The sequence below is a fragment of the Sinocyclocheilus grahami genome, unplaced genomic scaffold (assembly GCF_001515645.1).
Source record: "Sinocyclocheilus grahami isolate Dianchi unplaced genomic scaffold, SAMN03320097.WGS_v1.1 scaffold1037.1, whole genome shotgun sequence".
Taxonomy (NCBI): Eukaryota; Metazoa; Chordata; class Actinopteri; order Cypriniformes; family Cyprinidae; genus Sinocyclocheilus; species Sinocyclocheilus grahami.
Window position 1 is genome coordinate 54,005 of NW_015506216.1, and position 72,089 is coordinate 126,093.

General features: G+C 35.9%; 3 protein-coding genes across 3 annotated transcripts; 2 read left to right on the forward strand and 1 right to left on the reverse strand.

Annotated features, from left to right (window-relative positions):
- The first annotated feature begins 20,589 nt into the window (after positions 1-20,589).
- Positions 20,590-35,535, forward strand: LOC107565970 (Krueppel-like factor 3). Its single transcript, XM_016251313.1, has 7 exons — positions 20,590-20,824; positions 26,930-26,981; positions 28,065-28,472; positions 29,443-29,572; positions 32,225-32,366; positions 33,969-34,117; positions 34,881-35,535. The coding sequence occupies exons 2-7, from the start codon at positions 26,949-26,951 to the stop codon at positions 35,060-35,062; spliced, it is 1,044 nt and encodes a 347-aa protein (XP_016106799.1). The 5' UTR covers positions 20,590-20,824; positions 26,930-26,948; the 3' UTR covers positions 35,063-35,535.
- A 4,709-nt stretch (positions 35,536-40,244) lies between these two features.
- On the forward strand, positions 40,245-44,885 carry LOC107565958 (protein NOXP20). The gene is made up of 11 exons (XM_016251306.1): positions 40,245-40,263; positions 40,812-40,993; positions 41,210-41,344; positions 41,507-41,659; positions 42,282-42,408; positions 42,844-42,929; positions 43,070-43,282; positions 43,565-43,704; positions 43,786-43,858; positions 44,172-44,225; positions 44,371-44,885. The coding sequence occupies exons 1-11, from the start codon at positions 40,245-40,247 to the stop codon at positions 44,494-44,496; spliced, it is 1,308 nt and encodes a 435-aa protein (XP_016106792.1). The 3' UTR covers positions 44,497-44,885.
- A 996-nt stretch (positions 44,886-45,881) lies between these two features.
- Positions 45,882-52,404, reverse strand: LOC107565959 (uncharacterized). The gene is made up of 11 exons (XM_016251307.1): positions 52,213-52,404; positions 51,792-51,849; positions 51,534-51,702; positions 51,296-51,402; positions 48,958-49,062; positions 48,774-48,836; positions 48,630-48,677; positions 48,018-48,065; positions 46,618-46,679; positions 46,053-46,092; positions 45,882-45,943 (listed from the first exon to the last, which is right to left on the reverse strand). Exons 1-11 carry the CDS (start codon positions 52,402-52,404, stop codon positions 45,882-45,884), a joined length of 954 nt encoding a protein of 317 aa, XP_016106793.1.
- Between the last annotated feature and the right edge of the window lie 19,685 nt (positions 52,405-72,089).

A 72,089-nucleotide genomic window follows, 5' to 3' on the forward strand; every position in this document is an offset into this window, starting at 1 on the left:
TAGACATTAGGACCCCCTTCACGGCTGTTACAGGTTCCACTCTTCTGAGGCGGCTTTCTACACGATTTTGGAGTGTTTCTGTGGAAATTTTTGTCCATCCAGTAGATCATTTGTGAGGTCAGGTACTTATGGTGGACAAGAAGTCCTGGCTCCTTGTCTCTTTTCCAGTTCATCCCAAAGGTGTTCACTGGGGTTGAGGTCAGGGCTCTGTGCAGGCCAGTCAAGTTCTTCCACACCAGACTCATCCAACCATGTCTTTATGGATCTTGCTTTATGCGCTTGGACATGGACATGCTGGAAAGTTCCCACAAAGCTGGAAGCATAGCACTTCCAAAATGTCTTGGTATGCTAAAGCATTATGATTTCCCTTCACTGGAAGTAAGGGGCATAGCCCAACCCTTGAAAAACAGCCCCATACCATTATCCCTCCTTAACTAAACTTTACAGCTGGCACAATGTAGTCAGGCAGGTAAACTTCTCCACAGTAACTATGCTCTTCAGAACGCCCCTTTTTTTCAGCCAATTTGTAAAAAAGTAAATATATAGACTGCATTGCAAGGTGCTTGGTAGCCATTTACTTCCATAGTGTTTCTTTTTCCATACTATGGATGTCAGTGGCTACTATCAACTGTTTGATTAGCAACGTTCTTCAAAATAGCATCTTTTTTTGAACAACAAAAGAAAGTCATTCAGATTTGGGAAACCTTGAGTCTTTGCAAACAGTTTGGAATTAATTTAAGGATAAGCAGAAAACAAAGTGAAATAATTTCAGTTCAAATGGGATACCACTGATTGTATTTTTTCCCATGCATAGAATTTCAGAGTGTGTATGTGTGAGTATATGATCACATTTAATTAAAATGTAAAAATAGCATTGAAGAATTTTAATATAAATAACTTAAAATGTATTTTTTTATTTAGTCATTTATTAGACGCTTTTATCCAAAGCGACTTACAAATGAGGACAACAGAAGCAATCAATTGTAGTATTAAAGCAACTAAAAACAGATCCAAAACTAAAAGCTAAAACTTTATAAATACTACCTATACACATTTTTAAAATAAAGAGATTAAATAAAATTGACAAATGCAACAAAATTTCAAAACTTAGCATTTAAATGAAAAACAATTCAAAATATTAAAGAACAAAATGTATAAGAGTATAATAATGATTCTAACATAACACTAAGCCAAACACCAAAAAGCCAACTACATATGTGTATGTACAACCACACACACATACATATATACTGTATATGTACATACACATTTATAAATTCAATATATATATTATTTCATTTCCATTTAGTTTGTTGAAGTATTCAAATAACTCATTAAATAAAACTAAACACTTAATAAAAGACATAATAAATTCAGACATAATGTAACTAAAATTAAAATAAATAACAAATACAAATAATACAAATCAAATGACAGTAGTTTATCAGTAATCCTAAAAAAGAACACTGCCAAAAACACATGCTAAAAAACAACAACTTACTTACACATAGTCAGAAATGGTTATAAAAACTGAAACAGAAGCGAAACAAGTAATAGGAAAGAGGAGAAATAAAAAGCAATACTTATCCTTTGCCGGGGTCCCTGCCCGGTGGAGTCGCACTGTAGAGTCGATGGTCTTTACACTCTTCGGTCTGCACATGAGGAGGCCTTCACGCGAAGGGTAAACTAAGCTTTTTTATACCCGTCTAACAAAATACTAAATTAATTCAACTGGACACACTTTCCTTATTTTCTCCGCAACAAATGGCCAAGCAAGCGCAGACCCTGACAAGATACACGATACAGTACGAGACCAAACGCTATATCAGCACCTCTCCACACAGTAAACAAAACAAGCGTTTCTTAGCAACGACAACTGCACTAAACACTAATGAAACAAGTAAATACACTTACATAGACATAAGATAAATTGGTAGACTTGGAATGGCTTTCATTTGGTTTCTGAACCAAAATGAGTTTTCAAGAATCCTGTAATAGGCTATTAATAACCTAAACCGATTGAAGAAAGTGCTGTCATGATGTGTTTGTGTTGGACGTGAACTGGATGTCGTCATGCGACATATGACATCAACTGTTACATAACATTCATCAGCACTCATCAAACATTTCTTAAGCCATTTGCAAATGCAGTGTGTTTTAACTTCAGCCCTAGAATCTGTGTGATGTGCAATAGCCCACATGATTTTAATCCACCATCTATGATCAAAGCCAAAAGACAGTATATGCACACATTACTTAATAAGAGGTGCATATTTACATACTTCTTCCAAAAGCATAGAAGTGATGGACCATTTTATACAGTAATTTAACAGTAAAATATCTGTGTAGCAATATAATGCCAAAAGACAGTATATGCACACATTACTTAATAAGAGGTGCATATTTACATACTTCTTCCAAAAGCATAGAAGTGATGGACCATTTTATACAGTAATTTAACAGTAAAATATCTGTGTAGCAATATAATGCCAAAAGACAGTATATGCACACATTACTTAATAAGAGGTGCATATTTACATACTTCTTCCAAAAGCATAGAAGTGATGGACCATTTTATACAGTAATTTAACAGTAAAATATCTGTGTAGCAATATAATTTATTTTTTCCTTTGTTTCTCAATCATGTTAACTATGAACAAAGTGCTGTAGAACTTGTTCCTCAGCTGTCATGAACTGTCTTTTGCTTGCCAAGTGCCCAAGCTTTCCAGGTAAATGCCAGTTAAGCTCAGTTTAACCATCTGAAATTAATTCAGAACAAAGTGTGCTAGCACACACACGCACACAGCCTCCCACTTTTGCTTTCTCACCTGTCTTTAATTTCACTTCAGTCTAGCTCCGTTGTTTTGTGTAATGGCTCAAATGCTTTTTTTTTATCTACACATCTTTTCATAAAAGAGGCATCAGAATAGTTGTTGGCAAAGCCATCATTCTGTTGTTCAGCTTCCTTGTCACCTTTCCTTTACTTACCTTTCACACCTATTTTTCCACTTGGCAACATTAGGGATTTCTATTTTACCACGCCTGTTTTTTTTTTGTTTTTTTTAACAAAATGGGTTTGCTTGTGCAAAAGTCACCATCATGTTGTGAGAATGGCTGGTTGGCAGGGCATTGGTGTACAGTTGAGAAGGTAGTCCAGTTTATCATAGACATAATAAACCAGATAAACTTGGACTATTGTCATTTAAATATGGTTTTGTTTAATCCTCTTTGTCCCATGAGAGACATAAGGCAGCATGTTTTTAAGTGCTGTGGTTTAAAAACAAATGATTTTAAACCCTTCAAGTGCAATAAGCACCGAAAATGTTGGTATAGGCTAGGTGCGCACTGTTAGAGAGACGGTTTGAGCACACACACATGAAACGCACACACGTAAAGATGTTTCTCACACAAGAGTGTGAGTGCTGAATGGTCAAATTGGCCATTTTGGGGCATTTTATCCTTGTAAATACAGTCTAGGTGAACGTAATCAGTTGAGAAAGAAAACGTGTATATTAGATCTGTGCATTCAGTCTTAACGTGACAGCAGCCTTATAGCTAAACTTAGTGCTATCCAGGAGTGCCGTAATAGTACTTGCATACCAAGTCCGAAATTTTAGTATGCGTTTTTTAGTTTTTTTCGTATTCGTCTTCCTTTCCTATCGAAATGCTTGCTACGGATGCGAAAACGCAGAAATTCAAACCTGATCCGAATTTTTTTATGACAGACGAAAGTTTCGGATGCAGTGTGTAAACGTGTTTGACACACAGTGAGGTCGTATTTATTTTTTAACGTGCAAAAATTGCAGATGAGAATTTCGGACTCTGTGTGCAAAGACCTTAAGGGGTAAAGGTTCGGATGATTTCAATGAACCAACGAGAGGGAGGGCCCCGAATGCGATATCTACTGAGTGGAATGCGGAATGCGATTTCTAACCTCCATTATTTCAAGTTTTCCACGTAGATCTATTTCATTTGTTTTTGTTCTATTGTTTTTTTTTTTGTCTTATTGTATAGTTTTCCTGTTTTCAGTAAGCTTGACATATTTTGTTTGTTTACTTAACTATAGTTTTTTTATGACACTTTACTGATTTTCTTATTTGCAAGTGCTACCACCCGCCCCAAATCGAAAGCCAGGAGAGTATTAGTTTTTTGTAATATTGAAATTGATGATGAGAATTACGAAATCTCAATGGTATCAAACATTTTGTGTAATCATTTTAGGAAGGGGATCCCTCTTGAAGGGGATCATATTTGGGGTTGATTTGATGTATAATTGATGTTATACAGCAATATTTACTATTTAGGGCTTATTTAATAAGGGAAGTGCAATAGTAATATAAAAACATTCATATTCTTATTCGTTTCCTGCTTAAAATAAATGCATTAAAACAAGTAAAAATGTACTAGACACATTTATTTTAGGAGCACAGAGGGCAGAGAGACATGTACACTCACATGGGATGGTCAGGAAACAATCTGCCCTGCCTAAGCTCTATGTGCACAGAGGAAATGTGGCCCAGTACAGCATCTGAACACACACACACCAGCTTTGCTCTTATAGACACACCCAAACCTCCCTGGTTTTATTTCAGCCTATCAGGACATGGAGGTCACATCCGGAATGTGGCTAGTGACCCATTGGGTGACCCATCCCTCCCTTTTCTTCCAATTTCCTTCTTTTTGTCTAGCTTTCTCTGTTTTTTTAATATTCTCCTGTGTCTGATGCAATTCAAAGTTCATTGGTTGCAACCCCAAATGTTCATGTTCATCTGTTATTTCTACTGCAACAATGACACAAAAGGTTGCTGGCAAAAGACGGATGAAAGACCTAATGTTATACAAATGCAAATATTTCACCACTATGTATATATACATGTTGTTCAAAACGCCTCATAAATCTTTTTTTCCTCATGGTTTGTTTATTCTCAAAAACTTCCGTAAGTCAGCTTTTTGTGTAGAGCTTATGACACAAAAACTGAAAGTGCAAGTAAAAGATGTAAAACGAGCACAGGCAAATGTCTTCTTTTGATAGGAGTTGTATGGAATGCATTAAGAACTAGTTAGTGCACATCCCTTCAGTTTGTTGTCCTAACGAGTTGCTCTGTTTCTTATGATATCAGTCACCACACCTAGTTTATGCAAAAATGGGTGGGGTTTCATAATGTTAGTCTAGTTTCATTTGATTCCTTTCTATTCGAAATAAATTTGTTCTGCATTTTGGTTTTGATCAAGATAAACATTTCAAAATCACGTCTCACAAAAGCAGTTCTAAGTGACCGTTCTCTAAATTAAAATGTTCTAAATGCAGAATTTGGATAAATTATAATAGATATTTTGAATTAAGTTAAACAATTGAATTATAGGATTAATTGGGTGAATGAATGAATATGAACGTAATACATATTTTTTTAAATCATGTATTTATTTATATTTAGATATAATTTCATAGAATTACACTACCAATCAAATGTTTGGTATAATTAAGATTTTGTAATGTTTGTGAAAAGTCTTTTGCATTTATTTGATCAAAAATACAGTAAAACAGTAATAATGTGAAATATATACAGCGCCGTTCAGAAGTTTGGGAACTTATTCTTATTCTCATAAAGGCTGCATTTATTTGATCAAAAATACAGAAAAATGTCATTTTAATTGAAATATTATTGCTTATTATTATTGTTAAGCAAAGCTGAATTTTCAGCATCATTACTCCTGTCTTCAGTGTCACATGATCCTTAAGAAATCATTCTAATATGCTGATTTATAATAAATGTTGGAAACAGTTGTGCTGCTTAATATTTTTTGGGACCTGTGATACTTTTTTCAAGATTCTTTGATAAATAAAAAGTTAAAAAGAACAGTATTTATTCAAAATAGAAATTTTGTGTTACAATATACACTACTATTCAAACGTGTTTTTTTTTTTAAAGAAATTAATACTTTTATTCAGCAAGGATATGTTAAATGGATAAAAAGTGATAGTAAAAACTGATATTGTTAGAAAAGATTTCTATTTTGAAAAAAAGTGGTTCTTTTTACATTTTTATTTATCAAAGAAAAAAGTATCACCGGTTCCAAAAAAATATTAAGCAGCACAACATTTTCAAGACTGATAATAAATCAGCATATGCTAGAATGATATCTGAAAGATCATGTGACACTGAAGACTGGAGTAATGACTAATGAAAATTCAGAGCTGCGTCACAGAAATAAATTATACTTTAAAGTATATTAAAATAGGAAACCAACATTAGAAATTGCAATAATGTTTAACAATATTACAGCTTTTTCTGTATTTTCGATCAAGTAAATACATCCTTGATGAGCATAATAGACTCCACTAAAAAACAAGGTCAATTATTTATTAGGTTTATAATATAGGCCTAACATAATATAATATCAAAACAAACTGAAGCATTTAAACTGATATAATAGAATAGAATAGAAAACAAACAAGCATTTAAACTGAGATCTGTAAGTTAAATATTTTTAAAAAACGGAAACCAACATTAGAAATTGCAATAATATTTCACAGTATTACTGTTTTTTTCTGTATTTTTGGTCAAATGAATACAGCCTTGATGAACATAAGAGACTGCACTAAAAACATTAAAACATTAAACAGCAGTGTATATAATTACAATCTAAAATACTTTAACTGTTTTATATTCAAATAGATTTTCAGTTTATAATGGTTATTATTATTATTTTTTTAATACAGTTACAAACGGACACCTTTAAAAACCAATGTTTTGAGGAAGGCTTTGTTTAATGGATTCTGTTATGTCAGTTTTTATGAGTGTTTTATGATTGTGTCTTTTGTGATTTATGATGTGGTTAACGGAGAACTAATAAATCCCTCAATTAAATTTGGCACATTTGCAGGTTTGTTGCTCTCCCTGTTGGACACCTTAAACATATGAATGACTATGATGTGACTCACAACAATCATACAAACAAAACTGTTTTATATTCAAATAGATTTTCAGATATTTACTCTAGTCTTCAGTGACACATGATCCTTCAGGAATCATTCTAATATGCCGATTTGGTGCTCAATTATTGATAATTGTTATTAATGGTTTATAATGGTTATTATTATTTTTTTTTTAATACAGTTACAAACGGACACCTTTAAAAACCAATGTTTTGAGGAAGGCTTTGTTTAATGGATTCTGTTATGTCAGTTTTTATGAGTGTTTTATGATTGTGTCTTTTGTGATTTATGATGTGGTTAACGGAGAACTAATAAATCCCTCAATTAAATTTGGCACATTTGCAGGTTTGTTGCTCTCCCTGTTGGACACCTTAAACATATGAATGACTATGATGTGACTCACAACAATCATACAAACAATCAATCATAACAAACCATAACCGTCTCTAAGAAAAACTATGGAATTCAATCTGAAAGTAAGATAGTTGGATATTTCTGAAGCTTTTGGAGGAAATGGGAATGTTTTTAGTCTTTGTGTTAGCTGGAATGTAGAATTTCTTGTCACTACAATGAAAAGCCTAAAACTAGAACAGATCATTACCGTGTTTGGCTGTGATTTAGTGTTATATGACTTGTTATAAAAAATGAATAAACATAACCCATACATTTGTTTATTGATGAGACATAATATGAAGCACCTCTAGTAATCGCTAACTAAAGTACTGAGCACATAACACAGATAAGATGAATACACACGGAACAAATAATGAGTTTAGGCAACTGCTATCTTTGAGCTTTCTTAACGCCATGCATTTTTCTTGTAATATGCAAATTAGGCACATGGGTGGGGCTGCTGCTGGAAATGATGCGATCTGTGAAGACTTGACAGGAATGCTCTTCCTCCAAACACCTGACAAAACAACTGCACAATGTAAATGCATGATATATAGAGTGGTGGCCGTTGTTAGAACACTTGGCATATTTAAGAGGTTTCAGTTGTTTTTGTTGAATTGGCCATTACAATACATAAAACAAACTATTGCCAGAACTGCCTGCAATGGAAGGAATCTGCTGGAACATTGCAAATGACGGACTGCCCCCCTCAAAGGCCAGACCTCAAGGCATGGGATAACATTAGTGTTGAAGTTCTCAGGAAATATACCGACACTATGCCAGAGAGATGTGCTGCTGTAATTGCTGCAAAAGGTGGACATACCAAATATTAAAGTTAAAAGTGAATAAAAACAGTACAACCATCTGCATGTTTCATGAACATTATGAAATGAAATCATGTTTTGGTCAATATTTTCAGATCTGTCAGGAGTTCTAACAGTAGCGGCCACCACTGTATTTAAGTGGTTTCTAAATATTTTCAAATGTAATTTATTCTTGCGATACAAAGCTGAATTTTCAGCAGTCATTCGGCGACTCCAGTCTTCAGTGTCACATGATCCTTCAGAAATCATTCTAATATGCTGATTTGGTTCGCAACAAACATTTCTTCTTATTATTAGGACTGTTGAATACTGTTGTGCTGCTTGCGTTTTTGTGGAAACTGTGATGCATTTTTCAGCATTCTTTCATGAGTAGAACATTCAAAAGAGCAGTATTTATTTGAAATAAACCCGAAATCATTTCAAGAGTAGGGTTTTTAGTTATGTTTGATTTTATTTTACAAGAAAATATTTAGAAAACAATGAATTTCATTTCATTTTCTCTCATTGCTGGCCTTTTTAGTTTGTGAAAATAAAAGATCACTTTTTTCATCAATGCCTACCTGATTCAACTGACTCACTGTTTAGTACACATTGAGCCCATAGTAACCTTCATGCCTCCAGTGATATTCACTCAACCAGATATAAGCTGAATAACAGGTGTTACATGACACACAATTCGGATTAATGTAGGCATGTGCTTATAGTAACACTGGCATAATCTGCCTATGAAATCAGTTTCATGCTTGTACATGGTGTATAATAGGAATCTCTAGCTTAATTTACAGGCTCCGTTTAATCCAAAGTGACTTACAGTACTTTACAGTACAGCATTTTTACTACAGGAACCTCTGGCGCAGTGGTGGTCACTTGCGGTTTGAACCTTTGGGATGCAACCTAAACCTTTAACTGCTAAGTCACCTCCCTCACACACTTCTATTCTATTGTTTTTGCTCTGTTATTGGGATTGGCCATGGCAACCAGATGATTAAAGACTCTTTCTTGTTTTTCTTACTGTGTCTATAGCTTCATTAAATGTTTGTGCTAATGCCTGGGGACTGTGATGAGTTCATTTGAATGTATGCAGTGCATACAATGAAGATACAGTTCACAGTGATGTAAATGTAGCTGTTTGTGCAATAACTGTACTGAGACATTTCCAATCACACCTCAGGAATGAGAGATTTCTGCAAGATACTCTGCCCGCCAGGGACTGGAGCGTGTGCAAACATAGAATTTTAAAAGTGCGAATGAACTACTTTTTTGTTGTTGTTGTATTCATTTAGATGATAACGTCTTTTCCCCTATAGTACTCCTCAACTCAAAAGCAATGCATTATTTTATTCTGCCATAGTAATTTGGAAATTCATATACTTACTGCACTACAGAAATTTTTGGTTAAAGATTAATTATATTTCAGTATTGAATGAGTAAATAAAATCAGGGTTCACATTTGTCTTCATGCCTTATAGGCTAACTATTAACTACGGTAAGCCTATAAATTACATTTTGAGCTATCAGGTTGTATTCACAATAAACTGCATTATATATCATTCACTTTTTGTATGGAAGCTTGTTTCCAACATGGATAAAAAAAGGTAATCATGACATCATTTTTAAATCTCAAAATTCTAACTCTTCTCCCGCAATTCTGTTTATATCAATTATTTTTTCTCAGAATTCTAAGAATTCCCAGAACTGTGAGATATAAATGCAGAATTGTGAGATAAAAAGGGTAAATTACCTTTTATTTTTTTAATTTGTGGCAGAAATAACTGAATTATGAGATTTTATATCTTGCTATTCTGCCTATCTTTCTCAGAATTCTAAGTTTATTCATTCTTTTTTAATTCTGAGAATTCTCAGAATTGTGAGATACACATTCAGAATTGCGAGATAGGCCAATTCTGTGAAAAAAACAAAAAAAGTCTTTATTTTGAAAAATTAATTTTTATTTTGTGGTAGAAAAAAAACAACAACTGCAAGATATAAACTCAGAATTCTGTCTTTTTCTTGCAATTGCAAGCTTTTTCTTAGAATTCTTAGTTTATATCTCACAATTCTCTTACTTTTTCACGCATTTGTGAGTTTATATCATGCAATTCTGACTTCTTGTCTCAGAAATGAGAGATATAAATTCAATTCTGACTTCTTTTCTCAGAACTGAGAGATATAAATTCGCAATTGTCAGTTCGAAAGTTAAATTCTGAGGAAAAAAATGTCTTACAATATTACATTTTTTCTTACAAAAATAAATGTTTTTACAATTGCAAGCTTATATTTCATAATTCTAACTTTATAACTCGCAATTGCGTGTTATAAAGACAGTATTGAAAAATAAACTCGCAATTCTAGAAAAAAAGACAGTAAGTACTTTCTTCTTACAGGCCTACTTAATTTTTCTTTTTTGTTTGTCTTTTGACATGTCTCTATATGTCACCAAAGCATTAAAAGTTCTTTGCTAAGATAGGCACTGTAAATATAAAACAGTGCAATTACTGTTAAAGAGTTTTAATATTTTTTTTTTATTAACAGACAAAAACACAATAATACAAAGGGTTAAACCATATTATGGTACAATAATCAAAACAATAATAATTAATCTAAAATAAATAAAAAGCAAGAAAAAAACAAAAACAATAAATAGAAAATAGAAAAATTCAATGAAAATAAATATATAGAAAATTCTCAGCCAGAGTTTAAATAATTTTAAGGCGAGACGCTGCAGGTGAATAGGGTAAAAAAAAAACTAATAGTTATCGCCTTACTTACCCAGCTGATTGATTACATTGCTAATTGATGAAAAAAAAATTGTATTACAAGTTTTCTAAAATGTTAGTTTTAGATATGCAAATGAGTCATTATTTAATGAAATATGCGCTAATTTGCATAAATGTTTTGTACAAAAATCTAAACACTGAATGATGTCAGTTTCAAAATTCTTGTTTAATTTTTTTGCCATAATAGAGTCAATAGGGAATTTTGCGAATCTCATTTTTGTCACTCCATAATTAAGAAAATGCTTAGAATGGACAGAAAACACTATATTTTCACACGTTTTTGGGGATTAAAATGTTGTATATAATCAAGCAAATTATATATGAACAAATCCTTCTGTAAAAACCTTCAGGATATAGACATGAATAAAAATTTAAAGTTTGGTGTGTGTAAGTGCTACTGAAGTGGAGATTTATGGCTCAGTGTAGCAGAAAAATACTCATTTTGAGAAAACGGCCTTTAAAAATATGTATTGTAATTGAAATCTATTGACACAAATAGATAAAGTGCTATAAAAGAAACACTTAACAGTGTCTTTTGGATGTTTTCTCTCCACTAGTCTGAAAAAACACTTTATGAAATACCAAAAAGCCCAAAATCTCAAACTTGACAGGTGCATGAAAAAAAAACAAGTGTTTTTGCCTGCAGTGCCTCCCCTTAAGTTGAAGTCAAATAGTACATTGCTTATACAGATACACGTCTGCCACTGCTGAACATGACATATGAATGACAAGTTAGCTATATTATGAACGGTCTCCAGGCTATCTGTGTGTGTGTGTGTGTGTGTGTGTGCTTGTACGGGTATAGCATAATATGCAAATACATCCCTTACACTTCATACTCCCCTAGTGAAAAATAAATATACTAAAATGTATTTGAAATGCATTTATTTCATGCTAAGTATACTACAAATACATTGGATATTCATGTACTTAATAAAAATATCCATGCAATTGTACTTTTAGTATGCTAAACTGGAACAACTGATTTTGTATTTAATGCCCTTTAATTGTGTGTAAGTAATGCTAAAGATATCCTGAAGCATATTTGATTGTTCTAAAGTGGAACTATTGCGAATATACTTCAGGTACACTTTAAATATCTTGCATTTTAAGACTGATATTATTCAAAGAGCATACAGTCCTCATTAATAGTAACATTAAAACACATTTTAGGCTTATTAACAAGAAATATGCATTGTGCACAAGTAGTACTCCAAATAAAGTTTAATTATTATTTTTTATATCAGTAAGTCTCGAGCGATGTGTCAGTAAATATGTTAATAGATTTGAACAATACTTAGCCTGAAATAAATGTATTTTAAATAAATTCCTTTTTTATGGGCATACCTCTTCATTGTGGTGATTTTAAACTTACCTTCACAAAAAGAATGAAAAGTTCAAACCTGAACAGGGAGGAATGTGACATGAGTGGAACATTCAAAACCAAAATGCCCTCTCATCGTTAGCTTTAAAGTCAACAATATCAAGATTGTTTTATGCGATAATGGTGGATATGTTAAATTTGACAAATCATGTAAAGCATAGAAAAAACTTATTGTGAGTGATAAATACATTTTTTCAGGCTCTTCTGAAGACTGATGCCACTTATTGTTGATCAAATAATTTAAAGTCACAGTTCACTATTATTTTGAGGTGAAAAGTTTTGTAAAAAAGGGGAATCAAAACTTATAGACAGATAAATCATCTTGTTATAATTAAAATGAATTTTTTTATGTAGGTTATGAATATTTTGATATAATTTTTTTTTTTAAATATCAAGAATTTATGGCATTTTTTTTCTAGAGTGGTTGTAGACGCAAATGGTACTTTCAGGTAATGACTCATGCTTTCTCTTCTCTGTATCTGTATCTGTGGTGAGTGACTAATGTATTCCATGTGTTTGTCAGGCAATCTTAAAGTATGTTAACCAGGAGTTCATGTTTACAGAGGTAATATACTGGGGATAGATTGAGACCCCCCCCCCCTCCCTCCCCCTTCACTTCTCTTCCCAGGAGGTTCTTATTCTTCAGGAACGGTTTTGGGTGTGGTCCATGGCTTTATCAAAGGTGTTTTCAATAACCTTTTAAAGGGTAAGCGTTGCTTGAGGGATGGGTTTTAGTCAGGTCTTGGCCACGTGCAGCAATAGCCATGAAATTAGAGCTGTCTTTGTGAAATATTTGAAACTAATAAATATCAGCTGTCATTCCCAGTGCTCTCCATGTCATGACTGCCTGTTTAACCTCATGTGTACATACCTGCATGTGACAGAGAGAACATTTTAACTTGTTTTTTTTACTTGTTTGCCAAGAGCAACCCTCTGAAGTTGTATCTATCTTAAAGGGAACCTGTGAACAGAAAGTTGAGAAGTTCAGCAGAAAATAAATAGAATACTTGTAGAACATGTTAAACCAAGAGGAAAATTTAGCGCCTATAATGTTTGCTTAACCGCTGAAACAGTCAAAAAACATAATAGTAATAATAAAATAAAAACCTTTAATAAATAAATAAAACCCTTAACATATTTACACAAACCTATGGAAGCCAGTTTCAACCACAGGATAAAAAAAACAAAGCTACCACTTTTTTTCCCACAATTTTGACTTTTTTTTTCTCTCAGAACCTACAATCGCAAGATATACACTCAAAATTCTGAGAAAAAAAGTCAGATATAAACTAGAATTCAAATTTTTTTTCTTGTAATTGCAAGTTTAGGGGCCCTATTTTAATGATCTAATGCATGGTCTAAAGCGCGCGGCGCAGGTGCAATCCACTTTTGCTAGTTTAACGACAGGAAAACGGTCGGCGCGCCCGAGCGCATGGGTTGTCCCTATTCTCTTAATGAGTAATGGGTGTTTTTTGGGCGTAACGTGCAATTAACCAATCAGAGTCTCATCTCCCATTCCCTTTAAAAGCCAGTTGCGCTCGCGCTATGGCGGGTTCACTATTTACATGGCGGAATGTAATTTTTCATTTTTAAAAATATTTGTGTGCTGCTGCGTGTCCCTGTATGTGTAATAAGCAAAGTGTATGTGCGTTGTGCACCCGCCTATAGGCGTATATTACTAACGCGCTCTTTAAATAACAAAGAAAAAATATTGGGCCAGACTTTAGACCAGGTTTGAGTTGGTCTATGGCGCAGTCTATTTTCACTTCCTCAAAATAGCAACGCGCCAACAATGCGCCTGAACACACCTCTTTTTTAGACCAGCACGCCCATGGGCGCACAAATGGGCGCAAATGCATTTGCTGTTTAAACAACGCGGCGCAGGACGGGAAAATTAGAACTGCGTTGGGGCTAAAACTAGCAAAAACACTTATGCCGGGTGTATGATAGGGCCCTACATCTCACAAATCTGACTTTTTTTTCTCAAATTTTTTTTTCATCACAAAATTAAAAGTTAAAAATCTAATTGCGACATTTTATCTCACAATTAACAAATGCAAATTTACATCTCTCAATTACGACTTTTTTCCCCTCAGAAAATAACATTTATTTATTCACATTTGTAATTTAAAAACTCAATTTTATATTTTGCAATTCAGATTTTATTCCCTCAGAGTCTCAAGTAAAAAGTATGAATTGAAATGTAGACTCAGAATTGTGAGAAAAGTCATTGTGAAATAAAAAGTCCCAATTAACTGTTGTATCCTGTGGCAGAAACAAGATTCCATACAAAACAGCAATTGTCACACCCAACCAGAGTTAATTTCCCTGTAGCTCTAAATTAAATGATGACAACTGAAAGCATTTTGTATCTAATTCCATTTGTATGACACATATTGTTAATGAGCCCTGGCAAACTAACAGAAGTTTTAAACTGCAGAGATGATATGAAGTTACTTGGCAGGGTTTATAAACAAATTATAAACAGACATGATGTGTCCGGGGGGCTTCATTTTGCCACCCAACCCTCAGGTGACAATGTGAGTGCAATTTATCATTTTAATAAACCATGTGTTGCTGTGAAACAACTAGCTATCAAGTCACTTGAGGGGTGGGTCCCTTATACAAACGACATTCCCTAAAGTAAAAATAAAATCTATCTATCTATCTATCTATCTATCTATCTATCTATCTATCTATCTATCTATCTATCTATCTATCTATCTGTCTATCTGTCTATCTGTCTGTGTCTGTCTGTCTATCTATCTAATCTATTTGTACATGTTCAGGACTTTTCTAAGTTTAGAGTTGGTCACTGTGCTCAGGTATTCTCTTCTTCAATTCTCTCTTAGGGCCAAATACTGTAGCATTCCTGTTTACTTTGTTGGGCTGTTGCATCTGCCCAATATTTTAGGTGTTTTTCTTTTTGTTTTAATTATTTGGTTTGGTCTGTCTAAATTTTTATTGTGCAGTAAGCTCTAAGACCAATTGGCCGAGGGAGTTTCTTTCTGGCGTCAGCTCCTGATTTTTTAGGGCTTTGTGGTGGAGGGTCTGTTTATCACTATTTATTAGATGGGCATGGAATTTAATGGCTGTTTTTTAAGTGTGATTATGAGAGGGTATAATCCTAATCCTGCTTTGCAGGCATAACTTTGGGTTCTGCGCTGTACTCGAAGCAAATTTTTGTTTGGTCTGCAGAGTCTCTATTGAGTGTTTATCCCATTTAGTAAGCTTTTGGTTTGTGAGTGGGCCCCAGACTTCACACCCGTAGAGCGCGATGGGTTCTATTAAGGATTGGATTCTTTTTTTAGCCAGATTTTGATAGGGATGTCAATTTTGATATTTCTCTTAATAGCATAAAAAGCTGTCTGTGTTTTGTCTCTCAGGTCATTACAGCTTTGTTGAAGTTTCCTGTGTTGCTGATAATTACAGTATGTCAGTGTAAGTGAAGTTCTGTGTGTGTTCAAGGAGCATGTTGTCTGGCTTTTCTTCTGAATATCATTATTTTTGTCTTTTTGGGGTCAACTGACAGGGCCCATGTCTGACAGAAGTTGTGCAGGAGGTCTAGATGCTGCTGCAGACCCTCTTTATTAGCACCAGATCATTAGAAGGCATTTGATCTCAGTGTCTAGTAGAGTGAGACCAGGTGCTGCAGACTCATCTAGAGCAGTGTTTCTAAACGTGTGGGTTTGTATATGTTTAAATGACTGTGGTGGTTCATACCAACTTATTTGTATTAACAAAAACTAGTTTGGGGCTGCTATTTAATAGCTTTATAGGCTGTTTATTCAGTATTAGTCATATTCTTAACAGTCTTAACTTAATTTTTGTTAAATAAATTTGTTTTGTTTTTGTTTTTTAACAAATTATATATACATATATATATATATATATATATATATATATATATATGTATATATAATTTGTTAAAAAACAAAAACAAAACAAATTTATTTAACAAAAATTAAGTTAAGACTGTTAAGAATATGACTAATACTGAATAAACAGCCTATAAAGCTATTAAATAGCAGCCCCAAACTAGTTTTTGTTAATACAAATAAGTTGGTATGAACCACCACAGTCATTTAAACATATACAAACCCACACGTTTAGAAACACTGCTCTAGATGAGTCTGTCTATCTGTCTATCTGTCTGTGTCTGTCTGTCTATCTATCTAATCTATTTGTACATGTTCAGGACTTTTCTAAGTTTAGAGTTGGTCACTGTGCTCAGGTATTCTCTTCTTCAATTCTCTCTTAGGGCCAAATACTGTAGCATTCCTGTTTACTTTGTTGGGCTGTTGCATCTGCCCAATATTTTAGGTGTTTTTCTTTTTGTTTTAATTATTTGGTTTGGTCTGTCTAAATTTTTATTGTGCAGTAAGCTCTAAGACCAATTGGCCGAGGGAGTTTCTTTCTGGCGTCAGCTCCTGATTTTTTAGGGCTTTGTGGTGGAGGGTCTGTTTATCACTATTTATTAGATGGGCATGGAATTTAATGGCTGTTTTTTAAGTGTGATTATGAGAGGGTATAATCCTAATCCTGCTTTGCAGGCATAATTTTGGGTTCTGCGCTGTACTCGAAGCAAATTTTTGTTTGGTCTGCAGAGTCTCTATTGAGTGTTTATCCCATTTAGTAAGCTTTTGGTTTGTGAGTGGGCCCCAGACTTCACACCCGTAGAGCGCGATGGGTTCTATTAAGGATTGGATTCTTTTTTTAGCCAGATTTTGATAGGGATGTCAATTTTGATATTTCTCTTAATAGCATAAAAAGCTGTCTGTGTTTTGTCTCTCAGGTCATTACAGCTTTGTTGAAGTTTCCTGTGTTGCTGATAATTACAGTATGTCAGTGTAAGTGAAGTTCTGTGTGTGTTCAAGGAGCATGTTGTCTGGCTTTTCTTCTGAATATCATTATTTTTGTCTTTTTGGGGTCAACTGACAGGGCCCATGTCTGACAGAAGTTGTGCAGGAGGTCTAGATGCTGCTGCAGACCCTCTTTATTAGCACCAGATCATTAGAAGGCATTTGATCTCAGTGTCTAGTAGAGTGAGACCAGGTGCTGCAGACTCATCTAGAGCAGTGTTTCTAAACGTGTGGGTTTGTATATGTTTAAATGACTGTGGTGGTTCATACCAACTTATTTGTATTAACAAAAACTAGTTTGGGGCTGCTATTTAATAGCTTTATAGGCTGTTTATTCAGTATTAGTCATATTCTTAACAGTCTTAACTTAATTTTTGTTAAATAAATTTGTTTTGTTTTTGTTTTTTAACAAATTATATATACATATATATATATATATATATATATATATATATATGTATGCATAAGTGGGTCGCGGCTTGATGATCATGGGAAAACATGGGTCCCAAGGCCAAACCAGTAGAGAACCACTGATCTAGAGCCTTTGCTAACTCATTTATGTATATATTGAACAGCATGGGACTTAAGCTGCAGCCGTGTGTCACTCCACGACCCTGGGGGAGGAACTCTGTGTGTTTGTTTCCAATTTTAACTGCAAATTTGTTGTTTGTGTACGTTGATTTATTTATGTCATATGATTTTCCTCTGATGCGGCACTGAATTAATTGAAGTAAAATAGCTTTGTGCCAAATTGAGTCAAAAGTTCAACAAAGCATGAGAAAATTGTTACTTTGTTTTTGTTTTTTTATCTATCTATCTATCTATCCATCCATCCATCCATCCATCCATCCATCCATCCATCCATCCATCCTCTTTCAACGCTGCTTGCAGCTTTAATTGGTTTTGATTTTAGTGTGTTGCTTGGAATCTGTTAATTGTATTGTAAACAAATCAACAGTCTATTTCATTAAAATAATAATAAAAATGTGTAATGTTTAGTCAAAATGCCATAACTTTCTATACAAGAGTTTCTGTAAAGCTCCCTGAAACAGTGTGTGTAATGTAAATTAAGTAAGTATAAGTAAATATTAAAATATGATGTATATGTACAGTGGGTACGGAAAGTATTCAGACCCCCTTAATTTTTTCACTCTTTGTTATATTGCAGCTAGCTGTTCATTTGCATACGGTCATGTTGACTATCTTTTTTCTGGCCTCCTCATTTCCTTCTTTTCAGCTCTGATTTTTTCCAACCTCATCTCTGCCTTGGGGTTTTTTTGTAAGTTTCAACAGAACATTCCACTGTGTGCAGGTTTAACAGTAAAAATAAAGTGGGTGTTTGGTTTCATATGTGCTACACGTGTATGTACTTGTGTATACGCATGTGTGTGCATTCAGGCCTGCATAGGAATATGTCTAAATTGTACAAATTATTCATAGATTTATAAATGGATTCCAGTTGTAAACATTCTGTAAAACTTATTCAGCTACGTGAATTGACACTACAGATGGTTGAAATATTACTTAAAAAATAGTTATTATTACTGAATATTTTTTACATGTTTCTAAATATGTGTTGAGACAATTCTATTGTATTGTTATTGGTTCTTGACAAACCCAGTTTTATTCTTCACAAAGCCCTGAATGTGAAAAGATATGTGGAAAATGTTCCATCCTCCATGACATCATGAGATAATTCTCATTGGCTGGAAGAGATGAGTCAATGATGACATGACTTTCATGTGATCATGCTTTAAATAACATTCTAAAACATTTTTTAGCATTCTATTTTGGGTTCATAGAAGTTGTAAAGTTTGCTAACTCATTTCAAGAGCGTTTAGTATTTACTTTTATTTATTTGATAGCGTAAACCAAATGAAAGCACGGAGTTTCCGGATTTTTGGCATCTTTTTCATTACTGATTTTTGCCTAACTTGACTTTCCTGAAAATATTTTGCCAAAGGCGTTTTCTTTTGTGCATTTACAAGGGAAATGACACCATCCGCTATTGTTTCGCTAATTAATCACTGAAAAACAGGCTGTCACACATATTGAATATACCTGAAAATACCAGTATATACACCCACATACACCCACACACACAAACAAACAATATTATAGTCATAAAATTATAGATATCACAGTCATAATCATCACACGTGCAAAGTGGGTTTATGCATGCATGCAAACAAACTTGTGTGCGTGGAGTTTCGCTAGTTCCACTTCCACTTCCACACCTCTAACTGCCAAAAAGAAAATAAATTCACAGTTGTGTAGTATTGGTTTTGCAGGTGTATGCGAAATAGAGAGAGAGTGGGAGATGTGGGTGGGTGTAGGCAAGTGTAATTCGGGTAAAGGTCTGGTAAATCTGAATGGTTTGCTTTATTATTCCGGGTAAATAGACACAGGTTGGGTTTATGTTCACTGGCGTCATCAGGTACACGATATGTTATTGTTGCTGATGACTTGGAATAACTCCAGTATACAATAACTTCAGCAGCCACCTTTGCGTGACTGACAGGTTCGGTGTACAATCTTAATGTCTTAATATGCTTTCACTACAGAGCAGTGTAATAATAATAAACCGTAATACACTAATACACAAAAGTTTGAAGTGATTAAGATTAAAAAAAAAAAACTTTTTATTCAGCAAAGATGCATTAAATTCATCAAAAGTATCAGTAAAGATATTTGCAATGTTACAAAAGATTTCTGTTTTAAATAAATGATCTTCTTATCAATTTTATATTCATCAGAGAATCCTGAAAAAAGAAAACATTAAAAATATTTGAAAACATTTTTAGTTATTAATATTTGAGCGTCAATATTAACTGAGTACCAAATCAGCATATCAGAATGATTTCTGAAGGATCATTGTGACACTGAAGACTGTGTCATCACAGGAATAACTTAGCCTAAAATATATTGAAATAGAAAACACTTCTTTAAATTGTAATAATATTTAACAATATTACAGTTTTTACGGTGTTTGATCAAATAAATGCAGCCTTTGTGAGCATTAAAAAAAAAGACTTCTTTCAAAAAAATCCTAGCCATTTCATACTTTGACCATGAAATTATTTGAAAATAATGGGGTATTTACAATTAGCCCTTTTGCCCCAGCATGCTTTATGCACCTTTTATCAACATGATCGAACATTTAACAATAAAAATGTATGATTTGTAAATTATGCAAGTCATTTTTCTTCACCCATTGTTATAGAACCAGTTTGTTAGATCTTTGAAACTCTGTAAGGCGTGTCTTGTCAGGAAGGGAAGGAGGGAGAGATAGAGAGAGACAAACAGAGAAGGAAGGAAAGGGCGGAGAGGGAGAGGCAGGCAGGCACACACACCCAGCCCTTTCTCTCTTCTCTTCTGCCCCCTCCTGCCTCCGCTTGAGCGTATCCCCACCCTCACCTCCCGCGAGCGCCCGGCCCTAATCATGTGATAGACGCTCAATTCACTCAGGACACTTTAAACACTTGGACAAGAAGTTGTTTCGTAACTCTCGGGGAAGTTTTTTCGGCGTCAGCCTAAATGCTAAGTGTGTAATTTGGATGTTTCATGCCATCGTGATCCGGGTTGTTGCTGTCGTCTGCGGTCCTTCATAACGGCGCACTTTTCACTTGAGGAATATTTACTGACAAGTAAGTTACTGTATTCATGAAATACCATAGTCTGAGGTAAAATAAGCTAAATCAAACTGTCCTGTTGTAGTTAGGCTATTTTAGTCGAATAATAACATTTTAGTCAATCTTTTATTCAACTAAATAGGCTAAATAATATTTCATATCTTTAATTTCACAATATATCTACGGCACTTTTCTATAGCTAGGCTGCTTTTGACAGATGTTTATGGGTAAATGTCAAATAAGGATGTCCGAGATTATAACAACAAGAAATCTTTTAAGAATCTAGTTTAACGTCAAGTTTTCAGAAATGTCATCTTTGTATTCGTGTTTATGTCAAAAAAGGGAAACAGATTTTTTTCCATGCAAACATGAATTTAGTGGCAAGTGTTTGTACGTGAAAATACGTGATTGTACAAAGCTTAATCATATATATTCCACAAACGTTTTATAAACATTCACACATTAATTCGGTCTTTAATATTAATACGTTTTCTAGGGGTAGCTTACTTTGAACAACATACCTTTTATACAAAAGGTTATTTTTTATTTTTTTTTACAATCCTCAATCCAAAGTCAAAATTACATAAATTAGGAAGGAGCTCCTTCATAGAAGAGGTGAATTCAATTAATTTACCAGAATGGCATGAATTGCATTTTAATTGTATTTTTGAACAACTTTAATATAATGAGGACTGTCATTGACGTCTGTTTGTTTTGATTATTGTTAGTTTTATTAATATTGCACTTTTGGCACTTTTTTATTGTTGGCATGAAACTGGTACTGGCTCTGCTGTAGTTGTACAGATGGCTTGAATTAAACTTGCATATTGTATCAGCATTGACATGATTTCTAGTCTGTCACTCAGTTTATGATCAGTGCTAGAGCTTATATGCAAATATAATTTTTATGCAAATGAATCACACTGTAGGAACAGGTGTGCCTTTGGCTAAGTTGGATTTTTTAACTAACTCCGAGTTCTGCAACACTTTATAATAAGTTTAAATGTTAACAGTATTGCATTAAAATGCTTGGCAGGTCTTCAGTTAATGTACATTCAGAGAGTTAGAAATGTCATGACACCTTGATTCATATATTATACATAATGTGCACGAACTACTGATCTTATATGGTCACTTGGATTATTCATGAAAATGAATTCAAATCTGGCCAAATGGTGCATGGCATACATAGTTTTTGTTGAACACACGTTCTAACAGGCAAAAATACAACTGTTTTTAAAATAAAAAATATTAAGCCCAATTCTCATATGCTTTTGCAGTAATTGGTTTGGTTTGTGATCAGCTTGGCCTGCATTTAGAATGTGTGTGGATTTTCAGCTTTTGCATTTCGGATTGTATGAAGTTTAGGTTTACTGTAAGTATGTGCATGGTTGACATAGCGTTTTTGGTGTAAAAATCAAATACAGTAAATCTAATAGTCAAAGCCCCAGGGTCAGTAAGGCTGTTGTATTCTGAGCTTTGTTTCAAGGCTGAGGTTTGCATCAGACATTCCATCTGGCACATGGAGCCTCTTTTCCTGTTTTCAGCATTTGAGGGGAGGCTGCCTGGGGGGGAGTACACAAACACACACACACATGCCTAGACCCTCCACCCACTCACACGACTCTTTCCTTGGATCAATACTCTGATCTTATCGCAATACACACACAAACACTCCACTACAAAAGAGGATCATTTTCAGAGCCGGATACCATTGTTAAAATGCTCAGCCTCTCTCTCTCTCTTTCTCCATGTCTCTCTTTCTCTTTTTCTTTAGTTTCAGGAAAGGTCAGAAGGGAAACTATGGCCCCCATGTAGCAGAGCTTCTCTATGTGTTCACTGTGGAAACAATAACAGACACGCTGCGGCCTTCTTGCTAAATTTGGTCTTCGGCCTAAATTTCAGTCTTTGTTCCTACCTTTCAGTCAGATAGAAGCCTATCTGTAAAGTTTTTCACATTGTGATCATCCCGTTCAATCTCAGATCTCATGCATCTCTCAGACACCTGGCACCTGGTTGAAGACCTGTTATCTGAGAGCGGTGGTTGTGTGCATTGAACCAGTGCTGTTCAGTTTGGTTTTTGGTTTTTACATGCATGGGTTTGCTATTAGATTCTGTACTTTGTAATTTTGGTCTTCACATTTTCTCCATGTCAGCAAACCAAACCATTTCTCTCCACTAGGAAACTGCATTAGAGCGTAACACTAGCATTCTGTGGTTTTGAGTGTGTGTATGCCTTAATGGATTTGCCTACTTCACCGGTCTGCAATGTTGAATGAAGAGCTTGTGTAATTTATAAGGTATCCCACAAGTTCTCAAGTTCTTCAAACAGTCTCAACTACTCATTCACACCGCCTGAGGTTAAACACACACCACAGCATTCAAGAAAAATTATAAATAATGACCCTAAAACTTAAAGATACTTGTAAATATTAAACTTGGCCACACTATTTAAGAGCTTTAACCTTGTTAACGTACAGTATAAAGCTGTTAATGTGGGATTCAAAAGATCTTTTTAAACACAAATTCAGAATCTTTGTTTTCAGGTAATTATATATAACAGAGGTAGAAAGACAGAAGATAGAAACAGATTGATTTATTAACTTACAAAGACTATAATTATAGTAAAATTAAGTATTTAAGCACCTTACTTTAATTGCTCGAGAATGATAATTATTGGTATTTGATGTGTTATGAAGTCTTGTGCTAGTTGGCACTCCAGTCTCTCCATACTAAACACATCTAGTGACGCATGTACTAACTTCTCTTTATTTTATGAGAATGTAAAGTTTAATTGATGGAGTTTTTCTGTGTGTGTGTGTGTGTGTGTGTGTGACAGATTTGAACTCTTCTCTCTAGTTCACCTTATCATATTGTCTTATGATAGAGCAGAGAAAAACATGACAAAATCCAAATAGAAAAATTCAAAACAATGTTTACTCTTCCTTACTGAGTCTGTCCGTGTGCAACAACTCTGATGGCGATATATAAAAAATGTCTGTCTCTTATTTGGAAAAGGACTGTTTGTTTGACTAAGATTTCCTAAGAAGGAGCTTAGCAGACTTTGATGCTACTGCAGACAAGTTAAAAAGAAAAGCTGGGCTTTGTAAGTATACAAAACACATTAGTATACACTACTGTTTAAAAGTCAGGGGTCAGTTAATTTTTTTCCAAGAAATTCATACTTTTATTCAGCAAAAATGCATTAAATTGATCAAAAGTGACAGTAAAGACATCAAAGTATCTTGAAATAAATGTACCAGTTTACACAAAAATATTAAGTAATATTAAGCAAACATTTTCTCAACAATAATAATAAGTGTTTCTTGAGCACCAAATGAGCATATTAGAATGATTTCTGATGGATCATGTGACACTGAAGACTGGCGTAATGACTGCTAATAGATTCATCTTTGTCATCACAAGAATAAATGTAATTTTAAAATGTATTAAAATAGAAAACAGTTATTTTAAGTTATAATAATATTTCACAATATTACTGGTTTACTATATAAAATAAATGCAGCTTTGATGAGCATAAGCATTACTGACCCACAACTGTGATGTAGATATAGGGCTTTCTTACAAGAGCCTGACTAACAAATACAACCCTTATTTTCATCATAATATTGTGAGGTTAGTTCAACCAATAATAACAATTCTGTCTTTATTTACTCACCCTCATGCCATTCCACACTTATGCAACTTTCGTTTTTGTTCTCCATAGAACACAAAATATGATCCATCCATCCATTTTTCAAAATGCTTGTCCTATGTGGGGTCCTATATAGAGTTGCAGGTGTGGAATTCCGAATTAAATATGAAAGGACTATGATGCATTTTTGTCCCTTTTGTAGCTCGGTAGCTCACTTTCACTGTATGGAAAAGAACAGCCTGCACATTCTGCTAAACTTCTCATTTTGTGCTTAATGAAAAAGAAAGTAATACAGGCTTAACATGATGGTGAATAAATGATGGTAGAACTTTCATTATTGACTAAACTTTTCATTTTAAACACTACAGACATTAAGTCAGAGTCTAGTTACAAAACCTTGCACTTAGTAAAGCATTCAAACTGAGGTCTTGAATGGTGTTTAACTCATCTGTGACATGTGTTGTGTTTTGGTGTGCCTCTATATCTGTATGGAATTCTATACTGTTGGTTTCAGGTTTGGATGAGTATGTCTGTGTTTGTGTGTACACTTCAATATGTTGTTTTGTTAACCCACACCTGACCCTGGGGCCAATGGGAGTGTTTTTCACAAGCCTGTGTGTGTGATCGCCATTGTCTCTTGCGATAGTCGTCCTGTTTATATAAGTGTGTCTGAGGACTGAGGAGTGTTCAATTTGCTGGGAGTGGACTTGGACTCAGTCGACCTAGTATAGATTGTTCTTTGTGTGTGTGTGTGTGTGTTAACAGCACCACCCTGGGTTAATGATTGTACAAAGAGACTTTACATTCACCCCTCTCTTTCTCTCTTTCTTTCTCTGTCTCTCAGACTTTGGACTGCAAATGCACTCACATATCATTGCGTCTCATGGCTCACTGATGAAGTGTCCCACATCCCATTCCTGCCTTGAGTCCATGCACTCCACTGAATTCTAATGAAAATAAAGTCCTAGGTCATTTTTACTTTAAATTACCTTTTGGAAATAAAAATCGATCAGCACCTATAGCCCCTGTAGTACTGTACCTATAGACTGTAGCACCTGCATCTTTGTGGGCTCAAACAAAACACACAGACAGATCAAACAGCAAAACATATTTGTCTCTTTTGTGTTCGTAAGGCCACATGATCATATCTAAGATATCTGATGAGCTGGTACTGCTGTAGACCTTTCATCTTTGGCTTTAAGCTTCCTTTGTGCATTGTAGACATGTTAGCTGTGTTATTCTTCTACTATTGACACTTTTTGACTTTTACAAAATATACTGTGTTATAATACCTTTTTCACACTCTTGCTAGTTTATTTAATTTGTCCACTCACAGTATCAAACAACACAAGCATCACAGTTTTGACATTTTTCTGATGTAAACATTTCTGTCACATCTAAAATGATGTATTGTGGCTTAATAGCATGCTGTGGCGGATATTTATTTGTTGAATCTTCTTTGTTAATGTCATGCTTTGAATACATTCACTTTGAATTGTGGTTGAAATTTATGATCTGACGGTTATAAGTTGTGCGAAATGATTTATTTTATTTGACTCATTTGTAAAATTGATATATTTTCACAAAATAAAATTGCGTTGAACTCTTTAGTCAGGATATCATAGTTTACAATGCTTTATATTAACTATATAAAATTAAAATAGTATTTATTTATAAACAATACCGTTCAAAATTAAGAAATCAATCATTTTATTCAACGAGGACACATTCAGTTGAGCAAAAGTGACAGTAAAGATATATATTATCTTATAAAAATGTTAAATATATATAAAAAAAATTATTTTTATAGTTTATATTAAATTAATATTAATATTAATTAATTAATATTAATATTAAAATAATAATATTTCAAAATATTATTGTTTTTTGCTGTATTTTGGATCAAATTCAGGCAGCCTTGGTAAGCATAAGAGATTTCTTTCAAAAACCTAACCAACCAACTGAACAAACAAACAAACAAATAAATAAATAAGAAAGAAAGAAGTTTTAATGTAACCATAATTTACCATTTAACACAAAGGAGGACAGTTATCAGTTATGTAATAAAAAAAACAGCTGAGACAAAAAGCCCCTGTTGAAGTAACTCCCTAAGATCAGGGAATGAATCTTTACGATTTAAATAGTAGCATTTAGTTGCAATACTATAATGTGGCTTTTCTGTTTCCCAAGACCACTGGGTAAGTGGATCAGGTGGAAAAAGCTCTCTAATAGTATTGCAATCTTATGTACAGCCACACACAAACAGCGTTCATCGCCCTGGGCATTCTAACTTCCCCTGTACTTTAAGTGATTAGTGTTTCAGCACCTCTGAAGCATCAGCATGCTTCTCTGCTTCTGTGTGCTTGGAATGAAGAATGACTTCCTGATGGCTCACGACATGTCTCTAATGCAGGACTTATATGTTACTAACTGACATACTAATGTTTGTTCTCTGTATTTCCCAGAATTCCAGCGGCGGCAGCCATGATCAGGTGTGACCCAATAAAGCCAGACATGGTGAGTACAGTTTTTAGGGTAAACACTCTCAAATAAATTAGTTGTAAAGAAAAGGTTGGTATGATGGGAGGTTTTGCAGAGATCCCTTCTACACTGTAAAAAAATATTTTTTGAAGTTTCAAAGTTTTATAAGAAAATACTTTTCAATCTTTCTACTACTATCTTTCTATTGTTTTTACATCATATTTTTTCAGTGTACAGACATTAGTCAGGGTAGTGCCATATTTAATTTTTGACAGGAATGAAAACGAGGCTGTGAGGGATAGTACAGTGCTTTCATTGGATTGTACTGTTGTATAACAACATACCAATTGTTCAACTGACGAAATGTCTTTCTGAAAAAAAAAACACTTAGTAGACAAAACTCCATAGAACAATTTTGAAGTGAGTTGACACGATCTAGAACCTTTATAAAGTGCGGGACATTGTATCCCTCACAGCCTTGTTAAATTCAATATGGCGTGTAACCTGATTAAAGCCAAAAGAAGTTGTTTTGGACTAATCTGAAATGTTCTTCCACCTTCCTGATACTTGTCTAGTTCTTTGCATCAGGTTTATGTGATTTTAAAGAAAACAATGCTTCACTTTCCGTTTCCAATAACAAACCTGCCTTACCAACTAACACACAATGGCCATCTGAGCACCCTGGTCTTATTGGGACATCGGTTTGTTTGTTTAAGTGCAGTATCCATGTGCAATCTTTCAATTCTTTATAATAACACAAGACACATTTATAGAGACTAATAAGGATATTTTTGAATCGCACGAGTATATTATTAGGCTCTTACAAAATCTATCTCTAAAACTCATCTCGTACTTGCTCTTTTTCTCTCTTCCTCTAGCTGCAGATGGACATGCATTCCTTTCTTATTAGGTTAGGAGTTTATATGGGGTGGGAAGTCGAATTTGGCTCATACTCAGTCATTCAAAGTTAGTCTTTTTGTCGGTTTATTGTCCCCAGACTCAACTGCTGCTCAGAGCAGCTGCTTTATAAGAGTGCTTGTGTAATTATGTACATGTGAATGTGTAAATATGCTAGCAAGTTCACAGCGTGTTTAACGTCTCTCTCTCTTTCTCTCTCAGTCATTAACTTACCCAGCTTACCTGATTAAATCTGCACCTGAGGCATTTGGAGTCGTATTATCTCCTCCCATGGTCCCTACTTCCACAGCTCACCTATACTCTCCTCACTACTACCAAGAACACTACTCCTACATGAGCCCCCATCACACACACCCTCTGTCCCAGGATGTCCATCACTCCCAGAACGAACCTGTCGATTTATCCGTCAGCAAAAGATCCTCCGTTTCATCGCCTTCATCATCTCTGGCATCCTCATCTCCCAGAGCCACTCCACCATCACCTTATGAGATCTCCAGTCCGGTGTCACGTCCTCGCCCCGGCTCCAGCTCAGGCTCTATAACAGGAAGCACTTTCGGGTCATCTCAGACACGGCAGCTGACCCCACCACTTGGCCTTCCTATTCCTTCGGTAAGAATAGTGGTGATGCCTTACAAAAAAAATGACTGTGGTGATACCATGGTACTGACTGATTACCATTTTCCAATTCAATGGTGTTTACATGGTAATCCAGTGTACACGGGCAGAAAACATGGTGTTTATTTCTAGTCTTATTAGTTAGGTCACATACTGTATGACCCTTTTTATGTACAGTCACTTCAGTACACGTCTTTTATTATAAGCTTATTTTTCATTTCTGATTTAAATAGATTTTATTATTGTTATTATTTTTTATTAAATATTTTAATGACAGTGCTTCACTGCTTATTAAAGCAGCACTATGTAACTTTTGGCGCTCTAGCGGTTAATAAACAGAACTGCACGCATCCCGCGGATAGACAATTCCAACCGGAGCTAGTTCTCTAAGTTTATGTCTATGGCGATTCACGCAGGTATGTGTTACTCTGCAGCGGTGACGACCCGACCAGGCTACAATAGTCCAAATATACGTACTTATTATAAGTGTTCCGTAGTGATTCGGAATAAGACAAAAACGCAGTTTGGAAGATGAATTCATGATGCACTCGCTCATTATATACATTTGGCAAATTTTTTACACAGAAAAAGTTACATAGTGCTGCTTTAATACTTGAAAAGCATTTGTTCATCAAATAAAGTTTTTTTTACTGTATGCTCACCAAGACTGCACATATTTAATCAAAATACAGTAAAACACTGTAATATTATGAAATATTATTACAATTTAATTTCTATGTATTTCAATATATTTTAAGTGTAATTTATTCCTATAATGGCAAAGTAGCTGTCAGTGTCACTTGATCCTTCAGAAATCATTTTAATATGCTGATTTGGCGCTCAAGAAACATTTCTTATTATCATGAATGTTGAAAACTGTTTTGTTGCTTAATATTATTAAAACTTAGAGACCAACTGACATGTCTTGTGTCGTAATCCATCTGTGTTTGTTTTTCTGATGCAGGTTTTGACACCTATTGTTCCAGTGCTTTCTATGCTGCAGACGTTACCTGTGCTCTACCCTCCACTACACCTGTCTCCCTCCATCATGATTTCACCCGTCACACCTGAGGATCCTGCTAACCACAAGCAGTGTAAGCAGAATAACATTCTGTATCACACACAGGGATAACACTTTACAATAAAGGTACTAATACCTGAATTATATGGCGTTATTTTAATGACAAATGTCGGGAGTGCATTATTGTAGCGCGAAAGCACATAAATATAATGTGGATTTCCTTTGCTCTCGCACAAAACCGGACCGCACTCAGATACATGCTGCTCTCGCCTGGAGAGAGTGCGCACACTTAAAACGTGTCTCTCCTCTAGCTCAAAGTGTGCGCGCTCAAACGGTGTCCTGTGCACTCGCAAATCTCTCTATGCTTATGCAGATATTAATTATTTTTGCACCTGAATTAAATGTTGTCAAAAGTTATTATGCACTTTTAAAAAGCAGTCTCAAAACAGATTTGTTCAGGGCCTTTCCTTGATTTTTTTTTATTGTTGTATTAAATCTCTATATAAACTGGTTATTGTACTTTGTTTTACTAGGCCCACTTTATCTCTTTTATGTTTGTATTTTGTTCTTTTCTGTGAATGCACATATGCATCTCTCTGTATAGTACTTTGTAAACACAGTTTTAAAAGGTGCTATATAAATAAAGCTTTAACCAATCAGACCTCCACGACTGACCGATGAAAACGCGTGAAATCTAATTGGCTGGGAGGGAAGTGAACCCGTAATTCTTTTGACAATCAAAGATGGATCTTTAATTTCTTTCCAGTTTAATAATATTTAGCAATGTTAATGAAATGTAGCTTATATTAGAAATTGAATAAGAATTGGGTGCTTGGATGATTTGTACATATAACCTCTGTCCTGGTTGATCTCTGAGCAATTTATCAATAACAACATATAAAAACAACATATTATAGTCTATGGCTCTGAAGACTTCATATAAAAGATCAATGTTATGTCATTATATGTCAGATACCTCAACTGAATTTAAAGTCATTGCAATAAATTCTCAGTTGGTATGACAATAACAAGTAACAATTCCTATCAAATCAACATCAACTGCAAAAATAGATGTAAATGAGGCAAGATATGTTCACAATAAATGTTCTGATAGCATCGCTGTTTGGACATTTATTGGAATTATTATTTTTTTTGTAATCCAGTGTTTGTTTTCAGTTCTGATTTTAGTCAGATTTTTTTTTCATGAAAACCCACTTCATATTAGCTACACATTCAATGGCACTCTCCTCTAAAACAGTGAATATACAGTTATATGACAGTTACATGTAATTACATTGTCTGTAAATGCATTAAACACAGAATATAATGTAGTGGATGACAAATATGAGAAATTCATTATAGTGTTATATTTGGTCTCAAAATCTTAAGTATCGGTTTAGGGAATATATATATATATATACAGTGGGTAAGGGGGTCTGAATACTTTCCGTACCCACTGTATATATATAGATATGATCACAAGAACTTCATATGCTTTTTTGTCTGTGTTTAGATAAATCGTTCAGAGAGGTTTGACCAAACTGTTAAACTAGGTTATTTCCAAATCATCCAAATCACCCGTTTGATTTCTAATGTTTGATTATTATGACTAGTAGTATTAAATTGTAAAGAAATTACAGATCCATCTTTGAAATCTGATTACTTTTAACAACGTTTAATTCAGGTGCGAAAATAATTAATATCTGCATGAGCATAGAGAGATTTGCGAGTGCACAGGACACAGTTTGAGCGCGCACACTTTGAGCTAGAGGAGAGACACGTTTTAAGTGTGCGCACTCTCTCCGGGGCGAGAGCAGCGTGTATCTGAGCGCGCGCGTCCGGTTTTGTGCAAGAGCAAAGGAAATCCACGTGCGTGCGGAGAGATTCGCGCTCGCATATTATATTTATGTGCTTTCGCGCTACAATAATGCACTCTCGACATTTGTCATTAAAATAACGCCATAGAATTAATACTTACTTCAACATGAACTCATGATTAGTGAATCAATCAAGTGTTACCCTTAACTACAGTACAACAACTGGAGTCATATGGATTCATGCATGAATAACGGCAGTAACTACCTGTTAAAATTAAGGTTGAACCACTGATGTCACATGGACTATTTTATGTCCTTGCTACCTTTCTTGGCTTTGAACGTGGTAGTTCCATTGCTGTCTATGAAAAGAGTCAGAAAGCTCTCGGATTTCATAAAAAATTTCTTCATTTTCTGTTCCGAAGATGAACGAAGGTCTTATAGGTTTAGAATGACATGATGGTGAGTAATTGATGACAGAATTTACATTTTTAGGTGAACTATCCCTTTAAGGATGAGTTAGTAATGACGTGCATCTTGAAGTAAAATTATAACAATGATGCACTTGCAAATCATTATCTAAAATATTAATTATCATGCACTGAAAGTGCCATCCTTATGCAGAAATATGCATGAATCCATATTACTCCTGCACTCGATTAGCTAATCCTGAGTTCATGTTGAAGTAAGCATTAAATTAGGTATTAGTACATGATTATTAATGTACCTTAATTGTAACTTATTATCCACACAAGCACATTATTCACATATGCATATTAAGCAAACAACACATTGCCAAACACATGCTCTCACTCTCTACCGATGAGTAGATGGGTGACAGTTGCAATAATATAGCCTTACATATTTTCTTTGCATGGTTGATTGATTTGTCTCCTTTCTCTTGTCTTCAGTCTCTATAATGAAGTCAGAGAATCCCCCAGACAATCATGAGCTCCTCAAGCCAATCAAATCCGAGCCCCACCCTGAACACGCTCAGGATTCCCACAGCCAGGAAATAACCTCACCCGTCATTACTGTCCCACCGAATTATGGGTGAGTACTGAGCCCTTGTGCATGTAAGTTCATAAAAAAATAAGAACAAGTTGGTTAAATGAGATGAGATTGTGTATGTGCATGTGACTGTGTGTTTCTTTGTGAGACAGGTCACAGCTTGTCACTTTAATATGTTGTGTCGCATGTTTTTACATACTTTTTTCTCACTGTACATCTGTTTGTAAAAAAACCTACTGGATTCCATATAGAAACCTGTAATTAGACACAAAAACCAATGCTACTCATACTGTACACATAGTATCTATCTATCTATCTATCTATCTATCTATCTATCTATCTATCTATCTATCTATCTATCTATCTATCTCTCTATCTATCTCTATCTATCTATCTATCTATCTGTCTGTCTGTCTGTCTGTCTGTCTGTCTGTCTGTCTGTCTGTCTGTCTATCTATCTATCTATCTATCTATCTATCTATCTATCTATCTATCTATCTATCTATCTATCATTTAAAGTACATTTGGCCTACAGTTCTCTTTCAGTCAAACAAGTATATGTGTGTGTGTGTGTGTGTGTGTGTGTGTGTATGTATGTGTGGTGTAAAGCATATATTTCTGTATCTGATGTCTGATAAAATCCCCCAGCATGCATTTCAGAGACAGTGTGTCTCCAAGTATTTTCAAACCCTCATGGGGTAGGAACGTATCTGTGCTTGAGCGCATACAAGCGCATGGTTGAGAGTTTGTGTAGACATCTTATTTTGTGTGTGTTTTAGTGCACTTTTACAGTGGATGTGTGTGTGTGATGTATTCCAGTGGATTTGGTGTCATTGGCTATGGACATACTGTGTGACTAAAACAAACAAAGCGGTGAAATACAGAGAAAGGAGCAATGTTTATGAGGAAGGGAGGAGAAAGCGTTTGATGTAGAAAGGAAGGGAGGAGAAATGTAGAATGATCATTTTGTATTGGGTGCGGTGCCAAAAAACAGCTACTTTTAGGCACAAATGGTAGAAAGTGGGAGAATACGTGACATTGTAGACAAAGACTGAAAATATGTAGCTGAAACAGACAGGGAGGGTAAGGTGTATGGAGAGGTTTAATGGCGAGATGAGAGAGAAAGAGAGAGAAGTATTTAATAATAGGGTGTATTTAGGCAGGAACTTACAGTAAAAGGTGTTCCAGTTCAGTAAATGCATGGGAGTTTTTTCAACTGGTTTATTGTCTGCAAGTCGGAAATTGTAAGTCCAGTCACTTAGAAAAGTGCCAGCCTTAACTCAACAAGCTGCACAATTAGATGTATTATTCATGTCCGTAGCACAAACGGTGCAGAACGAGTTGCCCACTTTAGTTCCTTGTGGTTAAGACCTAAGTGTGAGCAGTAATTAGGATTTTTCCTTTAGCAAACAAGCACTGCTAATAAAAATCATAAATGAAGCATGGTACAGCACCAAAAAAGTGTACTGTAATTAAACAAAATCTAATGTGGAGCTAAGGTCATAAATACTTACAATACTCAGATAACTTAAAACAAAACAGTGTCATGCGCTGCTTTGAGGTAGATTGTATGTAATGCTTCTGACCCCTGGTGGTTAAAGCAAGAGGTGCCCCACGAAGACTAATTTTTTTTGTCTTTAACAGGGGAAACACACACTCAGTGATTGTACGTCGAAAGCTAGAGTCTCCAGATCCACTGAAGAAGCGTCGAATTCATCGCTGTGACTTCAATGGCTGCAATAAAGTCTATACCAAAAGCTCCCACCTGAAAGCTCATAGACGCACACATACAGGTGAATAGGCTATATATGCAAAGACATTTGTTAATGCACACAATTACTTATGTGACACTCTTTTTTTTCAATCTTTTTGTTGAGAAAACATTTTGTGTTTTTGAAAAAAAGGGGGGGAAAAAGTATTTTATGCTCACCAAAGCTACATTTATTTAATAAAAAATATTGTTAAACAGATTTTGTATTACTACTTTATTCTTGTGATGCATAGCTGAATTTTCAGCAGCCTTTACTCCAGTCTTCAGTGTCACATACTCCTTCAGAAATCATTCTACTATGCTGATTTGCTGCTCAATAAAGATTTTTTTATTATCAATGATTATATTTTTGTGGAAACCGTAATACACTATCATTTAAAAGTTTGGTGGATTTATTTATTTGTCCTCGTTCAGCAAGGACACATTAAATTGATCAAAAATGACAGTAAAGACATTTATACACTCTAAAAAATGATGGGTTAAAAAGGGACAAACCCAACCGCTGGGTCAAAACAACCCAATAGCTGGGTTAAAAACAACCCAATAGCCCTTTTTAACCCAGCAGTTTTTAGAGTATAATGTTACAAAATATTTCTAAATGCTAAATGATTTCTAACTGTTTCATATGTGTTTATCATCAAATACTTTTTAATCTTCTTATTCTACTTATTATTGACCCATATAAAGATAAAAATGCTCATACTCTTACTCTGATACTGTTCATGCGGATGAATAGGCTAAACACTCTTCTAAATGCTCTTCTTTCTCTTTGTGTGACCATTTAGGAGAAAAGCCTTATAAGTGCATGTGGGAAGGCTGTACGTGGAAGTTTGCCCGCTCCGATGAGCTGACCCGTCACTTTCGGAAGCACACGGGTGTAAAGCCGTTCCAGTGCCCTGACTGTGATCGCACCTTCTCTCGCTCCGATCACCTCTCCCTGCACAAGAAGCGTCACCTGCTGGTGTGAGCTCAATACTGCAACACGTGAATGCAGCAGAAATTGCACCTTCGATTAAGCCGTTGCTCAACGGGAGCTTCATCTTCAGTGACACCAAGTGCCGTTTTGTGTTTCCCGTCCCCTTCCAGTTCAGGAAACGCTGTGTATTAGAAGAAAAGAGTGGAGTTGATGGATCATACGATGGCTAGCTCATACTTCATGAAAAGAATTAGTATCCAAGTGGATTTTGTCACCATTACTATGGATATGGAGTAGTGCTGTGGATATGACCCAAGTCTTTTTCTTGATACCAAGCACTCTCTCTCTCTCCATTATATTTCTATACACGTCTCTCTCGTTATTTTGCCCTCTGCAGGTCAGAGGGCCCATTGTGCCAGTTACAGCACTACACGAACAAGCATAATACATTTACAGTTATGTATCTATATCTATATAGATAGATGGATAGATAGATAGATGATATACTGACAGTCAGTAGCCAGTCACACACACATATACACAGTGTTGGGGGTAACGCATTACAAGTAACGCAAGTTACGTAATCAGATTACTTTTTTCAAGTAACTAGTAAAGTAACGCATTACTTTTTAATTTACAAGAGAATATCTGAGTTACTTTTATCAAATAAGTAACGCAAGTTACTTTTTTTTCAATTTATTGATTGACAACTCTCCTGTCCACATGTTGAGAGAAATCAAAAGATGTTACTGTAGTTCTAAAATAAATAGGAATATGCATTAATTCATTTCACTCAAAACACAGATTCAGTATTCCTCTAAATGAATAAAAATAATGCAACTCAGAATATGACGCAAACCTGCAATAATTAAATGTTAAACAACACAAATATCCTTTATGTATTTAATCCCATTCTATTAACCAATGTCTTTGCTTCTGACCTTCGATGATCCAGTTCAACCGTACTAATAAGCAAAAATTACTCTAGACAAACATTTGTGTCTTTTTTTATTGCTGAAGTGTGTTGAAATTTCTTCTTCTGCATTCTACTGTACGGACGTAAATTTACTTTCCCTTCAGCCTGAGGCTTATTCATTTCACTTTTGCTGTGAAAAGGCTTTTATATTTGCCAAAAATATAACTTTTTTTATTTTAAAATCAAACAAGCAAGCCCTGTCCAGATTAAAAAAGTAACGCAAAAGTAACGTAATGCATTACTTTCCATAAAAAGTAACTAAGTAACGTAATTAGTTACTTTTTTAATGGAGTAACGCAATATTGTAATGCATTACTTTTAAAAGTAACTTTCCCCAACACTGCATATACACAAACACAACTCGGACAGTTTCACACTTTTAATGTTGTTTTAAGATGCAACTCGGGTCAAACCTGCACAATGTGAATTTATTTTTCTCTTTTTGTATGTTATTTGGAAACATGAATGTGTATACGCAGATCCTGTATATGCATTCAGCATGTGTGTTTCATGTTTTAGTGTAAGGACCAAAGCTGATTTAAAGCTCATGTATTTTCTGAGATTGTTTGAATTGGGTCAGTCAGTTCACACCAAGAATGATAACTATAAAGATAACTAGATACCATAACTATAACAGTGCCCACACCAATGCACAATAATGTTCTGTTTATTATAAGCATGCATTGCAGTCATCTGCCACTTTAAATGCTCAAGATCAAGATCTTTAAAGAAGAATGGATTCTGTTTGGCTGTCAGCGATTGTAGAAATCATAAGCTGAAACAAATGTAAACAATATTGTTTCTCTGTAGCGTTATTGTTATATTTGTGGACTCTATTCTTTTACATTTAGAACTATATCTTTATCGTTATAGTTATCGTCCTAGGTGTAAACGGATCTTTATACTTTGACTCTTAAAAGAGTTACATTTTGACAAAAAGTTTTTGGTTCCAAAAGTAGCTTCCGAGCACCTGACCTAGTAAAACATTGGCATGTTTTATTAATTGTAATCATGAATTAATACTGTAGTTTATTACCGTAAGTACTATGTACTGTGTAAGTTCTTGCAACTTTGCACATGCACAATTTACAATTTAGTAATGAAATAATAGTAATGATTTTATCCTACATACATTTTAAAAATAGAGGTAGAAAGTGTGAGAGGTCAAAACGGTGTCTTAAATGTTAATAGGCTGGTCTGAAAATTGAACACTTGATCATCCAGCGCATACATGTTAGTTGCAAGGACTTAAAGAAAGCTTAATTTTGCTTAATCTCACCATTATTCATATTTGAATAATTTCTGTAATCATGAATATTCATATAATCCTATAAATGTTGTTGTGTCGTGTTGTATTTGATCAAATCCAGTGTCCAAGGCTCAAAAGGGTAAAATATTATTTCACTGAGGGGTGTTTAGGTGGAGAAATGTGATAAATGTGAACCATTCAATAAGGGGCATTATTTTATTAGAGTGAGTTCATCTAGGTTATGGGTAACATTGTCTTACTGTTAACACTTTGTTTGTGAAATATTTGTTATATAATTATGGATATATGCAGGGACGAGTGTACTCTTATTTTTCTGTTTGTAGGTTTTGCAGATAATTTTTTCGTGAACAAATGTTTGTAAAGGGCAATGTGTAAATGGAAACAGTGCACTTTAAAATAGATTTGAAATGGCAGATATCTGTAAATGGGAGCCCATGAATAGCTTTAAGCTTTGGGCTTTATCTCCATATTTTTCTCTTTCTTAGCAGTTCAACAGTTTGTAATAAAATGGTTTCTGTTTTTCTCTTCTCAACTGAAGGACAATTTTGAAGAACATTTTGAAGGAGGAAAAGAACAAGGGGGAGCTTACATAAGAAAGGAAAAAGTCCTTAATGAAACAATTGAGATGAGTCAAAGAAAGAGAAAGGATGACGCGTTTGTTTCTTGGTCTGATGTATAAACCACAGCAAAGCTGTACTACACATCACATAAATTAACTAATCATATAGGATAATGGAAATATTCATATATATATATATATATATATATATATATATGTGTGAGCGTTTGTTTCTTGGTCTGATGTAGAAACCACAGCAAAGCTGTACTACACATCACAGAAATTAACTAATCATATAGGATAATGGAAATATTCATATATATATATATATATATATATATATATATGTGTGTGTGTGTGTGTGTGTGTGTGTGTGTGTGTGTGTGTGTGTGTGTGTGTGTTTTTAATGGAATGACTGAACGGGCAATTTATAGAAAGCATGATTATGATATATTTTTAATCCAAAACAAATATTATATGTTTTTATAAAGATGTGAATCTTCTGTCTTTTCTAAATTACTTATATTTTCACAGTTCAAAGGGAATATTATGCTGTGTCATTATATCAGACTGTGAATTTAATACAAATTGTTCAGACACTTTTTGTATTATATAGATTTAAATATGTATCATTCAATAAACTTTTTATGGTGAATATTTTGTATAAATGTGTTGTCATTGTGTTTGGTTTTTAATTTAGCATTACCTAATTCTTTACTTTTTGTATGGAGTAACGCAATATTGTAATGCATTACTTTTAAAAGTAACTTTCCCCAACACTGCTCATAACTGGTCAGATATATAAAAACCTAATATATTAATAATCATAAGCGTTGTGGGTTTCTGTTTATAGCTATAGAGGTGATGAATAGTTGCTAAACCCAAATCTAAAACTAACCATAACACAAAACTTTTGACATGATTAGATTAAAAACATCAAATATGATTTAGGTGAATCATAAGCCTTACTTGCACATGTATGTGTGTATTCACATTATGTCTGAAGCTGTAGTGTATTTGACCAACCTGACTGCAAAGCTTTCTTATTGAAATGCCAGAAATCAAAATCCTAATGAAATTCCTGGTGTAATTTGGAAGCAATGTATTGAAAAATGAATCCACTAAAACGGAAATAAGATCCTGCTAGGTAAAAAACAACAACAACAAAAAAATGTTCTCGATCAAATTGTTCTTGCTCCTTTTAGGATTGATTCCAAATTATTATAGAAATTATATTAGCAACCCATTAGCATTACTCTCCTAAATAATACCCAGTTATTTTGTATGCACTACAACAAGCCAATTTATATCTGCATTTTTGAGAAATGAGTCTGTCTGAGCAACGTATTTTTATAATGTGACTTGATATTTCACAAGAGCAACATCATTTTTTTCTTTTCGCTGTTTTCCTAATCATCTGTGTCACTGCTCGATTTTTGGTTATTTTGCAAACCATACTTCAACATTCTAACAATAAATAAGTTACAATAAAAAAGACAAATATAACGGGAAAACGAATGAACGATTTGTCAGCAAACATGGGCGTTTGAGTTTAGCTAACGTTAATATAAATGCAGTCTTTAAGGCATCATCAAACTGCATACGTTTTATTGTATAGAAACTGTAACGTGTAACCTGAGGTTTATCATCTGCTTTATACCGTCTGTGTGTATTCTGAACGTCTATTTACAAACTAAAGTTTGAATGTGGCTGTGCGTTTCTAAAATAACCGCTAGATGGCGCTGCGATCCGCATTAAACAAAGGCGCTTGACAGCGCGGCACCATTCAGGGACAGCGCTGTGCTCTATAATGTGTCTGAATGCTGTTCTGTCAAAGCTTTTCTGTTCACACACACACGTACAATACGGTTTTACCGAGTTAATTAATGGTATATTCAAGATATGTATTAATAAATATATTAATAATCATAAGCGTTGTGGGTTTCTGTTTATAGCTATAGAGGTGATGAATAGTTGCTAAACCCAAATCTAAAACTAACCATAACACAAAACTTTTGACATTGATTAGATTAAAAACATCAAATATGATTTAGGTGAATCATAAGCCTTACTTGCACATGTATGTGTGTATTCACATTATGTCTGAAGCTGTAGTGTATTTGACCAACCTGACTGCAAATCTTTCTTATTGAAATGCCAGAAATCAAAATCCTAATGAAATTCCTGGTGTAATTTGGAAGCAATGTATTGAAAAATGAATCCACTAAAACGGAAATAAGATCCTGCTAGGTAAAAAAAAACAACAACAAAAAAATGTTCTCGATCAAATTGTTCTTGCTCCTTTTAGGATTGATTCCAAATTATTATAGAAATTATATTAGCAACCCATTAGCATTACTCTCCTAAATAATACCCAGTTATTTTGTATGCACTACAACAAGCCAATTTATATCTGCATTTTTGAGAAATGAGTCTGTCTGAGCAACGTATTTTTATAATGTGACTTGATATTTCACAAGAGCAACATCATTTTTTTCTTTTCGCTGTTTTCCTAATCATCTGTGTCACTGCTCGATTTTTGGTTATTTTGCAAACCTTAATCAGAGCTCAGCTGTCTAATCAGAAGTTAGTTTGTTGTCAATCACAGCCAGTCATGGCCAGCTGTTTCATCCGTTCATGTATTTATTTATTTAATAATTTTTTGGGGTGTGTGAGACACAAAAAAACAAAGAGACTGTGGTGACTTACAGCACATCATAAGTTGCATACAGAACAAGTACTTGCAAAACAATGTTGTATTAGTTGCCATTCATATAAAAACACATGTGAGGCATAATACTAAGACCTAACTTCTAAATGCAGAAATTGCTATTGTCAGCTCATTGTGTCATAGTAGATATTATTGTAAACACAGTTGTGTGAATGTAAACTATCAGAACAATAGATCAGTGTCAATATCTGTTCTATGCATTAGCCCTTGCAGGCAAATGCAGCCCTAAAGTTGAGTGTTTTTCTATCTTTTGATTGTGTCTAGGTCAAGGGTTAAGCTCCGTAAAAGAGAAAGCAGGTGTGGCATTACGAATCCGTCAGAGCTCATCATGTGAGGAGGCAGAAGAGGCTCATGAGCATTCTGGGGCAGAGACGGCAGAACATGTTCATTCAGAGGAGGTGCACAGAGGAGTCCTGTCAACCATCAGCAGCGCGGTTCAAAACACTGTGAGTGTATAACACACATCATTAGCCGTACCGTGATTTACCATGATCACTGACATGTAACAAAATCAGCCGCTACACTTGATGAATCTGGAGAGGCATTTGAGATAGTAATAAGTCTCGGCTGACCGCTTGTGATTGAATCACCTAAGATGAATGAATGTTTCTTGTCCCTTCATCGTAGAAACTAATTAATTTTTCTCCCTCTTGCTTTATCAGGGAAAGTCAGTAATAACAGGAGGCCTTGATGCTTTGGAGTTCATTGGAAAGAAGACCATGAATGTCTTGGCAGAGAGTGACCCAGGTTTTAAAAAGACCAAAATACTGATGCAGAGAACTGTCTCTCTGTCTCAGGTAAGATGGTCAACAAATGCTCAAATAATAGTTTTCACCATGATTATTGGGTGCTGTTACCCAGCAGAGTGCCTACAACCGCCTTACCTCGGATACTAGAAGATACAGTGGTTTTGTTGGAAAATTCTGCCATATTTTCAGTGTATGTGCTTATGTCTGCAGATGTTAAAAGAAGCGAAGGAAAAGGAGAGAGAGAGACTGAGCAGTCAAATGGTCACAGACCCAACCGCCCACTATGGGATCTTGTTTGATGATTACCAAGGCTTGTCTCATCTTGAGGCACTGGAGATACTTTCCAATGAGAGTGAAGGGAGGGTTAGTAACACACACCATTTGCATTTACCCATAATACATTTTACACGTTTATTTTGCACGAATGATCGACTCACTGTATAGTTATCCAATTATTACACAGTTACTTATCAAATAAATAAACAAATGCACATTAAATATTAATATGAACTTAAATGTGTGAAGAAAAAGACTACTGAGTGATACTATTGACATGAAACTAGCATAAACCAACTGTGCTCAGGCATTTTTGTTTTCAGCAAGTATGCATTAAATTCATCAAAAGTGACAACAAAGACTAATTTGTTAAAAAAAATCTGTTAAAAAATAAATGAACTTCATTTGGGCAGCAACTTCAGTTTGAGAGTAACTGTTTTCAACATTGATGGTAGTAATAGGATATGTTTCTTGAGCACCAAATCATGATATTAGAATGATTTCTGAAGGATCATGTGACACTGAAGACTAGAGTAGTGGTTGCAGGAAATGCAGCTTTGCCATCACAGGAATAAATTACATTTTAGAGTTTAAATGATAGTAATATTTCAGAATATTACTTTTTACTGTATTTTTGATCAAATAAATGCAGCATATCTAATAAGTTAGACAAGAAATCCTTCTCATCATGTATCTCTCCTCATTTCAGGTGCAGGAATTCTTGTCCACTTTGGAGGAGGAAGATTTGGAAGTTATGAAGGAGGAGCTGATTGCAATTAAAGAGATCTTCATCACTCATGACGAGGAGGAACCTGATGCTGCCGCAGGGGAAAACGGTGAACTTTATTCACAAATTCAGTGTTCCACTCCTCTCTGTGAGTCTTCAAATGCCAAAACATATTTAGACAAATCCAGATCACAGTCAAATCCAGACCACAATCAAGATACTGTGCTAGATAAATCTGTATTACAATTTATGCATTACTGTAGATTAATCAAGGTAAAACGTCACATTCATACCTTTATTTTTAAAATCCAATCATAGACTTTGTGTTAAAATGAATAATAAATAATTATTATGGCTGTGAAATGATTTTGTAGTCTATAATTCTGGTTGAAATCACCAAGTATTGGAAAACCTAATATTAGCACATCTCAATGAACAAACATTGATTTGATATGACAGGTGACTCAGTCAGAGCACTATAAATATTTCAGTCCTCCACATTTTTGCCCTTGGGTATTAAATTTACGTGATCTGTGTGTTTCAGCTGCTGATGGAGAGGAGTTTGTCAGTGTTCTTACTGAGCTGCTCTTTGAGCTCCATGTTGCTGCAACTCCAGACAAACTGAACAAAGTACGGCCACACTCACACACACACACACACACACACACACACTGCAAATCCACATGTAACATAAATGTGTACCTGCACTCTCCAGCACACACATATGTTATTCACAAGCATAAACACTAATTATACAGTGTGCCCTGCAGGCCCGTATAAAAGCTCATGATTGGGTGCGAGAAGTGGAGCAATCCTGGGAAGATGTCAAGAATGTAACCGAGGAATTAAAGGAAGAGAGCTCCACCACTTGCCCTGCTCCAGAAAAGGAGGAAAAGAAAGAAGTAGAAGAAAAGAAAGAGAAGGGAGAAGAGGGAGAGAATAAGGAAAATAGTGCAAAGGACGGAAACTCGGATGCTGTTAAGGTGAGAAATGTCTTCAGTGTGTTATCACTACATCTACGCAACGGCTGCATTTATTTGATTAAAAATACAGTAAAAAATAGTAATATTGTGAAAAAATATTACAATCTAAAATAACTAGTAATTCTATTTTAATCTATTTTAAAATATATTTTATTCCCGTGATGGCAAGGCTGAATTATCAGCAGCCTTTACTCCAGTCTTCAGTGTCACATGATCCTTCAGAAATCATTCTAATATTCTGTGTATAAATGTTTATTTAAATGTGTCTTTTTGTGTGTATAGAAAGTATATGTGTCATCAGTGGGCAGTCTTGCTGAGGTGACCGCTCGTAGTATAGAACAGCTACACAAAGTGGCTGAGTTGATTTTACACGGACAAGAGCTGGAGAAGCCAGCCAGCCAACAGGCCAGTATACTGGTCAGGTGAGTTCCTTGGCCATTTCCATAAGACGTTATTAGACCAATCTTTTTATTAGCTGTTTAGTGACTGTTGAGTATGCTCAGGTTAACCAGTGCCATGTGTAAGGAGGTCAGATGCCTGGCCCGAAAGTTCTCGGACACATTACTGGCTGCAGGGGTGAGTCTGACTGACCTGTGCTCAGTTCATTCTGAAAACATTATTGATGACATAACTGACCCCATTTAATTTCTTAATGCACATTCATAGTCTTATTCTGTCAAATGCTGTTGCACGTGTTGTTATCATTTAACTAAAACTATTAAAAATCAGTAATTGAAATGTATTTGTGATTAAAATATAGATACTGTTATACTATTATGTATAAAAGGTGTATACTGTTGCTTTTAAATAAAAATTATAACATTTTTGTGCTGAAGTTTAGAGTTAACATCTTTCTGTTTTTTTGTCTCTCTCTTTTCTGACCCTATAGAGTCAGAGAAAAGCAGAAGTAGTAAATCCTCTAGTGGACAGTGTGATGCTGGAGGTAAAACTGAATGTGATATTTTTTTTCATAATGCAGTTGACAAATGAGGAGACTGCGATAGGGGACTTGATGATGCTAATTATAATGACTGTAGTTATGATAATGATGACCCTTCATCACTACACTGTGTGTCTTGTTTCCTCAGGGGTGTAATAGCACTACCTACATTCACAATGCATTCCAGCTGCTGTTGCCTGTTCTTCAGGTCTCACACATCCAGACCAGCAGAACTGCGGCCAAGCCAGCCCCAGAAGCAGCATCCACAGAGTAGTGCCTGTATTCTGTTTGTGTGTGTTTCTGTCTGTATCTGTGTTTTGTGTTTAGGTATGTTGCTTCAATATGAGAGCTTACACCAAAAAGTGCAATTCTAGTCTATATATAGACTCTTACAATGAGATAATTAGGAAAATAAGATTGAAACTCCTAACTTATTTAGGAAGCTGCTTATGTATAATTTTTTTTAAGTTACTTTACAAAAAATTAAGATTATTAATCATGTGTTGTATTGTTTGAGCAAATTTGGAGGTCTGCCACTACCATTCACTTTAATTAATCAATCACTCATACACCATTACCAGTTTTTGTTTTGAATAAAATGAACCAAGATCTATGGTAATAGTATAATCTGTAATATAAATAATAGGAAACTAAAAACTGAAATTCTCAGTACTGTTGTGTTTTTATTCAGCATCTGTTGTGAAAATATTCTCAGCACCAGTTACAAATCTCTGTACATTTTAAGATGACGTGAATATAAAAAGTGCATTATGGAAACATGAGTATTACTTTAATAGCCACAGGAGCTTAAGACTGGTGTTGTATAATTATGAAATCACATTAGTGTTGCCATGCTGCTTGCTAAATGGATGTTGGAGAACCATGCACTATGGTTTATGTTTTCAGCCTAGTCACAGAAATCTTCCCTCTCATTTTATTTCAGCATTGGGCAAACAGATTTTGTTGAGACTGTGTGTGACATAACACTATATTGTGATGAATATTCCTGTAGTTAAGATAACGCCAATACTGTCAATTGCAGATCTGTGGAAGAAACCTACAAAAGCAGCTTTTAAACACACACAAAGACGCAGTACAACAACTTTTAGAAATGTTTACAGATGAGGCACTCTCAGTAATGTTGGGCAGTGCATATATTGAAAGCTGGAAGATGAGTGCACGGAAGATGAACTTATATGAGTTTGGTTTGTGCAAAATGTTTAAACATCAGGGATATTAATCTTTCCAGTTAGGAATCATAAGTGATTATGAATCAGTTTTACATGCTTTGGTGCTAATGAATGTGACAACAGGTGCATTGGAGAGGCAGCAGCAAGATGACCCCCATAAAGGGAATGGTTTTGTAGGTGGTGGCCACAGACACCTGCTCTCCTTATAATTCCTGGCTGATACATTGTGTTGATTTTCTGGAGCAGTGTATATTGCTTGGTCACTATGGTTGTGTCCAAGCGATGGGCTTGTAGAACAGGATACTTGTGTAATTCATTATCAGTTCTAGAACTCCTAACGTCACTTACAGACACTTTAACATGATGTTTATCTATGGAGAAAGCATGAAGTTATCTGGCCTCTGTCGTGTTGTAAACAAATATATTTTCTGTTTTAATAAAGTGCCTCTGCTCTCTTAGATTTAAAGGGTTAAAGCTCCCCATCTTCTTCATGACCAGAACATGAAAAGTTGCTCCGATGATCCAGGTAAGCTAGACATGGAAAAAAGAGAATGGAGAAGGGTGTAAAGTGACAAACACTTCAAATGAATGCTTCTGAACAGCTTAGCTCATTAATTAGACTGGAAACATGGTCACTTACTTGGTGGTTCACAGTGGCCCTGTGCTGCCAGATGTTGGAGCTGATGTGATTTTTTAAAAACTCTTATTAAAAATGTATCTTGTAGAATTCTATAACCATGGCAACATCAGACTGCCAGGAGGCCATCTGTAGAGTAATTTATTCTGCCCGGAGCAACATGCTGGCATCAAAGATACCAATCATCATCAATGTGACTGGATGAGACATGCAAGATTCAAAGACTGTTTCAGGCTATACTGATAAAGAACTAGCAGTGATATCAAAATACTAAGAGTATATACCATCATCAAACATCAGAAAGTGTTACATCAGCTGACGAATGAGGAAATCAGAGTAGACATCTTTTTGAAGTATTAGTTTGCTTTAAGTCTCCACTTACATTGAATTTAAAGCATACAAATGCTATGTTTAATATTCTAAACACATGGAATGCTTGGGGGTTTTGACTGTTGGAGCATTTCTTAATCCAAAATAATAAATGAGTTCTATTATAAAGAGGAAAACCATACTAATATTTATTTACAATTTTCATTTTTATGTAGATACATTTACCTTCCTTTGTTACCGAGGCATTACATTGCTCATCTTCCTCATCTTCATTTTGCTCTTCTTCATCTAGTGAGGTCTCTGGAAACAAGCCAATTTTAGTCAAAATATTTCAAGTCATATAGTGTAATCAGACAAAAAAAAAACAAATCAAGTGGCACATGATACAATCCATTTCTCTCTCGAACTTTAAAGTTAACCTGTCTGTAAGATAATTTACAGCAAAATTAGATGTGTGAAATTTGATTATAATTTGTCATTTGTGTCTTTTGGAATATGTTTATTCAATGCTAGTCATCTGAAAGCAGGCTCTATTGTGTTTGTATTTTGATTTGTTTATTGAAAGAATATGTAAATGTGTCCCATTCATACCTGTGATCTCATAGATTGGTAACAAACCTAAAACATCAGAGACAATAAAAAAAAATTACACACACATACCATGAATATATAGGCCTAAGGGAATATACAAATATGCTGTATAGGAAACCAGGTGTTATATACTGGATGCAATTACCTACACAGTACACACACATACTGTTTTTGATGGTATGTGATAGTGGGTGTGTGTAATAGTTAAACTCAAACTTCTTCCAGGGAACAGAAAATAATTATACATTGCAGAATGTCTGCTATTTCATTTAATAAAAGTTAAGATAATTTACAGCAAAATTAGATGTGTGAAATTTGATTATAATTTGTCATTTGTGTCTTGGAATATGTTTATTCAATGCTAGTCATCTGAAAGCAGGCTCTATTGTGTTTGTATTTTGATTTGTTTATTGAAAGAATATGTAAATGTGTCCCATTCATACCTGTGATCTCATAGATTGGTAACAAACCTAAAACATCAGAGACAATAAAAAAAAATTACACACACATACCATGAATATATAGGCCTAAGGGAATATACAAATATGCTGTATAGGAAACCAGGTGTTATATACTGGATGCAATTACCTACACAGTACACACACATACTGTTTTTGATGGTATGTGATAGTGGGTGTGTGTAATAGTTAAACTCAAACTTCTTCCAGGGAACAGAAAATAATTATACATTGCAGAATGTCTGCTATTTCATTTAATAAAAGTGAATGGTGACCACAGCCCATAAAATGGCACACAAAGCTATCATATGGCTCAAGAAGAGGCACATGTGTGCTTTTTATGTCTCTTTTGAAGCTTGCCATTCTCTGAACCCCATCCACTTTCATTATATGGAAATGAAGTGGCATGAACATTTGCACAAACTTCTTTATTTATATCCCACAGAAGGAAGTCAAACTGGTTGGAACAGCATGTGGTGAGTAAATGATGACAGAATTTTCATCACGAGTGTCATAATTAAATTGTTGCTTTTCGGGAGTTAGCCACCATTACATACACTTCACCTTTAATTATTGTACTCTGCCACACTGTATAAAAAAATCTTGTATGTGAGGTCAGCTACCTTCAGAAGGTTTTCTGGGAAAGTGTAGATTGAGAGTTAGTGGTCTGGAGAATTTCTATTCGAGTAAGGAAACTCAGTGCTAGGTAAAGATGTAAGGGTTGCATTGTGATAAAGCACAGAGCTCTTCTGGGTAAAAAGAGTGCAGTATGATAGAACAGGTTGTTTGTTTACCTTCTGTTCTGTTCCGCATTGAAGATTTCTCAGAGAATACATCACCATCTGTAGAGATGAAGGAGACTGAAATCTATCAACCTTCCTTCTATCAGTTCCCTTGATCCAGTTCTATTTTTGAACATGGTATTACCATGGTTTTGGGGTCATGCTCCATGGTAATACCATGGTATATCATGGCTGCTTTGAAATAATCGATATTGTGTGTAAAGCGCTAAATAAAAGTAACTTGACTTGACCAAGTCTTTGACGATCCTTGGAGGACCATTTAAATATCATATTTATATTATTATGAATGTGGCAATCACTCAGTGCCATGGTACCATTGTACCTGATATGGTACTTTTTTTGTCATTTATTTATTTACACAAATGAAGAATGATTGTTTAACAAGGACACTTGCTTACCACTTATGCTGCACGTTGCTATGGACACAGCAGGGACAGCACTCATTACTGAAAGTAAAAATGAGAGAATTGATTAGCACAATTATAGAAAAACTTTGCAGCTCTATACTTGCCAGTGTGACTCACAATTTTCTTTTTGCTTACTGAGCTCTTTGAGCTGATGTCCACGGACTGAAACTGGCACAGATGCACCTGAACGGGACTTTCCTAAAGTGAGAAGACCAAAATGAGATCCACGTAGCATTCTCAATTATATTGTAATTATGGATTCCAAGTTGAAAATGTCTGTTGGGCCTGACTAGATTTGTTTTGTAGAAGTGATACTCACGTTTTCTGCTCTTAAAGATCAGGTTGCCCACACTCAATAGGGTTAGCACAACCACAGTCAGTACCAGAGCCAACCACACCGAAGTAATCACACACCACCAGTCATCTAACAACAAGAAAATTGAAGGACAATAGCAACAGAATACTTAAAAGAGAGTGCAGCGTAACATACATGAATGAAACATGAAGAAACAATACAGCATGTATACAATACTTAAACACCAGACGCACCAAGTTTACACTATCCCCTTGTCTTGCCAAGTTCATTTTACATGTACATTAACTCAAATAACCTTGTATGAGTCTGGAAGTGTGCTGTCTGAAAGGATTTGTGGTTTCGGATAAGTCAAACACTGAGTAGACTGGCTTGATGTTTTGCTATACTATATCAAAAGTTAGGTTGAATTATGAAGTCCTGCTGTCTCCTTCCATGCCTGAATCAATAGACAGGATAAAAGACAGACCCAGCTCTCCTTCAGAAGGAATTTATGAGGGATGTGGAGAGACTTGGGTGAGAATGAATCACAGTGTAGAAGTATGTGTTGGGGAAAAATATATATATTTGATACATATTGTAAAAATATGTTGTAATGGCTGAAATTAAAATATTTTCAAAATTATTTATTCTTATGTATAAAAATGTAAAAAATGAATCATGGGTCATTAAAAAAAATGAAGGTGATAATTAAAAATAGTGTGTATATTTCATTCAGTTCAGTTCAGTGTTGTATAGAAAATATTGAGGACTTTTTACTAATAAAACCAAGAGATGTGTTTTCCAAATTTTTTTTAAAAGGAAACTTAAGCAGTTTTGAGGCTTGAATTGAGGAACTGATTAAACTTTAAAAAAATTAAGGAAAGAAGGCTATCTATTTATTTTAGAAGAATTAGCTCAATTTTGCAGTTTTATTTTAGAGATGATTGTTAGTTCCCAGCATGCTTTGCATATGGCTGGATATGGAGAGTACATTTTGAAATTAAATGCTATTTTATGTGTTTTTGAGTGAAGGGAAACATCTATTAATGTTTAATGTTCAGTTATGTTTGACATTTGAAAGAGTTTGAAGTTACTTGAAGTTTTCATTGTGCAGTGCAATCGTTACCATTGTGCAGAAGAGTAGAGCTTATGGTTATGGCTACTATACTTTTCTAAGGCAATAAGCTTTGTTCAATGAGCAGTAGCTTTGCTAGTGCAGTATATGCCAGTATTGCTCAAATATGTTCCTACTTTAGCTGGTTGGCTGTAAACAGTCTTTTTTATGTAAAAAATCACTTAAAGTCAAATATAAACAGGCCTCACTCAAAATCATAGACTTTTGAGAATCAACTTAAAATAATTGAGAAAATTTCATTAATTATATTAAATTCATTTTGTCATACATTAATTAATTTAGAATGATTTTACATGATTTATTCAGGTAGATTCCATTAAAAAAAAAATCAAGCCTTAAAAACTACTCAAAAATATTATGTGTAATATTGTTACCATAATTTTTTTAAGTAGATAGCTTGTTCCATTGTTTACAGTGTATTATTCACGTTACACTCTGTTTGTCCTTGAATCAGTTCTTATTATCAGTTCTTATATGTGACCCTGGAGCACAAAACCAGTCATAAGTAGCACAGGTATATTTGTAGAAATAGTCAACAAAATATTGTATGGGTCAAAATTATCGATTTTTCTTTAATGCCAAAAATCATTAGGATATTAAGTAAAGATCACGTTCCATTAAGATATTTTGTAATATATATCAAAACTTAATTTTTGATTAGTAATATGCATTGCTAAGAACTTAATTTGGACAACTTTAAAGAACCATACATCAATGGAAAGCTTATTTATTCAGCTTTCAGTTGAAGTATAAATCTCGATTTAAAGGGGTTTAAGGTTAAAAAAACACATTATTTTCCACATACAGTACATTATTGTTTCTCCTCTATGCCCCGCCTTTCTGAAACTCGTCGATTTTTACAAAGCTCATCGGTCTGAAAAGCTAGGTGCGCTCTGATTGGCCAGCTATCCAGTGCATTGTGATTGGCCAAATATTACAGATCTTCTTTATGCACCAAGAGCTTGTAACACTCCAAAGAGAAAGGAAAAATGTAACTTTAAACAAATTGACCCTTATGACTGGTTTTGTGGTCCAGGGTCACATTTGTGCTTCATACTGCAGACAAGTCTTAGTGTTCAGATAATACTAATAGTAATAATACATTTACTTATTTAGACTGACAAGAGGAATATAATTTTATTTTAAATGATTAAGGTCAGGTTTATTGTCGTTTTTTGTGTGTAGCATGGCATTGTGGCAGATAACATTTTTCTGACAGTTTCTCACCTTTTCTTGTTTGGATCACTGGTAATGCGGCAGATCTTGCTGTTTCATTGTTCTCCTGGTAGTACAAGAGGAAACTGCTGCTGGTTGGTTGACACTTCAGCTCATCTGTAGAAGCTGTTGCTCGGAAAGACAGTGTAGTCGTTTTGAGTGAAAAGGCAGTTGGGTTCGCAGAAGTAGTGGTTTTTAAAACGGAGGTGTCTTGTATTGGAGGGCTGGTGTTTTTTTCTTGCATGATATGTTCAGATCTGGACATTTGCTGTTGTCTGGTGGGAGGTAGCAATAAAACAGTCTCTGGTCGTTTTGGGGTCCAGTGTATAGATCAGTGTTGTTGAGAAACGCAAACTCACTAATGTTCCATCCAGAGAGATTGCCTGCCTTCATTGTCAGTAGCACCATCACATGCTCTTCTATGAAACATACAACATGCACACAGTTATTACTGTAGACAACAAACAGTAATATTGAAACATGAAATCATAATAAACAACTATCTCACCTGACTGTGAGGTATTGTTGTGGTCAAGCTGCAGATCCATTTCAGTCTTACACAGATACTCACATTTGAGACATTAGTCTTTGCAACTTTACAGATCTTCTTTATGCACCAAGAGCTTGTAACACTCCAAAGAGAAAGGAAAAATTTAACTTTAAACAAATTGACCCTTATGACTGGTTTTGTGGTCCAGGGTCACATTTGTGCTTCATACTGCAGACAAGTCTTAGTGTTCAGATAATACTAATAGTAATAATACATTTACTTATTTAGACTGACAAGAGGAATATAATTTTATTTTAAATGATTAAGGTCAGGTTTATTGTCGTTTTTTGTGTGTAGCATGGCATTGTGGCAGATAACATTTTTCTGACAGTTTCTCACCTTTTCTTGTTTGGATCACTGGTAATGCGGCAGATCTTGCTGTTTCATTGTTCTCCTGGTAGTACAAGAGGAAACTGCTGCTGGTTGGTTGACACTTCAGCTCATCTGTAGAAGCTGTTGCTCGGAAAGACAGTGTAGTCGTTTTGAGTGAAAAGGCAGTTGGGTTCGCAGAAGTAGTGGTTTTTAAAACGGAGGTGTCTTGTATTGGAGGGCTGGTGTTTTTTTCTTGCATGATATGTTCAGATCTGGACATTTGCTGTTGTCTGGTGGGAGGTAGCAATAAAACAGTCTCTGGTCGTTTTGGGGTCCAGTGTATAGATCAGTGTTGTTGAGAAACGCAAACTCACTAATGTTCCATCCAGAGAGATTGCCTGCCTTCATTGTCAGTAGCACCATCACATGCTCTTCTATGAAACATACAACATGCACACAGTTATTACTGTAGACAACAAACAGTAATATTGAAACATGAAATCATAATAAACAACTATCTCACCTGACTGTGAGGTATTGTTGTGGTCAAGCTGCAGATCCATTTCAGTCTTACACAGATACTAGCCTTCAGAACGTGTGTGTTGACTGCTGGCATTTATCATTTCTTTCACACATGGAGGGTCAGATGGAGCACACACCTGTGCATCATTCTCAGGTGTGCAAGGGTCAAAGGGCTCACAGAGAAACTCAATTTGTGATATTTCTGAGAACCAAAACAAAGAGATGCTCTTAAGATTTTAATTTTAAAGTTAAAACACATTCTGTATAAAATACAACATAATACAGCAAAGAAAAGGAAAATCCTTTTTAAACCCATGTGTCAAGTTCTTAACAAATGTACTTTGTATTCATGCTGTATTCTTTTCGCTAATATTCTTTGCTTCTTTTTCTCTGCATATTTACAGAATGTTTCTGATCACACCAATACTTTAATTTTGTGGACACAAGTTTGTCAAATACTAATAAGCAGTATATATATTTTTAATAAATAAATTTTTTTTTGTTATAATTTTTTTAAACAATTAATAATAAATTAAAAATTAAAAACAATATTAAAATATTATTCCTATAACTAGCTATATTTTCAGTTTCAGTCATTTAATTCCTTGAGGCTTTAAAAAAATAAAAATATGATTTCAGGACAGTTGTATCACCCTGATATTTCTGTTTCTTTTTTCTAATTTTAATTCGAAAATTAAAAACACGTTTGTCATAGTAGAGGTGTATTCAAGTCATTGTATGTATGAATTTTTTACATTTCTTTTTATATTTTTTTAATGAGATCATTGACCTATCTATCATCTGACATCCTTTGTTTGCCTAGCAGTATTAAAATCAACACATCATCTACAAGCTCCACAAACACTAAAAGAAAAGGTTTTTAAGTTTTTAAATATTTTTTATATTAATACTTCCTGTTTTCTCAAACACCAGAGTGCTTTTCTGTTGATGTTGGTAAGTTAGAGTGACATTTCCTTTACAACACAACACACCAACTTAACATAGCTGCTGCTCACATACATATATATATATGAACAATATCACACGCATTGCAGTGCCGTGCCGATATACAGCTATATCGCACTGCTACGAGTGTGCTATTGCATTTATACAACAGTTCAACTGTTCAAATACATAAGAAACAACAACGGAGTGTCTTAAAAAGCCCTCTTTTGTGCAAATTACTTCCTTCCGCCACAGATTCAAATCTCAAGTTGACAGTTTAACAGCTGAGCCCAAGCCACCATTACTAATTCGAAAACGTCACTTTACAATGCATAACAAAGGAATGAGGAGTTGCTTCACTGAAAGCTTATTGTAGCAATGTATTAAAAGATAACTGTATTATGTAGAGTATTATGAGAGAGAGATGGACTGGTGAGTGTGATTACCTGCATCTGATATAGCATTCATTCATCAGCTCATATTCACAATAAAACATTAGTTTGAATGTCTGTTGAAGAAAACGATATCTTTGTCGTATTATCCTTTTATCTGTAAGGGTGATTTTTTTTATGACAACGCTTCTCAGTGCATTTGTTGACTGCGTCTTACAAGGTGTTGTTTAAAGTAAAAACACCTGATGCCCTGGAGCTCAAATCTCCAAAAACGTTGAAGCAAATTTTCAAATAGACATTGTCTTTATTAACAAACCACATATTTGTCTAAACAAGTACATTCTTGCCTAGAAAGCTCTTAAAACAACATTCCGTGACACAAAAACAGTATTAATTATAAAATTAGACAGTGGATTTGGGCATCTTCCATGACACTAGCTGTGAAAAATACCACAAGTGGAGTGAAACATATAAATGGTTGGAGTTCTGTTATCATTAGAATATCGCACTCCTCTCAGCCAATCAGATTCAAGGACCAGAAAGAACTGTTGAATGAATAAATAAAATAAATAAATATCTTACATACTATTCATTTTTTACTTTTTTTTATTAGCAAGTTGATCTTTGATTTATTTTTTTAATCTGTTGACAGCCCCAAAATTTAGTTAGGTTTTAACTGGTTTAACAAAGCAAAACCAAAATCTTTCCAGATACCCTCTGATGCACAGCACACATACATAAACACTTGGCAGAATGAGTGTGCAAGGCTGTGTGTGATAGAGCCTGAAGGACATTCCCGCTGCAAAGCAAACAGGTTTGATCAGGGACAGGGGCATCCAGTTATATGGGCAGGAGGAAGGTTCTCATCAGGACCCACACTGGGATTAAGAGAGCTCTCAGCACCAGGCACCTTATCAGCATCATCCAGTAAGCCCACTGTAGCGGACTACTGCTGCATGCATTTAAACCCCTTAGGCAGTATTTGAACTTACTGTTAAAACTCACACCAAAACATGAGGAAAACACTATACCATTCCAAAAAAAAAAAAAAAAAAAAGTTTTTAAAAAAAGCCTAATGCTCGCAAAGTCTGCATTTATTTGATAAAAAACAGAGTAAATGATAGTAATATTGTAAAATATTATTACAATCGAAAATAACTATTTGTATTTATATTAAATGTAAATCATTCCTTTGATGCCAAAGCTGAATTTTCAGCAGCCATACTTCAGTCTTCAGTGTCACATGATCCTTCCGAAATTATTCTAATATACTGATTTGCTGCTCAAGAAACATTTCATTACTATCAATGTTGAAAACAGTTGGGTTTTTGTAACATTATGTCTTTACCATCACTTGGTTCATTAAACAAATATCTAATTAAGCTAATAATTAATTTAATACATCCTTGCTGAATGAAAAAAAAATCACACTGACCTTTTCACAATGAAATAAAAAAATGTACGCACAGCAACTTGTTAAAGGATTAGTATCAAATATCAAAGTTACTATAGCGGTTAACCAGTGCTTTTCCACCAAATTATGATCCTGACAACCAGTATAGCATGTGAAAACTTTAAAACTTTAATATTCAATATTTTATGTCTGAAAACACTATTATTATTACAAAAGTAACATTGTGCTGTTCGGGCCTCTGTCAAAAAGAGAATTAGATGTTTTATATCTGTCACTCAAGAGCGCCACACAATCAGTGGAATATGAGTTGGCGCTTCTTGCTCACTGTGTATTGAGTTCAGCTCTTGTGACCTATATTAGAAACCTGTGTAATGTATTCATGATGGATCATGATTTTTACTCATTTGCTTTCACTTCACTTTCAAATGGATGGATGATGATACTCCCTCTGTCACCCATAATGATCTCGATTGCTGCATCTACAGTATGAATGCATTATGCATGTGATGTGTCATGAGAAATGGAGTGTTTTTATTTATTTATTATTTCACTTTTTTTTGTTTGATTTTTAACATGTCTTAGAAAATCTTTGAAATTGCCTATATTAAGACTACATTTAGTCTGGATAACCATCTGTACGATATCCACTAGGTGGAGACACTGTCTTTCACCCCCTAAAAGTGTAGTCAAGATAAGAAGATTAATTATTGGTGTATGATTATTGAACAGTCGCGAGCTCCTTCACCACATTATTTATGAACTGTTTTGTCGCACAATAACACGTGCAACTTTTAAAAAGTGCAACTTTTGTATTAATATGGACAATCATAAGTAAACCCATACAAAATAAAGTAACTCCCCCTTAAATAAAGTGATGTGAGGTGAAAGTCCACGTTTTAAAGCGAGAGTTAAGATATTTTTTTGCATATTTCGAGAACAAATTCTATTTAAAAACGCACTGCTACAGCTTTGAGGGCTAGTCTTTACTCAACGCCTTTTCATCCAAAAGTGAATCGCGCGATTATAATCAGAGTTTAAAGAGCAACGCTCTGTTCAACTACTAAATGTGCAGTTTACAGCTGAAATAAGCGATAAGAGCAGCTATTAACCCGCCAGGTAAAGGTAAGAGAGCTCATTTCACGCGCTGTGATGTGAGGTTATTTTGGTTGACCGCTGCTGAAGCCCTTTAGAAATATGTGCAGCTAAGTTCGCAGACAGTTATATGCGGTGAAAGGGAAACGAATCAGCCCATAAACGCTTTTAAAATGCGGACTCATTCAGCAGGAAAGCACGGGGTTCAGACTGGCCTGCGAGTGCCGATAGTTTTGATAGAAAGAATCGAGAACTTACATGATGAACGAACTAAAAGTTGTTTCATATGCACGATGAATATTTCCTGCTTGGTCCGGCTATTCTGGCAAAGGAAGTATAGGCTATAGAGAGGTGGGTTTTGTTGATTTACTTAACTTACTAAAGTGTTTTGGAAAGTGTATTCGTAGTTACATATTTATCGTAAACTACAGTCTTGCGTATATGTGTAGACTACACAATGGCAGGCAAACAAATTGATCACAATAGAGCATATGGAGCACAAGTACATGCACGTCAACAGCTTAAATGTTTTGAGCTATCTTCGAATTTTATAGAAGTATTTCTTTAAAAATGGGAACATAGTTTAATCTGTTTTCGTATAATTGAAATCCATGGATTCGTGAAGACATGAGGCAAATCTTCTGTTTGTTAAGCTGTGGATTTCTATAATAGAGTTTCTATATAAATAGAGGTATAAAGTCTAGGGGTATTTGTTACTAAGAATTCATGTATACATTCAGGTTCTCAGTGTACAGATTTCAGGTGGATTGATTCGAGCAGGAGATGAGGAAAAGAAAATAGATGCTTACATTCCCTACCAGATACACCCACAGAAGCCCAGGTTTCCAGAGCCCTGTGTTTGTATTTTTAATTAGTGTCTGACTATGACCCAGCACTAAAGATAGAACAGAGAGAGCAGAGAAACAACAAGAATGTGCAGCATGTCCTTGCATTTGTTAGTTTATTGTCCTTTATTCTGTTCACCTTGTTTAAGCAGCAGTGGTTCTCCTCATGTGTTGGTATACAGGCTGTGCACAGTTTTTTTACACATTAGTGGTGGGTATATAGCTAAGTCACCATGAAATTAAAATGGACATATTTTAATAGAATATTGCAGTGCTTAATATAAATGATTTACACATTTTATGTGCGCTCGTAATTTGCTGCATCCCAATTCACATACTATCCGCCCTAAATAGTATTCGTACTTCATAGTATGTTGAAATGAGTATCCCAGAGGTACCTGGATGGTTTACTACAGTATTTCCAATGAAAATTTAAAGTGAAGATCCAGGCACACGTGTACTCTGATGGTGAATATTACCCACAACCCTTTGCTTGTTGGACAAAGATTTGGTTAGAACTACAAACGCAAATAACAAGCGTTGAAAAATGACAGACATGGCGGATATGCAAGACTGATGGTTAAGTAGAGTTTTAGATGAAGGGGTTTTTTAATGAAAAATATTTGTTTCGTGTTATCCACATTTCATCTGCAACAACATTGTGAGCTTTTATGAAGATGCATGTGGTCATTAACTTTTAACACATGAGGAGAGTTCTTCAAACAACTGGCATATCAACATACTACTTAAAGGGGTCATATGATACTGCTAAAAAGAACATTATTTTGTGTATTTGGTGTAATGAAATGTGTTTATGCAGTTTAAAGTAAAAAAAAACACATTATTTATTACATTACTGTACATTATTGTTTCTCCTCTATGCCCCACCTTTCTGAAACGCGTCGATCTTACAGGCTGTGAGTCAGAACAGCCGGCATTGTGGTCTACTCTCCCAGGATCAGTAAACAGTCCTCCATAAAATGCGCTGCACACATCTGAATATTTGGGTTGAACTGCTCTGGAATAAATACAACTTAAACACTAATTTCTAGTCCTGTCCTCTTTTGGAAGGCCAAACAAAGTAGTTTCGCTTTCACAACGAAACACACAGCGTCACACACGGCGGGCTTGAGTGAGCGGAAGCCGGCGGGCTTGAGTGAGGAACGGCGGGCGGGCTTGAGAACAGCTTGCGGCAACCACATGTGACGACCCTGGGCTGGACTCCGCTTCGTCCGTGGTGAAAGCTGATCCGGCGATCCTTTCTTTGTGTGAACATTTGGGCGGCTTTATGCAAATCTTCCCACATCGTGACGTAGACATGTGGGGGCGTGTTAGAACGAGCCATTTTAGGTAGGCGTGGTTGACTCGTTCCTTTTATAAAGAATATCTCTTTGGATTTGAGACTTTAGTCTTTGCAACTTTACAGATCTTCTTTATGCACCAAGAGCTTGTAACACTCCAAAGAGAAAGGAACCATTGAAATCGCATCATATGACCCTTTAATTTCTCTCCAATATTGTAGGAAATTAATGAAATGAAATGTGGAGGATGTTAACTGTGACAAGATGATTGACTGGGCAGTTTAAAAGAAGATGGGATGCACGCCCACTAAGCAACAGAGTGGTGCATTAAAGACGCTATTATAACGAAGTACTACTGTATGCCCTAAAGCTTGCCTGCTATTCTGCTTCACACTCAAAGACTTTACATATTTCAAGACGGTGCACTTGTATTACTATGAATGTAAGAGAGTGCAATGAACAATATGGTGGAGAAAGTCTTGTCTTCTGAATAAATCGACAATTAGTAAAGTCTTTGTGTCACTGCAGCTGCATGTTCTTGTTACTACACATTGGCTGGACTAACCTGAAATAGGGTAGGCTAAGCATATTTTAATGTTCACATTTATGGGACAGTTATTGTCGGATTTTGTTGCTAATTTGAAATTTGTTATTTAAATGTGAGTGTGGCAAGCAGTTTTTGAGATTTCAGGAGTTCCCCATTCAAGTAGATAAGACTTGATCTTGGGTGCTCAAAATAGTTGCCTGGAAGCATTACAAATGGCCACAGGGTTAACAGACTTTGAAAGAGACTTTTGCCCTGTCCTTTATTTTTCCTTTATTTCAAGAAGCTATTTCACTCATATATATCACAATAGGGAAGAAAAGATTATTGCAGCTTCAGTTTCATGCTGGCATTAAGCGAAGTCACTTTTTTCTGAATCTGTTCACCAAAAAGATTCATTTAGATTTGTTCACTGATTTATAGCATTTGCAATAAGTCACAATTATCTTTTCATTTCATGTACTCTGGGGCGTAAACAGGCTTCCGATCATTTTTTTTCAGTGACCTTCTCTGCAGGAAACATTGGTACTCCAGTACATTTGTGTGTTATGAGTGAGTCAGTGAATCATTCATTCAACTGATTCTTTAAAAAAATAACTCTTTCATACATTGAATGTTAGATTCAGTTGATCTCATGTTCAGTTGATCATGAACAAGATGTTTTATTTGCTGATTTTTGTTTATGAAAGAGATGTTTTATTCAGCCAATGGCACGATTACTTCCACACTTTTAACAGTTCAGGGACTGAACCCTAGATCAATCTTAACAAATTAAGTAAAAGTTAGTGCTCTAAAAAATGATCTGATTCCAACCTTGTGGTAAAAGTTTGGGAAGGAGCCCCTTTCTGTTCCAGCATGACAATGCCTCTGTGCATAGAGAGGTCCATGGTGTACTCAGTCTGGAGTAGAACCTTGACTAGTCCACACAAAGCCCAGAGCTGGACCTCACTGAACACATTTGGGATGATTTGGAATGCAGACTGCAAGCCAAGGCCCATCAGCCAACATCAGTGCTTGTCTTTACTGTGTGTGAATTGGAACAAATCCCAGCTGCCAGGTTCCAACATAGCAGAAAGCCTTTACAGAGAAGTGGAAGTTCTAGCAGTTAAGGAAAGAAACTTCTTATTAATGCCATTGGTTTTGAAATTAAATGTCAATCATATGGGCACAATGTTTGGGTGTCCACATACTTATAACCATATGTTAATAGTAATCTAATCTTTCAAACTGTTCTCCTATCATCCTCTGAGCTCCTCAGGATTTGTTGATTTCTCACTGTGTCTGACTGTGAAAAGAGACATTAATAAGTCATAGCAGATGAATTATGGATTGACGTGAATTCAGCCTTGGAAGTTCTATATAAAGAAAGGACTGCTGGATTATTACATCATTGCGAAATGTGTTTGTAGAACGTGCATTGAAAAAAGATTTGAAGTCTACACAGCATTCTTTATTAAAAAAACAAAAAACAAAAATGTGTTACTGAAATTACCATCAAGTAAAAAAAAAGCAGAATGAGTCTGTGATCACAATTTCACAATGTTTAAAATTTGGGGTTTGTAATTTTTTTAAAATGTTTTTGAAAGTCTCTTATCATCACCAAGGCTGCATTTATTTTATCAGTAAAATATTCTGAAATATTATTACAATTTAAAATAACGGTTTTGTATTTTGTGAAAATCTAAATAGTCAGCCATTACTCCAGTCTTCAATGTCACATAATCTTCAGAAAATAATTTTTATATGCTAAGTTGAAGCTCAGGAAACATTCCATTCAAGGATTCTCTGATAATTAGAAAGTTCAAAAGAGCAGGATTTGTTTGAAATTAAATCTTTTGTAACATTATACTGTAAATGTCTTTACTGTACTGACCTCGAACATTTGAATGATAATGTATTTCTTAACCTCTTATATATAGTTTCTGAAGCAATATTAATTTTGTTGTCCTTATTAACAAGCTACAGCCTCCACATTGCATGCATAAGCACCGTAGTGTTGTGGCACTGGAAAATATATATTTTGGAGAAGCTGAAAGTCCGAAAAAGCTGTGATGTGTTAGAGTTATCTCGTCATAACTTAAACTAACAGCTCCTGCTCTACTAGTTTCCTGCTGATCCAGTACGGCTGCCGCTAACACTGGACAGATGTGCAGCCATTATGGTTCATGTTTTCTTCCATGACAGCTCATGACTAATCTGTCCCAGCAGGCTCTGCTCTGCACCGTGTTACATACCAAATGCTAGCTAATGTATGCGCTATTGTTCGGCACAAATTGCCAGTTTCAGTGCTTCCTGTTCAGACATGCTGTCGCATTCATGGTAATATTTTGGTTAGCTAAAGCATTGTTCCCCAAAGTTTAGCTTCCATCTTTGAAGTGGAAAGCAGTTTGTATGTAGTTTTAACCTCATGCACATCATTTGCCTGAGTGGTTTTATTTAGTGGGTCACTGCAGCAGTGGATGTACTTCGTCCTCTGGAGTCAGATTCATTCTCTCTCTCTCTCTCTCTCTCTCCCTCTCTCTCTCTCTGATCAATTCAGCAGGCTTTAAGGTGACCTTTGTGGAGGAATGTTGGTGTGTTTGGCCCTCTGCATTTATTCAGTCATCAAAAAGGTGGTTCAGTATAGCAGACATTTGCTCAATAGACCTTCTTTTTGTGATGTAAATCTGTCTTTAATCTTAGTTTTTTTGTGTCTTACTGAGTCGTTTGGAGTGGCCAAGGATGAATGACCACAACTATGGTTATTGATTTTTGAGAAAAAGTCTCTTCAGTCACCACACATGCAGTGATGAAGACAAACTTGACTTGAGTATCAACACGGTTGGTGATCAGTCTCTATATATATATAAAAAAAAAAACAGTACTGCCGCAAACTTTTGAAGTCTGATGCCTCATTCATAGATTTTGATTCTAAATTCAGATTTGATCCTAAATTCCATTGGATTTAATCCTTCGTCAAAAGTGAGAAACACATATGCATTTATAAAGGCAGAAACTGATGTGAAAGTGTTGCGTATGCCAACCGAAGCGCATGTGTACAAACATTTTAGAAATTAATTTGTATTAATGATTTCTTGAAAATGGTCATACTATTACAGTGTATGCCTACGACACATATGGTTTCTGAGAGCATGCTTTAAATTTTTTTTGCCCTTTGATGAAGAGTGTTGTACTACTTCTAAATTATATAGAGAAATCTGTGTGCTCTGACACATTGAGCTGTGGTGCTTGTGTTCGAATCCTATTCTCCACTGTTGTCTGAATAAATGTGGCAAAAAGACCACAAATAAAATGAAAACATATGTACCATCAAAATGACTTTACATGGATGTCAGTGCTTTTATCCATAAATGGCATTTTCCAGCACCACATCCAACATATGGCATGCTTTTAGATCTCCTTGTCTCATTTTCAATCCTGATTTGCTTACATATACGTAAATAAAGGCTCGCCGAGTTCAGTAATTACACTATTACAAATCATTATATTGTGGTTTGTGTGTTAATTTCTTAATCGCCGGTTTCTCAGTGGATTGTGGACTGAAACGCAGACAAGGGACAGATGATAAAAGATGGCAGGGAGCTGTCTAAACACACCAGTCCCTGTCAGCGCAGATGGAGGCTGAATGGCAGACTGAAAGAGGAAAGGGATTTTCTTGGCATTAAAATCTTTCTTTTCTTGGCAGAGCGCTCTCTTTGCCGGTTGTGAAGGTCCAGGGGCGGAAAATTGGCTTCTGAGACTCACAGATGGTCTAAGGCTTGGTCTACATCCACACGCACACACGCACGCGCACACACACACACACAGAAACCTTGAGTTTTTGGTACACCGTTGAAGTTCTCCCCTCCTTTTTCTCTCCTTTCATTTGCCAGTAAATGTTTGTCAGCTAATCTTGTCATCGAGTGGGTATTACACAAGTGTGTCTGTCAAAATTACACTTGTACTGTCACGTTAGCCAAACTTACACCACAAAATTTTGACCTCTTGGGTATGTGTCTTTGAAAAAGTGTTGACGCTGTCACTGCTTTCTGCATGTGAACATATGGAGAGGAAGCAGAGTATGAATATGCACACATATGCACACGGTGAGCCATTGAAGGCCTTGTCTCAGATTTTAGATGACACCGTGGCACTATGCTGCCTGGCAGATTATTTGTTTATTGATTATATCTTTATTAGTATATTTTTCTCAGCAGAGAGACATGTGTGGTCCCAGCTGACACTATTATCAGAGGAGTACTTGAAGTACTTCACTATATTTGAGTAACTGAATACTTTTACTCAATTACATATCTAGGAAAAAAATTAAATGGTACAAAGTGTATGTATTTATGGTAATTGTCACGCAAGTCTGTCCTTAATCTTATTAAGAATAGCTATGCCTTATTGAGGTGAGTCATTTGGACAAGTCAGAGATGAAGGACTGCAACTATGGTCATTGATTTTTGAGAGAAAGCGCCTCTAAAGTCACACATATAGTGATAAAGACAATCTGGACTTGAGTGCAAACACAGTTGGTGATCAGTCTCTATTTTCAAGTGTCAACTATAAAATCAGCTTATGTTAATTTCGGGTTTCAGGGTATTGGTCTCTTAACATCTGCTGTGCTCTAGATTCTTACATAATTGAGCAAGTTAGAATTTTTTAATTAAACAATTTAGGAAGTTTATGTACCTAACCTAGTTTAGTGAGAAAACCAGTTTTGTCTCTTGATTTAATCATATCTGCATCTAAAATCAGATACTTTGTACTACATTTGATGACATACGACCTTTGTGGGTGTTAAGCTGAAACCCAACACAACAACAAGAAACACAAGAAAGCTAGTAAAGCTAATAGGCTCAGTAGCTTCTGCAGCACAAACACAAGCATGCAGTCCGCCATTGTTGTTGTTGTTGCTGTAGCTGTTACGTGACATAGCAGTGTCTGACTGGGGTCGAGACGTGGGGTGATGATATACGGATTGGCTGTACACACGAAAACACAAAGGTGTAGTTTTCAGATTTATCCACTCTGGAACCCGGTTTCAAAACATAGAGGTTTCGGGCTCCCAGAACGCCGGATCCGTCTGAACGAAACGCCGATACTATACAAAATGTTCACGTATATAGCTAAATGTTTCTCTCTGTGTGGGGCCTTAGTTTGTAGCTCTGAGTCTTCCTCGTTTTGTTCCTCTCATGTTTCTGGTTGTGGTTAGAAGGGATAGAGCTAAAACCGGAAGCTAACAATAAATAAAGTTTTCTACCTAATAGAAAACTGTGTTTTATTAATATCTACACATACCCCAACCCTAAACCTATCCCTTACAATAATGCAAAAACAGTAATTAAGGTTGCACATTGTGACAAAAATTGCGCTATATTGATGTGCACATGCCCAGTAGACGAATCTGTATACCATCCAGTCTTAAACCGTGTTTCCCTGCTGCTCTGTTCCCTTTTTTGTTGCCATATTGGACCACACCCATCTGTTTGTTATTTCCCACGGTTACTCATGAGTTCATTGGTTCAGCTCTGTGTAGCCTTAGTGTTTCTCTTGTGCTTTGTCGGTCATTTGTCTTACTGCTTGTAAGCTGTTGCGGTTTCCCTGCCTGTGTTCTTGGTCATTTGTATTAAACTATATGATGCACCTAGATTCTCACCTCTCCTCGTCCCTGCTTGCTAAGTATTAATATGATAATAAACTATAATTAATAATACACCAAATCAGCATAATAGAATTTCTGAAGGATCACGTGACACTGGAGTAATTTAAGATGCCTAATTTTTACCTTTTTAAAATGTATTCACATAGAAAACGGTTGTTTTAAAGGGGTCCTATTATGCTTTTTCACTTTTTCAACTTTAGTTAGTCTGTAATGTTGCTCTTTGAGCATAAAAAAGTTCTGCAAAGTTACAAAGCTCAAAGTCCACTTCAAAAGGAGATCCCACGGTTACTCATGAGTTCATTGGTTCAGCTCTGTGTAGCCTTAGTGTTTCTCTTGTGCTTTGTCGGTCATTTGTCTTACTGCTTGTAAGCTGTTGCGGTTTCCCTGCCTGTGTTCTTGGTCATTTGTATTAAACTATATGATGCACCTAGATTCTCACCTCTCCTCGTCCCTGCTTGCTAAGTATTAATATGATAATAAACTATAATTAATAATACACCAAGTCAGCATATTAGAATTTCTGAAGGATCACGTGACACTGAAGACTGGAGTAATTTAAGATGCCTAATTTTTACCTTTTTAAAATGTATTCACATAGAAAACGGTTGTTTTAAAGGGGTCCTATTATGCTTTTTCACTTTTTCAACTTTAGTTAGTCTGTAATGTTGCTCTTTGAGCATAAAAAAGTTCTGCAAAGTTACAAAGCTCAAAGTCCACTTCAAAAGGAGATATCTTATTTAACAGAAATCACGTTTCAAAAACTACAACGAACGACTCGTTTGGACTACAATGCATATTTTCCGGGATTTGTGATATCACAAATATCGGCGAATGGAATGAGACCTGGTTGAGCTGCACTAGAGAAGGCAATGATTATCACTATGTTGTAGACACGCTAGCTTTCCCAAGGCAGACGAACCTAAAGTGGTTACAATCATCCGAGTTTAAAACACGCTCAAACTGATTTCATATTGACGCAATATTTTTACACTGAAGCTCGCAGGCGGCTATGGTAAGAGGCATGACATTTCCCAATCAGGCGCCGAGTGCTGAATGAGACCTGGTTCAGCTGCACTAGAGAAGGCAATGATTATCACTATGTTGTAGACACGCTAGCTTTCCCAAGGCAGACGAACTTAAAGTTGTTACAATCATCCGAGTTTAAAACACGCTCAAACTGATTTCATATTGACGCAATATTTACACTGAAGCTCGCAGGCGGCTATGGTAAGAGGCATGACATTTCCCAATCAGGCGCCGAGTGCTGCCAATCACAACACATACTGGCCCAGCTAACCAATCACAGCACATTTCGTATTTCAGAAGTATTTTGTATTTCGTATTTTCGTATTAATTTGATACAGGAACTATTCGAGTCGTTCATGCCAGACTGGGGAGAGAGGTGTTGTAATAATGTAAAATATGTGAAAAATAATGTGTTTTTCGAACAACCTAGTATGAGTTTTAGTACACCCCCAAAACAAAATCAAAACATTGTAAAAGAGCATAATAGGACCCCTTTAAATAATATGTCACAGTATTACTGATTTTGCTATAATAAAACAATTCTTCATTCTTGTAAGCAAATAGAGATTTTATTTAAAAACCTTTAAAAATTGTATTTCAAATTTTTGACAGGCAGTATATACAGTATGTAATACCATTATCATTGTAATAAATACATTCAATGCAAAAGAATGGAATTAAATCATCTGCAGCCATACAGATAGAGAAATAAATTGCAAATGATCGAGATGAATAGAACAAGTAAGTTGGAGACAGGGGCAGAGAAATTGAATTGCAAAGTCAGCGCTTACCTGACTGTCTCTCCCTCTTTGTCTCTCTTCTCTCTCACACACATCATTCATGCTCAACATTATAGTGACGCATCAGTGTGTATGCAGGTCAGACCCCAGGTGTAAATGTTCTCATTCTAGCTCTTGTGTATGCGCACGTGTGTTTCCCTCGTGGCCGGTAGAAGAGTTGAAAACTGAATGATCTATTTATTTACAGCATGAGGCTGCAGCACTATTTATGATCCTTAAACGATAAGCTTTCGGGAGACTCGTAAAAGAGAAGTGTGTGTGAGTGGGGCTTGACTCTAGTAAGGCAAGACTGGGGACAGGAATATTTATTTATTTGTTTATGTTTAAAGGGAGAGGATTGTAGGAGAGTGATTGTAGGAATTCAATAATTCAGGGTGTGCTTTATGATCTCCTGAAGATGCTCCAGGTCTTCAGGGTCTAGAGGTTTCTTGCTTGTGTATCAATTTTATTTTAAAACGTGTCTGTTTATCCCTTCTTTGATGGAAAGCAAATGGTGTCGAGATCTCCTGATCTCCAGCACCTATCTCCAGGGTCTTTAGCTCTGCTGCTGTGTATGGTTTATCAATACCATAACATTTTAAATTTTAAAGTCTCATCAAGGACGAATCTGTCTCCTAAGAAACATATGTGCCTTGCAAACACACACACACACACACACACACTCAACCACACTGTTCACACCTTACATAAACATGCTGTTGCAGGTCTAATCTTATTAGATGGTTATACTGTTTTACATACTGCATTACTATATCATGGTATTTCTCCAAGATAGAATACTACAGTATAAATGACAAGAACATCATTTGATACAAATACCATAACATTATGGCTTTTTAGACGTATCATGTACACATATCATGATGTTACTATGGAAACTTGTCTGCATTACCATATTTCATGTACCATGGCATTTACTTTGAGGTAGAATACTATATGAATACAAAGAATAGCACTGAGTTACCATGGTACATGTCTAAGAAAATCCAAGATGTTACCGTACACTACCATATAAATTTTAGGGTCACAAGGATGCATTAAATTGATCAAAATTGACATTAATAACATTTATAATGTTACAAACGATGTAAAATGTTACAAACAACCTTTATATTCATCAAAGAATCCTGGAAAAAAGTATGACTGTGTCCACAAAAATATTAAGTAGCACAGCTGTTTTCAACATTGATAATAGATTTTTCTTGAGCATCAGATCAGCATATTAGAATGATTTCTGAAAGATCATGTGACACGGAAGACTGAAGTAATGACTTCTAAAAATTCAGCTTTGCTATCACAAAAATAAATTACACTTTAAAATATATTCAGATAGAAAACTGTTATTTTACATTCTAATAATATTGCACAATATTAAAATGTATACTGTATTTTTTTGTAAGAGCCTTTCAAAAACAACAATAAGAAAATAAATCTTACAGGCCCCAAACCTTTGAATGGTAGTGTACCAAAAAACTGTTGTCATGGTTAATATGTGAATTACCATATTCCATGTGCCAATTTCATTAACTCTTAAGTCGAATATAATGAATATCAGGAATACCATGGTATTGTGATGGTACAGTTGCATACCAAAAAAACGTTTAAGTTACAAATGTTAACCCTCGTTCCCTGATGGAGGGAACGGAGACATTGTGTCGAGTGATGACACCAGGGGTCGGTCTTGGGAGCCCTGACACCTCTGAGAAAAGGCAGATGAAATTGGGTGTGCAGAATTTGCATAGCTGGCCACGCCCTGGATATCCGGGTATAAATAGGCTAGTGTAGCATCTGCTCACTCGTTCTGTTCTGAGAAACAGAGGCAGTTCTGAGTTGTGGCACGAAGGACACAACATCTCCGTTCCCTCCATCAGGGAACGAGGGTTACCATACGTAACCGAGACATTCCCTTTCTGTTGTTCACGTCGACGTTGTGTCGAGTGATGACACAAGGGGTCCCTATACTAAACGCCACAATTGCCAAACATAGAGCCACCATAGGGGCAGAGGTCCCTCCAGCTAGAGCCTTTTCCCATAGTTAATACTTAACAGAAATAAGAACGGCTGAAAAGTCTTGGTAGTGAACTGTTCTCTCATGGGGGAACTTCGCTAAGTCAAGTGCTTAAAGCAGCACTATGTAACTTTTTCTGTGTTCAAAATTAGCAAAATGTATATAATGAGCGAGTACATCATGAATTCATCTTCCAAACCGCGTTTTTGTCTTATTCCGAATCACTACGGTGCATATATAAGTACTTATATTTGGACTATTGTAGCCTGGTCGGGTCGTCACCGCTGCGGAGTAACACATACCTGCGTGAATCGCCATAGACATAAACTTAGAGAAGTAGCTCCAGTTGGAATGTTCTTCCGCGGGATGTGTGCAGTTCTGTTTATTAACCACTAGAGTGCCAAAAGTTACATAGTGCTGCTTTAAGTGATGGAAAGGTAGTCCAGAGTTCATGAGAAGGAACCTGAGCTGGACTGAATGAGCGCATGTACTGCCCGCAATGGGGGGGAGGCACTGTGAGCAAGCTCTACACCCTGCCAGTCTCCTGAGTTGAAGAACTGGTGTTCAAGACTCTAGAAGAGACTGGTTCCATCCACAGATTATAAATTCTGGCAAATGTATCAGGTGTAGCCCAACCTGCAGCTCTACGGTTATCTGCTAGAGAGCCACCATTCGCCAAGGCTGCTGAGGCAGCCATACCCCTGGTTGAGTGAGCCCTCACTCCCAGTGGGCAAGGTAGACCTCTGGCCTGATAGGCTGTCCGGATCGCATCCTCTATCCAGTGGGAGATCTTCTGTATGGAGACAGCATTACCCTTCTGGTGTCCCCCAAGCAGATAAAGAGCTGTTCAGAATGTCTGAAACTCTTAGTGCGTTCTAGGTATGTGCGCAGGGCTCACACTGGGCACAACAGAGACAGGTCGGGGTCCCCTTCCTGGGAGGGGATAGCTTGCAAGGTCACCACCGAATCCCTGAAAGGGGTGGTGGGAACCTTGGGCACATATCCAGGCCGGGGTCTCAGGACAACGTGAGAGTCTGCCGGCCCGAACTCTAGGCATGATTCATTGACGGGGAGGGCTTGGAGGGCGCTGAACTCAACTGACTGAAAGGGCTCAAACGGATCTCTCTGTAAGGCCTGTAAGACCACAGTGAGATCCAAAGAGGGGATGAGGCGTGGCCTTGAAGGGTTTAGCCTCTGGGTGCCTCTGAGGAATCTGATCACCAGATTGTGCTTTCCAGATCGGATCAGATGTGGTATGTCATTGGATGACCTTGACTTCAGGCCCAGGCTGTTGCGGGGCCTTGGCATTGCTCGCAGGGGGCTGTCTCTGGCAATGAGCAGATGAGGGCTGCTGTCTCGGTGGTACAGGACCAGGGCCTGACTCATGCTGAGGCAGGTCCGTCTGCATCTTAACCGTGGGGAACTGCCGAGCAAATTCTTCCATGCTGTCGCAAAGAGACCAACCTGTGAAATGGAGGAGTCATGAAAGCGAGCTTTCTCGGCATCCCACATCCCGGCCAGTTTGAACCACAGGTGGCTCCCCTGGACCACTAGTATGGACATCGCCCTACCCAGAGCCTGTGCCGTGTCTTTCGTAGCCCAGAGGGCACAGTCATTCGCCGAGCGCAGTTCCTGCAACACCTCTGGGTTGGGACCACCCTCGTGCAGTTGCTTCAACATCTTGGCCTGCAGGATGGCCATAGCGTGCAGGGCGGACACAGCTTGTCCAGAAGCCATGTAAGCCTTCGCCACGAGTGCCGAAGAGAACTTACAGGCCCGGAATGGGATTCTCGGGTGGCCCCGCCAGGTGCGCCGCTTTGTGGGCAGAGATGCACCACAATTGCTCTCTCCACTTGTGGGACCTCTGTATACCCCCTCGCTGGACCCCCATCGAGGGTGGTGAGGATGGAGGAAGTGGTGTATCGTATCCTGGCTGATTTCGTCAATTCCTCATGCACTTGACCCAGGGGTGCTCTCACAACACTTAGCTGTGTATACATGGTATTGACATGACATAACCAATTCCATATAAAAAGAAAACCATGAATATCATAGTTTTATCATGGTATATGTCCAAAACAAAAAACAAGGTATTCCCAGGGCACTTATAAAGAAACCATGGTAATTTTATTTTACTTTTTTCAGTGGAATGTAAGGCTTAATATTTGGACTGTCATGCATGCACATATACACACTTTCTTTAAATGTTCATCCTGGGCTTGAGTTTCAACAGGAATTTCAGGCTCTTCAGTATATAAAGAAAAAGAGGGATTGTTTCTAGAGGTGGTCTGCCAGCCAGATGTGTTCAGTCTCTTAACCACAGGCCTGCAATGGTTTACTTCAGGAGGAAATTCTTCTTTTTTTAAATTCATTCCTCCGTCCATCTCCTCTGACATCTAAACCTTGCTGGCTCGACCCACATCACCTCTATCTGCATTTAATTCCCACACTGCTTCAGCTTAAGGGAGACCAAAATGAGCATCAGTAAAAGGAAGGCTGAGCAGAAGATGAAAATGTCATTGCTATGTGCAAAATGGTCCTGGAGATATTTTGGCTGATGAGTTTGGAGTGAATGGATGGTGTGTGTGTGTGTGTGTGTGTGTGTGTGTGTGTGTGTGTGTACGTCCAGATCTGTCCTATAATTTCATTCAGTGGCAGCAGAGGAAATGAATGCACCAGAGCAGGAAGAATGCTATTTGGAAATGAACACTCTGAATAGTAAGATGTTTGCACGTATATGTGCACACATTATCATCATACAGTGTGTATAATGTTGTATGACTAAATATGCATAGTTTCAAGGAAATGTGTGTCAGATGTGTGCAGGTTTTTTTTCCTCTTAAGGAATGAAACATATTTCCTCCCACGACTGTTGCAGACATGAATCAAAGCAATGAGACACCTAACCTCTCAGCCCAGTTCAGCTTTGGGTTTCAGGCATGAGATTACATGGTATGGGAATGTAGTAGGTGTTGTTTGTGTGTGTTTCAGTGATGGATGTAGCCGAACTGAAGTGTGGAATCTGTATCACAACCTTATGAGAGAGCTGACATTACAGTGGTTTGTGTGTGATGAAAGACAGAAAATGAGGACTCTGCTGCCCAACTTGTCGGTTGTCTGTTCTTCACACACACAAGTTTGTAGTGTCCCTGTTTAACCCTCTATTGACAAATTATGAAAGCAGTGTTTAAAAATTAAGTGGTCGATTCAGTTTTTCTTACATAGGATTAGGCATGGGCCGATTACCGGTTTCAAGGTATACTGCGATTTGAAAATGTCACGGTTTCAAAACCACTAATATTTTGAATGTAGTAGGTGTTGTTTGTGTGTGTTTCAGTGATGGATGTAGCCGAACTGAAGTGTGGAATCTGTATCACAACCTTATGAGAGAGCTGACATTACAGTGGT

Bases quoted from the DNA above. Each gene is read 5' to 3' on its own strand.
- LOC107565970 (XM_016251313.1), top strand. From the start codon at position 26,949: ATGATCAGGTGTGACCCAATAAAGCCAGACATG. The intron at 26,982-28,064 runs GTGAGTACAGTT...TTTCTCTCTCAG, and splicing joins ACCCAATAAAGCCAGACATG to TCATTAACTTACCCAGCTTA. The intron at 29,573-32,224 runs GTAAGCAGAATA...TCTTGTCTTCAG, and splicing joins TCCTGCTAACCACAAGCAGT to TCTCTATAATGAAGTCAGAG.
- LOC107565958 (XM_016251306.1), top strand. The intron at 40,994-41,209 runs GTGAGTGTATAA...TTGCTTTATCAG, and splicing joins GCAGCGCGGTTCAAAACACT to GGAAAGTCAGTAATAACAGG. The intron at 41,345-41,506 runs GTAAGATGGTCA...TTATGTCTGCAG, and splicing joins GAACTGTCTCTCTGTCTCAG to ATGTTAAAAGAAGCGAAGGA.
- LOC107565959 (XM_016251307.1), bottom strand. From the start codon at position 52,404: ATGCAAGAAAAAAACACCAGCCCTCCAATACAAGACACCTCCGTTTTA. The intron at 51,850-52,212 runs GCAAGATCTGCC...CTCAAATGTGAG, and splicing joins ACCAGGAGAACAATGAAACA to TATCTGTGTAAGACTGAAAT. The intron at 45,944-46,052 runs GTAAGTGACCAT...TTCCATGTCTAG, and splicing joins GGGCCACTGTGAACCACCAA to CTTACCTGGATCATCGGAGC.